The 72,089-nt window shown below is 36.7% G+C and overlaps 1 pseudogene; it reads left to right on the top strand.

The window, feature by feature from the left end:
* The first annotated feature begins 33,655 nt into the window (after positions 1-33,655).
* On the top strand, positions 33,656-34,149 carry LOC134758449 (myosin regulatory light chain 12B-like; annotated as a pseudogene).
* The last annotated feature ends 37,940 nt before the right edge of the window (positions 34,150-72,089 follow it).

Here is a 72,089-nt window from a genome sequence, read left to right as displayed (position 1 = left end):
TACTGGAGAGCCATCAAACCATGGTGCAAGTCTGGCCTCGAGAAATGGAGAAAGAGAAGGTTCTGTAAAAGTGTTTTAGACAATCATGGCCTCCGAGGAAGTTTTGATAAGGTCTTTCAGAGGGTTCTTGGGCCAAAGGTGTCCATCAGAGAAGTCCCATGTCTCCCAAGGATGGGTCTACCATAGGATCCCTGCCAAGCTCAGTTATTGGCTGGAAGCACCCATGGAAAGTATGGCCTCAGTACATATGTGGCCTCAGTACATATGTGGCAATAGACTTCAGAGCAAGGTACTTGGGGCACAGGTGCTACATCCACCAGGAACTCATTAATATTCTGGCAAAATTACCAGTGTGTTTTAGTTGTAAACATAAGGATGATATACAAGTGATAAAGCTACTCTGTGACCTATTCTTAGTCTCACTAAGAACAAGAAGGTTTCAGAGACTTGAAGTGGTTGGTCTCTGTTCTGAGATACTTGTTTTACTACTTTTACAAAAAGGCACGGCAAAAAGCACGTCTCTTTGAATAATTGACAGACAAAGATCTGCCCAGCATCGGCTGAGTCGAGTGTTAAAAAGGTAACAGTAAAACTGAAATAGATCCTCTGACATCTCTGCTAACAAGAATAACTGCTTCTCCACAGAGAGACCTGAAAAGAGGCTGAATAGATGTCTGAAATCAAAGAATCTTTATCATCATTCATATTTCAAAGAATGCTATTTCATTATGATATGTATGAAAATTTAGATCTCCAAAAGCAATCAAAGAGTTACCAAGTTCCCTGAATGAAACTATGTAATATTTTAATATTTACAACACAAACCCACTTGCAATTTCAACCAAGCAAGTATATTCATCTCTCTTCCTCTTTAATTTTAAATATTTCCCTTTCAGTTCAAGTGAAATGTTTTGCAATAGCCAGATAAAAGCTCTTGAAAACACACATGACAATTTCTAGAGTATGCTATCCTGATATTTCTAAGTTCTATATTTTATTCCTGTAAGTATTTATCAAGAACTTACCTGTTCAGGCCCTTCCTTTATTTACAAGGGGAAATAAAGAAGACCAAACCAGAGTCCATATCCTCAGGAAATTTCCAATACCAATGAGCCTCCTTGAAGTCAGAAAAAAAAAATCTGCTAATCTCTAAAACTGTCATATGCTATTGTGCAGGTTGTCTGCTGTCCAAAAGTCTCCAGCCAAGGAAATGAATGGAGGTCTGAAATCACCCATCCTTTGCTCATCAAGCTATGCAACCTAACATGAAACTATGTCTTCCCAGAAAAAAGGGTTCACTTTTCTAAATAGCACAAAGCTTGCTGGGTGTGGTGGCTCACGCCTGTAATCCCAGCACTTTGGGAGGCCAAGGCAGGTGGATCATGAGGTCAGGAGTTCGAGAGCAGCCTGACCAACATGGTGAAACCCTGTCTCTACTAAAAATATAAAAATCAGCCAGGCTTGATGGTGCAAGCCTGTAATCCCAGCTACTCAGGAAGCTGAGGCAGGAGAATCTCTTGAACCCGGGAGGCAGAGGTTGCAGTGAGCTGAGATTGCGCCACTGCACCCCATCCTGGGTGACAGAGCAAGACTCAGTCTCAAAAATAAATAAATAAAATAAATAAAAATAAACAGTACAAATGTGCCACATGACTAATAGTACCCTGAAAATAGCTTTGAATCCTAAGTGTACTCAGTCTGTAGCACCTAGTTGAGACTGAAGTTGAATGAAACAATCATGCATCAAAAAATGAAAACTATGTTCCATTCTTCACATGCAAAGTACAGAAAATAGTTTGTCTTAGAGATCAGAATATGGATAGATTGCCATAGGCTATATCATCCTTGGAAGACTGTGTAGCAGAATCAATTCTCAAATATACACATGGATGATTCACAATAAAGATTATTGAGAAGGTCAGAGCAAACAATCTTGTGGGCTTTGAATGGCAATTGGATGATTTCTGGGACTCAGCAAAATTACTGTTGTAGTGTATTTTGTTCATGCTGGTATTCAAGAAGGTCTGTATTGCTCTAATACTCATTGACTGCTGGCCAGAAAGGCAAACCCTGGATTAGGAAGATGAAGCTTACTGGGAACAAACACTGGTTGAAAATCAATCTGCCAAAGGGTAAACCACTGACTAATAATCACATCTAATAAAATAGCAAAGAAAAACATGTTTGCCAGAACTCCAGAAGCAGGCTGACTGGCTAAGTGGAACTGCTCTCCAAAAGAGAATCAGGTACAGCTGGAGACTGAATGCAGTAGGTTCCATAGGGGGACAGATATAAGACAGCAAAGTTTGCAGAGTGACAATGGTTGATATGGCAAAGGCAATATCCTCATGCTGGGAAATACTAACCAAGGACTCAGAAATGGAACCAAATACAATGTAAGTGGTTGGTCATCATCTTATCATGTTCACTGTTGTCTGTACAATCCAGAAGAAAGTAAACTTGAGGGACCTTGTAGGATATGGATAAAGACTTTGGCTTTTCTTGCAGATGAGATTGGAAGCCATCAGAGCAGTGCTATAAACTGGACTCGAAATATTAAAAAGTCCTCTGGCTGGTCCATTAACATTTGACTAATAGGGCAAGAAGAGGTATGTTATTTAAAGGGTGCTTCAATAATCCAGATGAGAGCTGTCAGTGGCTCGGACCAGGGTAGTGACAACAGAGGTGGTCAGAAGTACCACATGTGAACATGGTATATTAGGCATAATGCCAATATAAATGAATTTTTTTCAATGAATTTACGTGTAATTGTAGTTCTGAAACCACTCATCTGTATTCTCTTGCCATCATCTCCATTTTCCCACTCCTGATAACTGAAGAGGGTTATCATCCTTGCCTGAAAACATCTTACTTGAACCCTTAAAAATAATAGCGGGTTTTTAATGTTTATGAAAAGAGACAATGTAAACCAACCTTTAAAAAAAATAGATGAGGAGTATTTTTGAAGAGTAAAGTGAAACAAACAAATGGAAAGAAACTAACACTGCTCTGCATTATACTGTCCAAAGCACTTTTGAGGGATACTTTCAGATTATATAATTTTTAATAAGAGTTAATGATTGTCAAGTTGGTTTTTATTATGTTGCATAAAATCATTCTATTCAAAATTATTTTCCAAATATAATTCTTCTTATAATATATATCCATGTAAAAGCAAATAAAACTGTACTGTATTATTATAAAATGATACATTAATTATTGATATAAACAAAAAAGCAGAAATAAGAGTAATTATTTTTACATAGATCAATTTATTAATTTACTTAAATCAGTTTCTTAGTCATATCTATCACTAATAATGTGTTAAAGGTATTTTTCTTAAAGTCTTTTTTTGATACACCCTTATTATTTTTAATTTCTAAAATAAAATTACATGCTCACCTTCAGTGTTCCATTTTATATTTGATGTATTTAAAATTATTTACACCTTCCATTGACTCTTCTCTGTAGACCATAATATTTTTAATGGAGAAAATCTCTCTCTACAAAAGTTGAGGTATCTATTAAGCACACAGCAAGTTCTAGTAAATGGATATAATTCTCTTTCTCATTTTTTCATCCTGCATAAATATTTCAGAACAAATATTTGTATGGGTACTGCACTTTTGCTTTAATTGATACTTTTCTTCAATGAATAATTATCAAATATTTCTGATTATTTCTGATTATGTTTATCCTCTAATTGTGATTATTCTGTATACTTTGTCAACTTTAGATATTGTAACTTTATAAACCTTTGCAATTTCCTGTCATCCTAGCAGAGAAGCTAAGTTTTTCCAATTAACAAAAAAGTGTCACCAAAGTATTCTTCCCAGTGTCATCATATTCCAAAGTGTAATTATCAAATTTCTCAATGAAATTTCTTACACCAGTGCTTCTCAAATTTTGATGTGAACACAAACGCCCCAGAAATCCTATGAAATGAAGATTGGGATTAAGCAGGTCTGAGGTGGAAGAGATTCTGCATTTCTACCAAGTTCCCAGGTGATGCTAATGTTACCTGGTGTTACTGGGGGGTCCTTGCTCTCAAAGCTGCCAAGATGGTGGCTGGCCACTTCCAAAATGGCAGCGGGCCACTCCTAAGATGGTGGCAAGCCTCGTGTTCTCTGACCTGGGGTTCTTGGCCTCACAGATTCCAAGGAATGGAATCTTGGGCCATGTGGTGAGTGTTATCGCTCTATTAGAAGTCGTAGGTCATGGAAGAGAACCGTGGAACCCAGTGACTAGTGTTCAGCTCGATTAGGACGAACCTAGGCACTTAGCCATGCAGGAACAATGGCAAGCCTTTAGCCCAATCGGGAGTGGAAATGGGCACCTCCCTGGATCAGGAGCACCCTGGACACCCTGCCGGATCTGGAGGGATGGAAGTCAGTGGCGGGTCTGTGACGGCGGCAAACAGCAGTGGTGGACGGCGAGCGAAAGCTCAGCTCCAGCCGTAACAAACACAGACCAGAAGACTGCAGTTGCAAGATTTAATAGAGTGAAACAGAGTGAAAACAGAGCTCCCATACAAAGGGAGGGGACCCAAAGGGGGTTGCTGTTTGCCAGCTGGAATGCCTGGGTTTATATCCCAATCCTTGTCCCCCCCACTGTGCTCTCAGGCAATAGATGATTGGCTATTTCTTTTCCTCCTGTTTTAGCCTAATTAGCATTTTAGTGAGCTCTCTGATTGGTTGGGTGTGAGCTAAGTTGCAAGCCCTGTGTTTAAAGCTGGATGCGATCACCTTCCCAGCTAGGCTTAGGGATTCTTAGTCGGCCTAGGAAATCCAGCTAGTCCTGTCTGTCACCAGGACCACACTTTAAATAGCAAAGTTACAATGTCGGCTTTTGCTCTTGTGTTTATACAGTTACTCTTTTCCTTTTCGAAAGAACAATTTTAGTGACTTCTCATTTGCTTGCTAAGTACTTCCAAAGCTGCAGATTTTTTTTGAATTGATGTGTTAAATATTTTGATTAAAGATTTTCAACTAATTCTGAATAAAATGCAACCAAAACTTAAGACTTACTTTAAAAATTTTTACTCCCATTACCATCATAAAGCATTTAGTTTGTTTTAAGGAGTAGCTCATCGCAAATTCAAAGATTTCAAAACTCTGACGCTGGCTAAAAGAGGTAAGCATGTATTGCCAATGAGCCAAAATGCCAGGGCAGTTTTTAAAAAGTAATACTATCTTCTCAAAAAAAGTTGCAGTTTTTACTTTAAGTAAATTTATATGGCAACATTTAGTATTTTTATATCTACAGCTTCCATTTTTACTGGTAGATAGCATAGATTTAGATGTAATTATAAATCATATATGACCTATATCAAATTCCAAGTATATTTCTGCTCCCTGGCCTATTAATTTAATAAGAATGTTATTTTCACCAATACACTGTACTCTACTAAAATCTGTGCTCATGTTTTTTCCAAAAACAAATATTTTCTATTAATTGTTAATATATTTAATTAAAATTATAATAATAGCATTCACAATACTGTCAAATGTTGTAACTTTGACAGAATGACTGTGATTCCATTCATTGCGACTTCAAAGAATCAACTATTACTAAATTTATCTTAATTCATTTTTAACTTGAAGCATTTGCTGATATTGAGAAAAAAAGTGGCATCATTTCAATCTTTGCAAAGTATTTCTGCTGATGAAGTAATCATATTAATAGTTATGTCTTTACTTTTAGTATGTTCACAGGGAAAGTTGGAATCAATAATGAAATAATGTAATGCAGTCAGCTGATCTAGATGAAAAGTCAAGTTTCACAGAATGAGATGTAAGTGCACTTTCTGCAGCTGTATGTGCTAACATTATTGTGATCAGGATAGGATAGTTTTCTTAAAAGTAACCATTAACATTTGAAGTAGATCCTGATGCTTTCTTAGCATATTTATGACTCTGGTTTATCATAATAATCCCTTGTATTAGTCTGTTTACACACTGCTACAATGAACTGCCAATTGGATAATCTACAAAGGAAAGAGGTTTAATTCACTCACAGTTCAGCATGAGGTTTAGTTGACTCACAGTTCAGCATGGCTGGATAGGCCTCAGGAAACTTACAATCATGGCTGAAAGGGAAGGGGAAGCAAGGCACCTTCTTCACAAGGTGGCAGGAAGGAGAATGAATACAGGAGGAGCTACCAAACACTTATAAAACCATCAGAACTAGTGAGAACTCATTCACTATCACAAGAGCAGCATGGGGAGACCGCCCTCATGATTCAATTACCTCCACTTGGGCCATCTCTTGACATGTGGGAATTATGGGGATTGTGGGGATTACAATTCAAGAGATTTTGGGTGGAGCACAGCCAAACCATATCATCCCCTTAATGGATAATAATTGTCAACAAATATCTTATTCGAGTTTCACATTCACTAAGTGTTTAAGAAATAAAAATTTATATTTAATTTCTTATTAAATATACATTATTCTTTTTGCTTTAACTCATTGCTGCCAAGAATTCATTGAAAACATTTTTCAAAAGCATAAATAGTAAAAAATAAATTGCTATAGCGTTACCATTAAATAGATGACAAAAATCATTGTAGAAACAGCATTCCAACTACTCTCTATTTCCCTACATATTGCACATGTATCTAACCTATAAGTTTGCATGTTTCCCACTGTCTGCAACCATGATCTGGTTCTTTATTTATCTAGCATCCCAAGGCAGGACCACAGCAATTCACCAAGTGGCCAGCAGAGATAGCAGCAAAACAACAGCTCTCCCAACAACACCTAAAAGTAGGTGTTAGTTATCTCTAGCTTCTCCAAAAAGAGTCTACTTTATTTCACCAACAGGAACCCTTAATGCTGTCAATGAAAGGAAGGATTTAGGGTGTTAGTTAACTTGCATTTTCAAAGGGCCAGAATAGAGAAATGTGGCATCGCTAGTCCATTTTTTACATTAACTACATGTTAAAGTGAAACCTCTGTTCACTGCACATGCAACTCACAGTTGGCATGGCAGAAGAGGGAAATAGAAATGAAATCAACCAAATGCACACTGCTTATTTTAATGCAGCTGTCAATATAACACTAGGCTTAAAAATGAAAAATCTAAGAAAAACACTAAAGCAAACTGGGTACTGTGATTATAGCCATAAACCAGAACTGCCTCAGGCAAAACAAGAGGTAGAGTATTTCTAATTATACTGTGAAGTACGATCCTTGCTGTAAGAAAAACAATCTCTCAACTTATTAGGGCAGTTAGGAAAATGTTTCTCTTGTGCATAAAGGATGTAGATGGAAGGCAGTTATCTTTGCTTATAGGACAAATTTGGCCGGCAGACATATTTTGTTGGCTTACACAGAGTTGTTTTTGACTTGAATTACTTGCAAAAAAATTAAATTGGAAGATTTCACATAGAATTGTGGCTTCTCTTGAAAAAAAATGCAAGATCTGACAACTCTAAGCTTGAATTTCCACATACTGAAAATCAGCTATAGTGTCACAAAGCCACATTATTTTATAAACTCAAAGGGCACCACTTAGCTTGTATCCTAAGTGAAATTAATACAATGAAATTGTACCTATGTTATATAAACATGCCAACCCCCTGGAATTGAGCAACTCCTAGTGCCCTGAGGTCTATGAAGGATACCTTTAGAAGAAATAGGTAGTCTTTGGTTTGCCACAATTCCTACCCTACTTAATTAATTCATTTCACTGCTTGGTCAAGTAAGCAATTGAATTTGCTACTTTTGGTTTAGACTACACTCTTCCTAAGAATTGTTTGTTTTTTAAAGGTAAGGATTTCTCTCTGTCTGATTTTATAGTTAGTCACTAGACAACCCAGTGCATCTTAAACTCCCACTTCTGGAAAATATTCAAAGGGAATTGCCTTACACCATCCTGCATTGTTGTGTAGGTTTTGAGTGATAAAGCCACTCATACCCTATTACTCTTTGCCAGAGGCTGGTCTCAAACTCCTGACCTCATGATAAGGCCTGCCTCAGCCTCCCAAAGAGCTCGGATTATAAGTGTGAGCCACTGGGCCCAGCATATGCTAAAGTTTTGATACCATAAGCATTATACCAGTCATTCTCATTGCCAGTTTAAATGTACACCCTTGTTTAAAAGGCTGGAATGCATCTTAGTGAATAAGGTATATTAAATAATGTCAATACACAGCTTGTTAAAGCTGACAATGGATCCTCAGAAGGTGTCAAACAGGAGCAGAACACAGCCTTTATCCTGCCCCAGGTTGCTTAAAGCTGAAGTGTGGTAAATTGGGCATGTCTGAAATGGAACTGTCAAGCTTAGAAGGTCTAATATTGAATCTTTCCCTACAGATCTCAAACAGACTAATATATCTGGGCACTTGAACTTTTCTTGGGTTACAAAGTACCTGAAAAATAATACTTATGAGAGTTACTAAAAATGCCCTGTGAGACAAAGGAGCAAGTAAAATTATTACACAACAAATTATGTCCTTCTACGAATATCCATAGATTCTAGGCAATTTCCTTTCACAGTTTAATTCCAAGGATGCAAATAAGGCAAATAAGTTTCCCTTTGAAGATTACCTTCCTTCCCTGATGCTTCATGATGGCTGTCTTTTTTATATTCTTGAGAAAAAGTGTTACTCTGCTGCCACCCAGGCTGAAGTGCAGTGGTATAATCATAGCTCACTGCAGCCTTGATCTCTTGAGCTTAAGTGATCCTCCCACCTCAGCCTCCTGAGTAGCTAGGAATACAGGCACACGCCACCATGCCTAGCTAAATTTTTATTTTTATTTTGTAGACATAGTGTCTCAGTAGGTTGCCCAGGCTGGCCTCAAACTCCTGGCTTCCTGCAATTCTCCCACCTCAGCCTCCTCAAAGTGCTGGGATTATAGGCATGAGCCACTCTGCCTGGCCATTATGGCTGTCTTGAGCACTGAGTTGAAAAGGCATCTGAGGCCATTTCTAGGCTAAAGCTAGAGTATCACAATCCAGGCTGGCCAGGGAGGTCTGGGTAAATGCTGTCAGCACAGAGTCCAGGTGCTGGCTGTGGGCTGAACTTCTGGATATGGCACTGACCTACAGTATCAGTAGTCTCTGTTTGAGGTCATGTTCAGTGTAGTTAATAAGTTAAAATTCTGTGGATTTACAGGGAGAGGTTTATTACTGAACTAAATTCATCTTCCTGTCTGATATTACAGCATAGAAAAAATAACTCTAATGAAATCAGGATAGAGGAGTCAAGATTGTACATTAAAAGGAACCTAACAGTGTATCCTGAGTAAGGGAGGTATAAAAACAATAAAATAAAGCATCAAGTCAAAGAAGACAGCAGGTAATGAATTTGAAGCAAATGATTGATCCCAGTGGTTGAGGAAAAAGCAAGAGAGTTCAGGGGCCAGAATCTGGAGAAAGTCTATGAGACAAGAATATACAGAGGAAGGGAGCTCTTTTTCTATGCCTAAAGTTGAAGCTGTGAATGGAGAGAAAGCTATTCAAGGTGAAAGGCCAAGTTTGACTCTCCAAATATTGGTAATAAAAGTTAACCGAAATGGATTTCACTGACAATTGCAGAGAAGTGTCTGGCACCCAGTGTGCCAAATATTATGTAAAAAGGAGGCCAGGTGCGATGCCTCATGCCTGTAATCCCAGCACTTTGGGAGGCCAAGGCGGGTGGATCACTTGAACTCAGGGGTTTGAGACTAGCCTGGCCAACATGGCGAAACCCCGTCTCCACTAAAAGTACAAAAATTAGCGGGGCATGGTGGTGGGCACCTGCAGTCCCAGCTACTCGGGAGGCTGAGGCAGGATAATCGCTTGAACCCGGGAGGCAAAGGTTGCAGTGAGCCAAGATCGTGCCACTGCACTCCAGTCTGGGTGACAGAGCGAGACTCTGTCTCAAAGGAAAAAAAAAAGGAAAAATAAGTGTAGGTATGCAACATACAACAAAATAAGAACTTATAAGATTTACAGGACATTAAATAAAATAGGTTAACTACACATAAATATGCACTGCCATGTATTTTCTTCTTTATCCAACCTTAAATATGTCTACAACAAGAGTTCTTAAAGGTAAATGAGTTGAAAACAATGTACTGAATAATGCCCGCCTATCCCCTCCCCTCACCCCCTGGAAATAGATTCTGTCTTAGAGCCTGGAGAGGGAGTGCAGCACTGCCAATATCTTATCACTCAGTGAAACTCATTTTAGACTTGACTTCTAGATAATAAATATGTGTCATTTATAAGTCACCACATTTGTAGTAATGTGTTACAGCAACAATAGCAAGCAAATACACTATGCAAACTAATAACATTGTTATTGGTTAAATGGAATGTTTATTTTCAATAAGAGATAAAGAATCTGACATAATTTCCTGTGCTTGCATAGCAGGAAGTGGAAACAGAATCAAATTTATTTTGTCTTAAGTTTCCTGGAGATTGGGAGATAGGGGTATATATTTTTTAATGAACTCATATGGCTAAACACAGAGAAACGTCCTGAGTGTACTCTTTAAATATTCAGCATCACCATTGTTCAAACCTTCAAGATTCCAGGGCCTCATACTAAAAACGTAGGAATTGGATGAGAAAAATGTCCTAGGAGGGAATTTAAATGAATGAGAATACTCGCAAAAGATGACACGGGCGAAGAGTAGAGTTGAAAGCTGAGCCCCATTGCACAGGAGGGTGCTCAGAATGAGAGAAAGCACTTGCTAGCAACTTCCAAAGCAGAAATATTTGCCATAAAGGAAAGGTATGTGAGAATCATGTATCTAATTTGAAAAAAAATAATTAAAGAGCATTTCTGAAATCTACCTGGCAATATATTTCTACCTAAGACGGTTTGTAATCAAGTTTCCTTGTATTTCTTATGCCTATTTTTTCCAACCTGGAGACCATTTTTGTTCTTCTAGATTTTACAACCCTCTTAGCTCACCTTGTGTACTCAGAAAAATAGTCTCACTTCATGCTGAGCAAGTAGGTTGGATATCAGTTCTACTTCTCAGGTGAATGGTAAGATTTTTAGTTCAATGAGAAAGTACAGTGACTGGTGAATTCGAACGCCCTAAACAACTAAGCAAGCAATGAATTGCACCTCCAAAATGATCGATTGAGCCCTGAATCAAAGAAAAGGTGTGTGTCTTTATGTGTGTCATAAAAGAGGTTGGGTAAGGAGATAACTGAGTTGGGAAAGACTGAATTTCTTTTAATGGGCTCCGTATGTTTTTCTTGACAGAGCTCATCTTGATTGAAGAGGATGCACGTCTCTGGAAAGCACCACCTCATTCTGCGTCGAGGAATAATTTTGTGCCTGTAGTCAAGCTAACACCCCGCCCACCCACCCACTGCAACGCCTCACACACACACGCTGAGATAGAAAAACATGTGCATCCCTGCTTCATTATTCAACCTCAGTCATATCTATGGCTTTCTCTTCAAATACTCTGTGGACTAATCACTGACCTGCCGGCAGACAGCAGTTGATTTGTTAACACAATTCAAAGCCCAGATCTCTGGAGATTAGAGATTGCCGGGAATAATACTAGTGCAGTTATTATTTAGCACCAAAATTTCCACGATTTCATAACTGCTGTTTCAGAACTGCCACCCCACCTCTGTTTCATTATATAACCCTAGAACAGTGAACAGACAGTGCTACGGGATGAGGGAAAAGGAAGACTAAAACAATGTTTCACAAATGCCAGTAATTCCCTGGCCACTCTCATGATTTGTACCAACGTCATGCACCATTGGTATAATTATTTATATAGTGTTATCCCTTAAATTGACTCACTGTTTTTACTTGGTCTCTTCCTAACCAGATAATAACCGTAACAGCATAGATTTAAGGGATAACATTTTCAATGCTCATTAAAATATATCCATAACTGATGCAATAAAAAACTTGTCCACATACAACCTAAAAGCATCTTACGTGCCTCATAAGTCACGTTTTGGGAAATACTCAACTGAAATCAATTTCAGCTGAGGGCTTCTAGAATTTCAGACTCAGTCCAAAATACGCAAGCTTAAGATGGATGAAAAGGAAGGAGTGGAAAATTATCATTACAGACTCACTCCTCATCTAAATAAACCATTGTTTCACTCCATTTTTCCACATCCTTATTACTAGTAGATACCATTCAAGTACCTGCAGCTGTTAGAAGAAACTAAAAGGAAAGGAAACAGGCATAAAAAAGAAAGGAAAACATGAATCTGACAACTGAAATCGAATCTGCTTGGTTTTCCACTATTCCTGTATTTTGTAGGTTGAAAGGCTAATATCAAAACATTGTGATTTTAAAAACATCATAATTATAGGATCTTGAATCATGTTGTCATCGCTCCATGCTTTTGCCTTTGTCTCTCTTTTAATCTCCTTAATGCGCCATAATTATGTCTTCTGTGTGGGTCAATTATATTTGAACTAGAAAACAAATTACCATCATTACCTCTGATTATTCTTCTCTTTTCTTTGATCCTGTTTTGTGCAGCAACAGAAATTTTGTGTTCATTCAGCCCTTCTCTTCCCCCGTTGCCTTGTTGGCAGAGCTGAAATACAGAAGAAAAGAATCCCTCTGCCATTTCCAATGTTATCTTTTCCCTTCATCCCACTCTTCAAACATTTCTGGTGCCTGCATATTACCAAAGTATGTTCAAATGATCTTATTACCAAAGTAGCTCTTGGCTAACATGGCCTTTAAGTCACAGTGCCCCTTTAATCTTTTTCTTCCCCTCCCTAATTCTATTTACAAAATCCAAATTAGTACACAAAGGCTCATTCAAACTGCATTAATACCTTAAAAAGCTACTGCATCCTAGTGTCAATAACCCTGAGATTAATAGTCCCCAAGTCTTATGTGACACAGAAAATTAACAAGGCTATTTTGACCAATGATCCATGAATTATGATGGGACTCTCCACTGTGATTACAAATATTACATTTATTTTAGTTGAAAATAAAAAGAAGGTAAGAATGGGGATGACAGAAATTACACTCAAGAAATAGAGGCTGGGCACGGTGGCTCATGCCTGTAATCCCAGCACTTTGGGAGGCCGAGACGGGCAGATCACGAGGTCAGGAGATCGAGACCATCCTGGCTAACGCGGTGAAACCACGTCTCTACTAAAAATACAAAAAAATTAGCCAGGCGTGGTGGCGGGCACCTGTAGTCCCAGCTACTCAGGAGGCTGAGGCAGGAGAATGGCTGAACCTGGGAGGCGGAGCTTGCAGTGAGCCGAGATGGCACCACTGCACTCCAGCCTGGGGGACAGAGCAAGACTCCAACTCAAAAAAAGAAAAAAAGAAAAAGAAATAGAAATATTCAGCTTTCCTTAATCAAGTTTTCTGAACAGGCGTCGAGTAAAACTAAGAGGGAAGGTGACGTGTTTGCTTTCTCTTTACCAAGAAGGAGCATAAACAAGGGATGGGGGAGAGTCAGTGACTCATTCTTTTGAGAAGTCTTACCAGTTATGGGGTATCAAGCATCATGATGATATATCTTGCCCCATATTGACAAGCTGATTTCCCAGAAATCCCCATAACAAATTGGAAACACATCCTTAATACCAAGGCATTGATATTTGATACTTGGATTTGTTGGGCAGCAAAATGGAAGTGGGAAACAGGGTTTCATAGGAGCAACGTCCTCTAACTCATGCTGGCTGGAGCCCTGTATTTAAATCAAAATCTTCACTCCTGCCACATCTTACTGCCCCTTCTGCATGTTATGAGGTGCTTTCCTTCTGCTGTTTATTCCCCTTCATTTCTGGTAGCCCAGAATCTGCACTGGAGAATGGGGGAAAAATCTAAGAGATATAGTCCACTGTGGCATCTACTCAGCAAATAATACAATAAGTACTTATTACTTGCAACTCAACAAATAAAACCCTGGTGTCTTGCAGGTGCCAGGGTACAAGACTCCTCTGTCTTTGTTCAATATAACTGTTAGGTTTGGGGCAGGGGATAGGAGGACTGTGATGCTGGAATAAAACAGAAATACTTTACATTTTAGACGAAAAATAATCCCTCTTTAATGATTGAGTCATGAGAGCAGGAACACACTAGAATTCAGCTCACACTAGAATTCTCATACTGCCTTGTTTCAGCTGAGTGACTTTGAGATCACACAAACTCTATGCATATGTTGGTCCCTACTCTAGCTACATCACAGGGCTTCTGTGAGGATGCTCCTAAGTAATGCATAGAAAATGGTTAACATTAAGATATTGTGTATAATAAAATACTGTGCACTGAGGTTGAATAAATATTCTGTTTAAATAACATGATCTACCTATTCCGCCTCACTTTAGGTGGAAGGAGGAGGACAGCTCTACTGTGTATTACATGCATGTGACACTCAGCTAGGAGGTTTTCTCATTTAAATCTTATAACATCTAAATGAGCATAAAATTAATATCCTGATTTTGAAGCTAAAGAAAATGAAGTTCCAAAAAGATTGGTAATCTACCCTCTTTTGTATATTTAATGTACAATTTGTTGATTCATTCAACCAATATTAGGTGCTATTGTTCTAGGACACAGATTGGCTATAAACTACACCTCACAGGCAAAATCCTATCAAACATCTGTTTTTGCAAATAAAGTGGAGCAAATACAGTTTTATTGGAACACAGTCACAACCATACTATGGTTGTTTCACACTACATTGACAAAGTTGAATAACTACAACAGAAATCATACGGTCTGCAAAGCAAATAAAGTATGTACTCTCTGGGCCTTTACAGAAAAAAAAAAAAAAAAAAAAAAGCTAATCACTCTTCTATGAGCTTGGGATACAGCAGTAATAAAAATAGGAGGAAAATTCCCTGCTCTTGTGGGGCTTACATTTTAGTGGAGGCAACAGTCAATGTAATGCACTTAATTAAAAAGTTAATCATTTTCTAAAAGTTCTGGAGGCCAGAAGTCTGAAGTCAAAGGGTCAGCAGGACCACACTCACTATCAAGGCTCTAAGGAAACCTCCTTCCTTGCGTCTTCCAGCCTCCAGTGGCTCCAGGCATTTCTTGCATAACTCTAATGTTTACTGTGTTTCTTCTCCTCTGTCTCTCATAAGGACATTTGTCATTGGATTCATGGCTCGCCTGGATAATCCAGGATGATCTCATATCAAAATCCTTTGTTACATCTGCAAAGTCTCTTTTTCCAAATAAAGTCACTTTCACAGGTTCCAGATAGAAATATTTGGGATGGGCACCATTCAATCCTCTGGGAAAGCAGAAGCCTGGAAGTTTTGTTTTATGTTTTTATCTTATTTATTTATTTATATATTTATTTAGACAGAGTCTCCTCATTCTCTCACCCAGGCCGGAGTGCAGTGGTATGATTAGGGCTTACTGTAGCCTCCACCTCCAGGGCTCAAGTGATCTTCCCACCTCAGTCTCCTGAGTACCTGAGACAACAGGCATGTGCCACCATGCCCAGCTAATTTTTTTTATTTTTTGTAGTGACGGGTTCTTGCTATGTTGTCTAGGCATGTCTCAAATTCCTGGGTTCAAGAGATCCTCTCACCTCATCCTCTCAAAGTGCTGGGATTACAGGCATGAGCCACCATGCTCAGCCTAAGTTTTGTTTTAGACATGCTAAATATGAGACTTCTCTTAGTTAACTAAGTGGAGATGTTAAGTAGACAACATATGGACCTGAAATTCAATCACATGATGGTAGAAACCAAGAGTCCCAACCAGTTTTTTTCTTTACCCATGCTTGCTCAATTATTATGGGGTCTCCCATTCACAGAAACAACTAGTAAGATGGCCCTTGATATGAGATAATATGACCTGCCTATGCCATTCAGAATGTTGATGTCCTTGAGTATAACAAAAACAGCCCCCTCTTTTCTCCTTTAAAAGATGGTGTGGATTTGACGGAGCAAGACAAGATTCTTACGGGTAGGAGGAAAGTGGCACTGTTTATTTCCCTTTGGTGATTACATCAAGCTTAGCAAAGCCCAGAAGACACTATAAATGCAATGGTTTGATTGTTCCTGGTTCCCACCTTGTGAAACACCACAAACATTTATAAGCTGGGGTTAAGGGTCTAACCAATAGTTTGGAAGAGCAACTTTCTCTAACCCACAGAGAATAAATGGCTTTGCTAGCAGCATTTTCTAACCCATGGAGATAACTAGCTGACAAGAAATCTGAGCATTAGGTCACTTGATACTGAGTCAACATAGAAATTCTGCCAAATAAAAAACTTCAAAGCTCAATATATTAATGAGCTTCTGGAGCCTCTGAAGACCTCTTACTGGCCAGAGAAAAGATCTATCGAAGTGTCTTCTCTTTAATTTAAAGTGAAAATTGATGCTATCTGGGTGTCAGGTATAATCATCTTAATTTATTGTGGAATGTATAAGGGACTGCTGACCGTATGAATTATCCAATTATAGGTTTAAATGACTTTGGGGTTCCTTGTTTTCCCCCAGTCTTATTCATGAAGTATTTTCACTTTCAGACAATCAAGAGTTATTTATATAGGTTTGGGACTTATTGATGTAGCTAAAAAAAAAAAAAAAACGCAGAGGTGGAATTAAAACTGTTTACTGAAAAACAGGGAATTTGATATGCCAAAAATCTAATTTAGGTATTAGCAATTGAGTCAAAGCTACTTTTAATAAGTAACAAGAAAATGAATCACTTGGGACAGAATAACTCCAGAGATGGATGATCAAATGTGGCTCCTTCCTCCAAAAGGTTTCTGGCTCCATTTTCCAGAATCTGCAGGGATAGAAAATATCCTCATCCAATGGTGTGTTCAGTGACATACATGAGTTTGTAACTTCCCTAAGTTCCTATCAGATAGAAAACATTAGGAAATCATTTAAGAGCCTGGTTTATTTTCTCAATCTGGGCAACAAAGGTAGATTGAATCTGCTCTGCCACCTTATTCTTCCAGAACAGATGTGAATACAATTCAGAGGATTCAGAAAGGTTGGGCATAAGAGAAAGAGGGCAAAGTAACATGTCCAGCCCCATGACTATGACTCCTTGTTCTAAGGGAGATACTATTGTGCAGCTGTTGAAAGAATAGGCAAGTGCATTAGAAGAGCATTTGTGAACGAGTATGTATTCTGCAATTTGCTTCTTCTGTGACTTTAGACAAGTTATTCAAACTTTCTAAGCCTCATGTCTTCAAGGGATAAAAAATAGTGCATCTCTCATAAGGTCTTTGTGAGGGCTAAATGTAAAGAATATATCACCCAGCACAAAGTAAGTGATTTTAATTGCAGCTACAATAATTATTATCTGAATAATAAAAGCAGGGCTGTAGTTAGGTACTGGCAATTCCAAATTCTTCTGTGTGAGCCAAATATCCGTTGATTAATTCTCAGACCCAGTCACCCCAAACAAGGGACTTTGATGAAAGGCCAAATCTTCTGGGAGTGTGATCTGAAGTTTGTTCTCCTATTAGTGAAAGTGGGAAAGTTGCTTTTCTTCATTTTTATGATTTGGCTGAGATCTAAAGGCCTTGGGGCACCTGGCACAGAGAACTCAAAGTTATTATTGAAAACTGAAAATTTTGATGAACCTAATAGCCAAAGGCAGATCAAGTCCACGTGGCATGAAAGTAGGGCAATGAGAAAAGCAGGGTTGTGATAATAGTCAAGTCTCAGACCTGTGGTGAGAAATAACAGAATGAATCAGCGTGCAGGAGAAACAAACCAAGCCAGCAGAAATATTGATTTAGATCCTTTTTAGAAAGAAAATGTCTAGCAGTGACCATTCAATTTGAAGCCATTTCTGCTACCAGAAGCCAAAAGCCAAATATATCTGATTAGAATCCCACCTAGATTGGCAGTATTGCCAGACCCTACCCACTGGTAATCTCTTACTCCAGCGTCTACTGTGAAAGAATCTTAGTCTTTAGGAAAGAAAAAAAAATGCTCCCACTTCTGTAACCTTAGAATGTCTTGGCCAACTCAGCCCCTTAGTCTGAGGTGGAGCCCACCTTTCTGTACCTGAAGGGACTTTCACTGCCTTACTGGAGTAACACCGGCAGTCTTTAAAGTCTATTAAGAGGAGATGGAAGTGAAGATTGTGTGTGTGTGTGTGTGTGTGTGTACACAAGCACATGTGTGTTGATTGAAGAAGACACAAAGCCATCTCAAATCCTGAGAATGAGCCTGACTGACATGACCTCCAACAGCAAACAGGCAATAATAGGCAACCACGCATTCATTCCTTTAACAAAAGTGCCCATTCAAATGGAATATGAATTCAATTACTCCATATTAATTGAATGCCTACTCTTGTCAAGTTGGGAGGGAGGGGCAGGGGAAATTAGGAGGTTATTATAATAACACAAGTAAATGACAATATCATTTTAGGTAAAATTGGTAGTAGAGAGGTCATGACAAGTAACTGAAACCAGGATACATTTTGAAGATACTGCTGAAAAGATTAACAGATTGAATATGGAGTACAAGAGAGAAAGGAAACTCAAGATGACTCTATGTTTCTTGGCCCAGGCAACTAGTAGGATGAAACTTCCAATCATTGAGATAGGATGACTGTGGGAGGAGCAGATTTGGGAGCTTAGGAATTAAGAGTTATGTTTTGGCCATATTCAGCCTGAGATAACAACTTTACATCTAAGGGGGATGTGTTGAGTAGGCAGTTGGATATATGAGAAGGGTTTGGGAAGAAAAGTCGTGAGTTGTAGATATAAATTTAGGAGTTGTCAGAGTTAAGATGGCTTTTAAAACCCTGAAACTGGGGAAGATAACCTAGGGAGTAAGTGTAGAACCAAAAAAGATATCTGAAGTCTGGGCTTTAAGAGATGAGGAAGAATAAGCAGAAAAAAAAAATAGAGTGATAAGTGAAATGGAAGAAAAACTAAGAGAGGCAGCAAAGTGAAGACAGAGCTTCAAGAAGAGAAGAGTCAGCTCTTCTAATATTGATAGACCTAATGTGATGAGGAATTATAATGAACTTCTGGATTTGGTATCATGGAGATCATCAAGGACTGTGGTTAAGACTCTTTCAATGCAAGAGAAAACAAAACACCAGTTAGTGTAGGTTCAAAAAAGCCTGTAAGTAGAGGAATTGGAAATAGCTAATGCAGACAACTTTTTTTGAGGAATTTTTCTATAAAGAAGAGAAAACCCTAACAAAGGGATCAAACCACTGGCTACTTGCCCTAGAAAGTAAAAATGACTCAGGATTCCCGATAGGCTCCAAAACTAAATTTAAGTTGACAACACTTTAGAGATCTTACGCTCAACCACACTGAGACGATGGAAAAGGATAGAGATAAAAGTAAGGCACAATACCAGTCCTCAGAAAGATTTTAGTCAGATAGAAAATATATTTATGATATCAAGATCAGAAAAAAAAAAACATTGTATTTTGTCCTTGAAATGGCTGTGTTACTTATGTATAGCAGACTGTGGGCATATTTAACATTGGGGGATTTTTGAATATTTAGAAGTCACTCTGAGGGTTAAAGATGTGTGGTCATTTGCAGTTTTGCTAAAGAGAAAACTGGAATGTGTGTGCTGTTGGGCTGGTACAAAAAAGAATCATCCGTGTACTGAGCCCACTTCCCAGCATCTACGTCTTACTCAGCTTTGTGGTTGTCAACTGTTATGTTCATGATAATATACATCAAGTCCTAGGTCAGTCACTTAAGATTTTCTTTCATGCTTTACAGAAAAGAAAATATACCATTATGTTCCCTGTTTGAGTAACACACTACTGAATGAAATATTTGCTCTTATCTTTTCAGAATTTTGGCTGAAGAATAAAACAGGTAAAAACAATAAAACACACCCCTAGATTCTTTTTCTGTCTCTGTGACTATCTCTCTGGGCACCATCATGAATGACGCAGTAATTATTCTGGACTAGGAAATTAATGATGAACTAACTGATTCAGGGAAGACAAGTAGTAATAGATGCCATTCTAACTCAGGAGGCAACAAACCTACTTTACAAATACAGGAAAACCTAGTTAAAACACACATGATCATACAAGTTCCTCTTTTTCTCAGAATCAGAGACATGTTGTTAATGGCAAGACAACAGATTTTCGTGATACATATTTGTTGGGTTATGGAGAGAAAGTTAAATCCAAACACAGACTTACAAGATATGACTCATCAAAACAATAGAAGGATCCAAACACACAGCAAAGCATAAAACACACAAAATAAGAATATAATAAAGAGAGTCAAGAAAATTACAAAGATAAATTCGGTATTGGCAAGAATAATTAAAGACCATGCAATACTTTGATCTTTGGTAATTGTAAAAAAATTTTCAGCAGATACTTACTGGAAATAAACATTTTTAAAAGAATTGCAAGATAAATCCATGCTACACTAGAGGATAGAAGTTCCAATTCAATGACTGAAATCCCCCCCACCCCAAAACTCGCCACCATCATCACCTTCTGCTTCTGGTCTATGTAAGACTAGAAATTCAAATGGTTATTGAATAGAGTTGGTAGGAGAATTTTCGAACAAGTGAAGAATTTTTTTTCTTTCTCCTCCCACCCACTCAGAAAGAGAGTTGGAAGGGTAGTGCCTCCCCTCTATCATGCTAAGAGAAAGAGAACTTAAAAGATTGGCTTGACACCAGAAAAGAAGTCATGTTAACACTGGTTTAATGTTCTTTGAGCAATAAAAATTTATAGGCCTGCCACATGCTGCTACAAGACCAGAATAAAACTAGGGAGAAAGATATTGGAAGAGTCTGATATGTGTTCCCAGGAGTTTCAGGGCACAGATGAACACACAGACTAGTTACTGTGGAAGTCTGAAGGGGGAAAGCTGGCTGGATTGTCCTTTGTCTAGACTTTAAGGAGAAGGGGATTTTAACTTGGGCAAGCTACTTGTCCACGATTTGGCACCATAAGAATGTATGAGGGTCCCAAGGGCCAAGTAGCCATGTTTGAGTTGTCTTAATAGGCTTACTTCAAAGATGACACCATGCTGAAATATGACAAGCAAGCTGTGAGAAGTTACAGAGGATTCTGCAACAGACAGAAACTGATTGCGGGTGTCAGGAGGTCAGTTGGAGAATGCATCTATACCAGGGAACTATGCATGACAGGTGTCTACACAAGAGCATTTTGGAGGATCCACCAATACACTCCACAGAAAAGCCAAAACTTTATGCTTGACATAAGACAATACGCATCCAACCACAAGAGGAATACAAACAACTAAATAAAAATACTTTTCTCCTACAATTTAGGACCCTCCTTTTGGCTCAGCCTCAGAAGAACAAGAGGAAGGAGATATGAAAGCTCCAGAGGAAGAATGACAAAACAGTCCTTGCTACTTTTCCTTCGGCAGCCTTGACCTCCCTTTCAAAAGAGAAGGCATTGCATTTCATGAGAGGTGCAGATACAAGGCTCAGGGATTGCAGAGAATAGATCACCAATTCTGTTACCTTTTACTGGAGTCCTATTCTCTTCTATGATTTTAATAAAAGTACCAAGGAACAAATGGTGAAGAAACATGGCTTCTGTTCAATATTCCATCCTTATTAGCTTGAATGTAATCTCATTGGAAAAGCAGGCATTAACACCCACCAGAGCACTGGTGGAAAGTTTAGTCATTCTAAGCAGATTCTCATAACTCTGGATATTGATTTTAGATTAGAAAATTATTGATAAATTGCAACAGACATCCAGCTGTATTGAGTGTCTTCAAAAGGGTCTGGAGAAATGGAAAGTCAGTAGCAACATTAATCAATGTTTTGGAGGGGCCAACTACATTGTCATACTGCTATGGCAGTGTCTATTATTCTACAAACCCACAGCTTTATTTTTCTTTAGATTGTTGGTGCTCATGGGGCTAAGCAAGGAGAATAGTTAACTTTTTAGGAACTTTAAAATTCCATCTGTAAAAGACCTGCCTGCAATTTTCAGTTAATACTAATGGTGATTGTAAGAGTATATCCAACATCAGATCAGATAGTCATTTATTCCTTAAATGTATGCCATCTATAGACATCCATTCACCAGGAATTTGTTAAGAACTTACATTGTTCAGAATGGAGCCCTCAGAAATAATGCCGCATATGTACAACCCTCTGATCTTTGACAAACCTGACAAAAACAAGAAATGGGGAAAGGATTCCCTATTTAATAAATGGTGCTGGGAAAACTGGCTAGCCATATGGAGAAAGCTGAAACTGGATCACTTCCTTACACCTTATACAAAAATTAATTCAAGATGGATTAAAGACTTAAATGTTAGACCTAAAACCATAAAAACCCTAGAAGAAAACCTAGGCATTACCATTCAGGACATAGGGATGGGCAAGGACTTCATATCTAAAACACCAAAAGCAATGGAACAAAAGGCAAAATTGACAAATGGGATCTAATTAAACTAAAGAGCTTCTGCACAGCAAAAGAAACTACCATCAGAGTGAACAGGCAACCTACAGAATGGGAGAAAATTTTTGCAATCTACTCATCTGACAAAGGGCTAATATCCAGAATCTACAATGAACTCCAACAAATTTACAAGAAAAAACAAACAACCCCATCAAAAAGTGGGAGAAGTATATGAACAGACAATTCTCAAAAGAAGACATTTATGCAGCCAAAAGACACAGGAAAAAATGCTCATCACTGGCCATCAGAGAAATGCAAATCAAAACCACAATGAGATACCATCTCACACCAGTTAGAATGGCAATCATTAAAAAGTCAGAAAATAACAGGTGCTGGACAGGATGTGGAGAAATAAGAACACTTTTACACTGTTGGTGGGACTGTTAACTAGTTCAACCATTGTGGAAGTCAGTGTGGCGATTCCTCAGGGACCTAGAACTAGAAATACCATTTGACCCAGCCATCCCATTACTGGGTATATACCCAAAGGATTATAAATCATGCTGCTATAAAGACACACGCACACGTATGTTTATTGCGACACTATTCACAATAGCAAAGACTTGGAACCAACCCAAATGTCCAACAATGATAAACTGGATTAAGAAAATTTGGCACATATACACCATGGAATACTATGCAGCCATAAAAAATGATGAATTCATGTCTTTTGTAGGGACATGGATGAAGCTGGAAACCATCATTCTCAGCAAACTATCACAAGGACAGAAAACCAAACACCACATGTTCTCACTCATAGGTGGGAATTGAACAATGAGAACACATGGACACAGGAAGGGGAACATCACACACCGGGGCCTGTTGTGGGGTGGGGGGAGGGGGCAGGGATAGCATTTGGAGATATACCTAATGTTAAATGATGAGTTGCTGGGTGCAGCACACCAACATGGCACATGTATACATACGTAACTAACCTGCACGTTGTGCACATGTACCCTAAAATTTAAGTATAATAAAAAATAAAAAATAAAAATAAATAAAATTAAATAAAAAATAAAAAAAGAACTTACATTGTTCAGCAATTCTGCCAACAATCAGGGACTCTGTGAAGAATAAGCTCTATCGACTTCAGAGAATTCCTAGCCTCATTGGAAAGCCAAAGTAAACTGTAAGTTTGATTCAGTGTATTAAGTGCTATGTAAAAATATACAAAAAACACTCAGTATTTATTCATTTCTTATGCATCTGTGAGGCATTGACATCAAGTTGTCCACCAAAGAATCATGTTGTGCTGTTGTAAGGAAGAGTTATTTTTGGGAAGAAGCTACCCATATAGATGCTACATTTCCCAGTCACACTCTGACATAAGTAAGACCATGTGACCTGTCCAACAGAATATGGGCAGAAATCATGTATGTCCCTTCCAGGCCTGGACCATTAAAATCTATCATTATATTCTCCATTAACCCTTATACATATGAATACACACCACTACCATCACCTTAAATAAATGTGTGTGAATATGCATATAATATATGCACACAAACCAGTGGAAACTTGAAAGTTACATATTGAAAACGGCAAATATTCCATAACTCTGGTCCCTGAATTACTGTATAGAGCAGAGCCTACCCTCCCTCATCACTGGTTACATTATGGAGTAAGAAATAAATTTCTATATCATAAAACAACCAAGATTTGGGGGTTTATTACTTAAAGTTGCTCCTGTTACCATTACTAATATACCCAAAGCATTAGCTACAAATGCTTGATGTGATTAACCTTTTAAATCAACAACAACCCTATGAAGAGGATAATGTAACTATCTACATTTTACCAGTGAGGGAACTGAGGCCCAAGAGAGGCAATGCCATTTGCTCAAGGTCACAGAACTAGTAAATAGTCAAGGCACTTTATTATTGAGGAATGGTAAAGAATGAAGTCATTACAGACCCTGACCTTGAAGAGGTTTCAATCTCAAGGCACAGAAAATATGGATGTACAAAGTCCTAAATATAAAAATAAAAAACCTAAACAACAAACAAAATCTCATCTGTGTATTTCCAGATTGCCCCCAAGTGCATAAAAAATTCGATGATAATCCAATGATAAAAAGTTAGAGTAATTATAAAATATCATGGCTTGGAAAAAAATTAATTCAGAAACAAATGATTTAAAAAGTTTTGAATTAACAGGATATACATTTTAAAACAATGTAATTTTAATGTTTTGTAAGAGCTCAGATAATATTAGGAGTTTTATAATCTGTTCTAAATTCAATATTATTTCAATAAAAGTATTTTAAACTAATTGAACCAAATATTGAATATCAAAATTTTTGCTTAATTACATAACCATTTGTTTATAGATCCATATCTACCTTATTCAAAAAAAGAGGAGGAATCTGAGGCAGCTTACAGAAAAGTAAGCGATGAAACCATACAAAATTTTAAAATAAGTCAGAAAATTGGTGTGAAAAAGCAATGAAGGCAAACAAATAAGTCAAGGACAGGATTGATGCAAAAAATTATAATGTCTTGTACAATTTCATGGAATGTGGTATACTTAGATCTCATTTCCTGGGGCAAAAATGAAAATATAATTAATTACTAGATTCACAATATTACTAAGAGGAAGTCCAGCCTTTCTTAGCTTCAGACATGAAGGAAATTTATTTTGAATCCTCACGTAGAAGAAACTATGTAATATAACAAACCGAGGCCTCAATACAAGGCCTATAAGACATACATTTACAAAGTCCATATGGCTGTTTTCTATATAACATCCCTCAGTTCTAACTTTGATGCCATTTCAAAACCCCGATCAGCTTATTTAAGACAGTTACAAAAGGAGCCGAAATAAAGCAGTCCTGGGACACAGACTTCTAGTGGCCTAAGTCTGAAGTTCAGTTATTTCATTCCATCTGCTTATTGGTAGATGATATTGCCTGCTTGGAACATGGCCAGATTAGCCTGACAGCCTTGACAGAAGCCTGTAGTTATTGACTAATTACTATGGACTGGAGAGAGGGATGATAGGAGGAGAAATAGAGATTCCAATCCCTGAGAAAAGAAATTAGGACCCATGGTGACCAGACAAAAATGAATAAAGCAAAACTGCTGACAAGAGAATTTATGTAAAGGTAAGCATATAATAATAACAAACAAAAACAAATCACCATCATCTTATATTCCCCCTTTCTATAGAAAGAATGAATAAGCCACTGAAGGATCAGGGCATATATTTTCAATTAGTTGTTATTGAAGAAGAGGATTTGCTGTCCAACTCCACTCCTTTCCTTCCAATTTGCAGCAAGGGGTAGGGATATAATGATGAATCCAAGTGCTGTTAATTAAGTCATTTTATGATCTTAGCTCATTTGTATACCTGATTGCATTTTATGTCAAGGATCAGGAATGAAGTCTCATAGCCACAGGAAATATGGTAGAAACTCCAAAGGGGAGCTACGTGGGATGAGAGGTGTAGGTCAGGCAAGCAGCTACTAGAGAATGTGCAGGCATACCTAATTAGAAGTGTATTTAATGACTCACCTTAAAATATATTGTCCCTCAGACCCATTGCTCTAAACCTTGCTTCTTTTGAGGCTTTAGTGCTAAGAAAGAATGCTAATAAGGAATCCAGATTGTGACAAGATAATGGTTTTACTATAATGGAATTGGCTTTAATTCTTAAGGGAAAGTAGAGTTTTGAGGTACCATGGAGCTGGAATAGTACTGTAAGAACCCAGGGGACTCCATGTAAAACTGCAGCAATAGCAAAATAAATAGAAGACTACCTAGGGCTCATCTCTCTCAGGAAAGAAGGTTGGGATCATCCAGTGAGAAAAGAACCTTATCGACTAGAAGTGATCGCTAAAGGCATCAACGAATCAATGAACAAGGAGGAAGGCCAGACCTACCAGCTGTTCATTCATTAATTTGTTCAGTATATTTATTAAATATCTACTTTGTACCAGGAACTATTCTGGTTATCCTTACAGAAATGAGGGTTATGTATTAAATTTCCTTTTCTCATACACTATCAGAATATCTGAATCTGAGGTACACTCTGACCTTCTTGTGTCATTTTTAATAGTCTCCTTTTCTATAAAGGGATTTTAATTTCAATTGTTTTGGTTAGCTTAATTTTTGCACTAGTGACAGTTTGCCATCTTATCCTGAAAGACGCAATATTAAGATGGAATTATGACACAATCAGGAGATAATACGAGCAATGAGATTGGACAACAGTTTTTTTTACTTTTTTTATTATTGTTATACTTTAAGCTTTAGGGTACATGTGCACAATGTGCAGGTTAGTTACATATGTATACATGTGCCATGCTGGTGTGCTGCATCCATTAACTCGTCATTTAGCATTAGGTATATCTCCCGGTGCTATCCCTCCCCCATCTCCCCACCCCACAACAGTCCCCAGAGTGTGATGTTCCCCTTCCTGTGTCCATGTGTTCTCACTGTTCAATTCCCATCTATGAGTGAGAACATGCGGTGTTTGGTTTTTTGTCCTTGCGATAGTTTACTGAGAATGATGATTTCCAATTTCATCCATGTCCCTACAAAGGACATGAACTCATCATTTTTTATGGCTACATAGTATTCCATGGTGTATATGTGCCACATTTTCTTAATCCAGTCTATCATTGTTGGACATTTGGGTTGGTTCCAAGTCTTTGCTATTGTGAATAGTGCCGCAGTAAACATACGTGTGCATGTGTCTTTATAGCAGCATGATTTGCAGTCCTTTGGGTATATACCCAGTAATGGGATGGCTGGGTCAAACGGTATTTCTAGTTCTACATCCCTGAGAAATCGCCACACTGACTTCCACAATAGTTGAACTAGTTTACAGTCCCACCAACAGTGTAAAAGTGTTCCTATTTCTCCACATCCTCTCCAGCACCTGTTGTTTCCTGACTTTTTAATGATTGCCATTCTAACTGGTGTGAGATGGTATCTCATTGTGGTTTTGATTTGCATTTCTCTGATGGCCAGTGATGGTGAGCATTTTTTCATGTGTTTTTTGGCTGCATAAATGTCTTCTTTTGAGAAGTGTCTGTTCATGTCCTTTGCCCACTTTTTGATTGGGTTGTTTGTTTTTTTCTTGTAAATTTGTTGGAGTTCATTGTAGATTCTGGATATTAGCCCTTTGTCAGATGAGTAGGTTGCAAAAATTTTCTCCCATTTTGTAGGTTGCCTGTTCACTCTGATGGTAGTTTCTTTTGCTGTGCAGAAGCTCTTTAGTTTAATTAGATCCCATTTGTCAATTTTGGCTTTTGTTGCCATTGCTTTTGGTGTTTTAGACATGAAGTCCTTGCCCATGCCTATGTCCTGAATGGTAATGCCTAGGTTTTCTTCTAGGTGTTTATGGTTTTAGGTCTAACATTTAAGTCTTTAATCCATCTTGAATTAATTTTTGTGTAAGGTGTAAGGAAGGGATCCAGTTTCAGCTTTCTCCATATGGCTAGCCAGTTTTCCCAGCACCATTTATTAAATAGGGAATCCTTTCTCCATTGCTTGTTTTTCTCTGGTTTGTCAAAGATCAAATAGTTGTAGATATGCGGCATTATTTCTGAGGGCTCTGTTCTGTTCCATTGATCTATATCTCTGTTTTGGTACCAGTACCATGCTGTTTTGGTTACTGTAGCCTTGTAGTATAGTTTGAAGTCAGGTAGTGTGATGCCTCCAGCTTTGTTCTTTTGGCTTAGGATTGACTTGTCGATGTGGGCTCTTTTTTGGTTCCACATGAACTTTATTTAAAGTAGTTTTTTCCAATTCTGTGAAGAAAGTCATTGGTAGCTTGATGGGTATGGCATTGAATCTATAAATTACCTTGGGTAGTATGGCCATTTTCACTATATTGATTCTTCCTACCCATGAGCATGGAATGTTCTTCCATTTGTTTGTATCCTCTTTTATTTCATTGAGCAGTGGTTTGTAGTTCTCCTTGAAGAGGTCCTTCATGTCCCCTGTAAGTTGGATTCCTAAGTATTGTATTCTCTTTGAAGCAATTGTGAATGGGAGTTCACTGATGATTTGGCTCTCTGTTTGTCTGTTATTGGTGTATAAGAATACCTGTGATTTTTGTACATTGATTTTGTATCCTGAGACTTTGCTGAAGTTGCTTATCATCTTAAGGAGATTTTGGGCTGAGACAATGGGGTTTTCTATATATACAATCATGACCACCGATCCCACAGAAATACAAACTACCATCAGAGAATACTACAAACGCCTCTATGCAAATAAACTAGAAAATCTAGAAGAAATGGATAAATTCCTCGACACATACATCCTCCTAAGACTAAAACAGGAAGAAGTTGAATCTCTGAATAGACCAACAACAGGATCTGAAATTGTGGCAATAATCAATAGCTTACCAACCAAAAAAAGTCCAGGACCAGATGGATTCACAGCCGAATTCTACCAGAGGTACAAGGAGGAACTGGTACCATTCCTTCTCAAACTATTCCAATCAATAGAAAAAGAGGGAATCCTCCCTAACTCATTTTATGAGGCCAGCATCATCCTGATACGAAAGCCGGGCAGAGACACAACCAAAAAAAGAGAATTTTAGACCAATATCCTTGATGAACATTGATGCAAAAATCCTCAATAAAATACTGGCAAATCGAATCCAGCAGCACATCAAAAAGCTTATCCACCATGATCAAGTGGGCTTCATCCCTGGGATGCAAGGCTGGTTCAATACATGCAAATCAATACATGTAATCCAGCATGTAAACAGAACCAAAGACAAAAACCACATGATTATCTCAATAGATGCAGAAAAGGCCTTTGACAAAATTCAACAACCCTTCATGCTAAAAACTCTCAATAAATGAGGTATTGATGGGACGTATCTCAAAATAATAAGAGCTATCTATGACAAACCCACAGCCAATATCATACTGAATGGGCAAAAACTGGAAGCATTCCCTTTGAAAACTGGCACAAGACAGGGATGCCCTCTCTCACCACTCCTATTCAACATAGTGTTGGAAGTTCTGGCCAGGGCAATTAGGCAGGAGAAGGAAATAAAGGGTATTCAATTAGGAAAAGAGGAAGTCAAATTGTCCCTGTTTGCAGACGACAACAGTTTTTTTTAAGGAGGGTCAGGAAATTACCTCTGCATGCGCTAACTAGATGTGACTTCAAGTTGCCATCCTATTGAGAAAGGAAAGAGCATGTTGCCATTATGCACAAGAAAGTTGTAGTGCTAGTAAAGAGCGTCATTGGAGGTCTGTAATCACAAAGAAGGGAACTGTGTGACCTGGAAGCTGGGGGTGAAAGGCATGGACAAGAAGCCTCAAAAAAATCTTGCTGAGAAATGAATACTCAGAAAGTACCCTGTGGCGAGCCAAATCTTATGCTTCAAGCTAAATCATATTGGTGTCTTTTTCAAAATTGGTTGGACTAGGGAGAGTTTCCCAGTTTAGGGACCACCAATGAAAAACTGATCCATATTCAGTGATGGTTAATCAACCCAACTTGCCTGGAAACTCAAGATGTGAAGTAGAAAGCAAAACAAACACACCTGAAAGGACATCAAGAGCATTACCGGAATGACTAAGCACTAGAACGGAGAAGCTTCCATATTCTCGCTTTGTGCAAATAAAGTAGCACAACTCTCACAAAATGAAAGGGGCTCAACTAATACAGTAGCATTTGGCAGACAGGTGTCCCAAAGCCTTAGAAAAGATACTATGTGGTATAATATAGTAAGCTCAGGACTTGATGTCAGGAACTTGAGTTGGAGAAGTAGTCAACTTGCATACTACGTTTGTGATATTTTCCAAATATATACTCTGAACATTTTATTTATTAGGAAAACATAATTTACACTTCTTATGATGCTCAAAAGCGTGTCGATTTTGATATAATACTGAAGATTCTTAAGACAGAAAATTATACATGCCAAGCACAAGCAAGAATAAATGTCACAATGTTATGTTAAACGGAAGAGCATACAAAGTAATATATTCAGGATGATTGCCACTGGGGGAATATAGAAACATATGGAAAACTGAAAGAGAATACTCAAAAATGGAAGTTATGATAGAGTCATGGGATTTTATGCATTTTTTATTTTTAGAAAGAAATCAATATTGTTTTATATTGTTATACCAAAACTTAGACTAAAATAATGTGTATAGAAATATTGGCCCTCACACAGAAAGAATGAAATGGTTAAATGGAAAAACCCCTCTGGTGCTGTGGACATGTGAGTTTTTGTTTTGTTTGTTTGTTTGTTTGTTTGTTTTTTGAGACAGAGTCTCACTCTGTTGCACAGGCCGGAGTGCAGCGGTGCAACCTGGGCTCACTGCAAACTCCGCCTCCTGGGTTCAAGTGATTCTCCTGCCTCAGCCTCCCGAGTAGCTGGGATTACAGGTGCACATCACCACACCCAGCTAATGTTTGTATTTTTAGTAAAGACAGGGTTTCACCATGTTCGCCAGGATGGTCTCGATCTCCTGACCTCGTGATCCGCCCATCTCAGCCTCCCACAGTACTGGGATTACAGGTGTGAGCCACCGTGCCAGGCTGAGATTTTTAATAGTATAAAACAGTAAGATAGGAGAAAGTCAACAGTTTTCAGAAGGAAGGTGTTTTCACGATGGACCCAACCTGAAACACTTTACTTTCATCCATACCTATTGCTTCAGTTCAAGTCAGAGAGAACACAAAACAGAAACACCTTGGACAATGTTGAGCACCAGTTCTGTCAGGCATTATCTTTAGACACAAAGATGTAAACAACAGAGAATAAGCAGACTTGCTGCTTGCCCACACAGAGATTCTACAGGGTTTGTTTTTTTTTTTTTTTTTTTTTGGTACTATGTATATGCTATGGTTTGAATGAGCATCCTCTTCAAAACTCCTGTGTTGCCAATGTGGTAAGAGGTAGGGCCTTTAAGAGGCGATTAGGCCCTGAGAGCTCCTTTCTCATGAATGGGATTAAAGTTCCTATACATGAGGATTCATGCAGCATTAGGTAGCTTGCTCTTCTGCCTTCTGCCATGTGAAGTGCCTTCACCAGACAACCAAACCTGCCAGTGCCCAGATCTTAGATTTCCCAGCTTCCAGAACTGTGAGGAAATAAGTTCTGTTCTTTACAAGCTACCTAGTCTCAAATATTTGTGCTATAGCAGCAAAAAATTGAAAAAGACAGTGTATGAAAGAAGAGAGAAACCCCCTACCTTCTTTATAGATAGAAATACACATGGTCAAATCCATCAGTTATGACACTCTAAACTCTGAACTTGCAGCAATAGCAGAGAGAATAGACACTGAAAATTCTCTAGCTTTAATACTAATTCTAGAGATAAAAAGGTTGTATAGAATATAAATAGCACATAATGCAGAAAGGATCAATGGAAAATGTAGAATAAAAATAATAATTTTCTAAATGTCCTAATAGAACCAAGAATTAAATGCCACCCTTTGCTCTGTTCTACTTTTAATTTAACCAATTCCTCCAAAATTGTTGATGGTTAATTAAATATGAGGCTTCTAATACTCAAGGGCTTTTCTTTCAAGAAACTAACATCTCATGGAACCCTGATGTCCTCAGCCAGTTCGAACCAAGAACAACCTCATTTTGATGAAAATGCAGTGAATTCATTGGCATCAGGGAAACTTCAGAAGTACAAGGATTCCAATACGTACATCAGCAAATATGAAAAGCCTAGCAATACAAGAAGAGTAAAGAATATGCCTTCAACTATTTAGCTGGAGCTCAATATTTCTTAATAGGTAAAACATTCTAAGATCAAGAAAATGAAGGATAGAATGAAAAATTCTGGATGTTAAGGCATGTACAAGGAAACAAAAAGCACAAAACACTATGGAATAAATTTAACAAAAGTGCAAAACATATTCTGAAAGCTACAAAACATTGTTTTAAGAACATAAAAAAGAACTAAAACATGGAAAAGTATTTCATGTTTCTGGATTGGAAGTATTAATATTGTAGAGATGACAATAACCCTCAAACAGATCTACAGATTCAGCACAATCCTTATCAAAATCCCAGCAGCCTTTTTTTGTATCAATGGACAAGCCAATACTAATCCAGGTTCATTGCAAGGGACCCCAATTACATAAAACATCCTTAAAAAAATGAACAAAGTAGGAAGATTCATATTTCACAGTTTCAAAACTTACTACAAAAATATATCAATTTAGAGAGTGTAGTATTAACACACAAATTGACATATAGATCAATAAAATGAAATTGAACGTTGAGAAAAGAAATTCCCATACATTTGAGGTCAATTGATTTTTGACAAGAGTGCCAAGATAATTCAATGGAGAAAGAATAGTCTTTTCAACACATTGTACCAGGACAACCTGATGTCCTCATGCACAAGAATTGAGTTGAATTTCTTCCTTACACCATAAAAATTAATTCCAAATGGATCAAAGACCTAAATGTAAGAGCTAAAAATATAAAACTTTTTGAAGGAAATAGGAACAGACTTTGACCTTGGGTTATGCTTAGCCTTCTTAGATGGAAAACCAAAAGCACAATTATTTTTAAAAAGCATAAATAAATTGGACTTCATCAAAATTAAAAACTCTTGTGCGTTGAAGGCCATCATCAAGAAAGTAAAAGGACAACCGAACCATGGAATGAGAGTATTTGCAAATAATATATCTGATGAAGGATTAGTATCAAGAATATACACGGAATGCTTGCAACTCAAAAATAAAAAGACAAATAACCTCAACAAAAATTGGGCAAAATATATGAATGAATATTTTGTCAAAGAAAATATGCAAATAGCCAATAAGCGCATGGGAAGATGCTCATTATCATTAGCAGTTAGGAAAATACAAATCATAACCACAATGAGAGTCTACTTCACACCCATTAGGATGACTATAATAAAAAAGATAGTAACAAGCATTTGCATGGATGTGGAGAAGTTGGAACCCTTATGCTGTTGTAATATGAAATGGTGCAACCACTAGGGACTACAGTTTGGCAGTTCCTCAAAAAGTTAAACAGTTACCATGTGACTCGGCAATTCCACTTCTAGGTATATGCTCAAGATAAATAAGAACTAATATTCACACAAGAACTTGCATACCAGTGTTTGTAACAGCATTATTCTTAATAGCTAAAAAGAGAAAACACTCAAATGTCCATCAACTGATAAGTGAACAAATAAAAACTGGTGTTACCAAGCCTTCTGGTCTGTCTCTGGAAGCAGGAAATGCCAGGGTGCAACCAGTCAAGCTACTGCCCAATGCTCATCAAGAGAATAGTTATCTTGTAGGGCAGCTCTGGTTCTAGTGTCTGGCAGTGGAATTAAACAGCCACCATGTTGAGCAAAAGGACAAAGCCCAAGGCCACCAAGAAGCACTCTCCAAACATAATATTCAGTGTGTTTGCCACATTGGACTAGGCACAGATTCAGGAGTTCAAAGAGGCCTTTGACATTATTGATCAGAATAGAGATTCTTTCAGCAAGGAAGATGTGCATGATATGCCTGCTTCTCTCTTCATCAGAATCAAACTGATGTATACCAAGCTGCTGTAAAGAGTGAGGTTCTGGGCTTATAAATTTCACCAGTGCCCTACTGTTTGGTGAGAAGTTAAACAGCACATATCCTGAAGATGTCATCAGAAATGCTTTAGCCTGCTTTGATAAAGAAGCAACAGGAACCATTCAGGAAAGCTATTTGAGAGAACTGCTGACAACAATGGGAAGTGAATGAGCTGTACAGAGAAGGCCCTACTGACAAAAAAGGAAATTTTAATTACATTGAGTTCACATGTAGCCTTAAATATGGGGTGAAAGACAAAGATGATTGAAACATCAGCTAAAACCTCGAAATTATTGTATCTTATGCTATTTCCTGGATACTTTGCCCCATCATCATAGACCCTGTTGCATGTACTTAGTTTTATAGCTTTGCCTTTTTAAATATACTTATTCCAGATCTTTTTGCCACTTAGCACTTGTATAATCAGACTGTAAATGGAGATGAAGTTGTACATTGTATTGAAAAAAAGATTACTAATAAAAATCAACACATACAAAAGCTCAAGAGAATATATCTGTATTTCTGGTTTTACTGGATTGTTGTTATATTTTTATATAATAAAAATGTAATTTTAAAATGTGTAAAATATTAAATATAAAAATGAGTATATTCATACAATGGAATATTGTTTTGCAATAAAAAGGAGTGATATACTGATACATTTTCCATATGAAATTAGACCTTGAAAACATTATGCTAAGTGACAAAAGATCACATAATGAATGAATGTTTTCTTTTATATTAAATGTCTAGAAAAGAATAATTTATAGACACAGAAAATATGCTTATGATTGCCTAGGTCTCAAGAAAGAAGAAGTGAACGGGGAGTGATTGCTAACGGATATGGAGCTTTCTTCTCGGAATGATGAAAATGTTCTATAAAGTATTGTGTTGATGGTCACACAACTCTGTGAACACACTTTAAATAGGTTAATTGTATGATATGTGAATTATATCTCAATAAAGCAGTTAAAATACACTTAAAGCGAACCTGACAAAGCAATTGTCATGACAGAACCCTTTAATACTCTTGTAGTATGGATAAAAAATAAAGAACACAGAAACTCTGACTTATATCATTAATATAGTTACTTAATTTAATAGAAACATAGCAATCTCTTTACCCTACAAATGTGGAACACAGTCTTCCAAATTTCCCCAGAACATGTAGTAAAATTAGTACATACAAGAACAAGATAAGGAAACCTCAAAACATTTTGAAACAAAAAAAATCAAATGAGTATATGCATAATGCAATAAATTTGAAATAAAGACAAAATATTCAAACAAAAAATGAATTATCTTAAAATAGGAAAGACTTCTTAAAGTAATAACTGGTTAAGAAAAGAAATTTAAGCTGATTTTACAAAATGAATACAAAAACAATAACAAACGGAATAGTTTATGTCAAATCATATAAGATATGGACTATAATTAATGTTACCATTAAGTAAGAAATAAAAATAAATTAAGCATTCAGCTCAGTAATTTATAAAAACTAACATCAAATTATACTAGAAACACAAGAAAAAAGAACTAATAAAGAGAATGCAAACACCCAAATGTAGGAATATAGAAAGGAACATACCATTATGCAGGCCTATATTTCAAACAGTTTATTAGTGTCTATAATTCTATGCTTATATATTCTTACAATTGCCATTAAATGCACCGTTTTCCAAAAAAAAATGAAGACCATCGACACTGTATCATAAAGATGAAAAAACTAGTCAATGTAGAAGGAATTGAGAAATATATTCAAATCAATTCTTGTGTCTAAGATTGTTATAAGTGAATCTTTGCAAATCTTTAATTAGCAGAAAATCCAAATATTACTTAAACTACTGCAGTGCAAATAAAAAAGATGTAACACTTCTCATTTCATTATACAAAGCTAGCATAATCTTGATAGCAAATTTAAGATAGCACAAACAGAACTAAAATATAGACCAATTATTATCTAAAAACTCACATAGGAAAATCCTAAATAATAGCAAATTGAATCCATAAGCATAATTAAAACTGTAATACATTATGACAACGTTGGCTTTATTACATAATGCAAAAGTAGTTTAGTAGAAAAACCTGCTATTGTAATTCATTAAATTGATAGATCCAAATAGATAAATCATGTGACTATCCTGATACTAAAAAGACATTTGATAAAATCCAACATCCATTCCTAATAATCCTTATGCTTAATCATGTAAAGAACTCAAACTGATAATAAATGTCCTTTTTAATTGTAAGATTCTAAAGTATTTCTCTTCATAGCAACAAGATATTACTACACATGATTATTACTATTATTTGAAACTTATTAAAATAGAAAAATGGTATATATATGAAAAACATAAAAATGAGCAAGAACCAGGTTAAAGCAAAAGTATTATTGTTTTTAACATTATGTGGAAATTTTAAAACTTATGAAATTTATTAAAACAATCAAATTTTTAAAGGTGTTCTTAAGGTTGTCAGATGCAAAATAAAGACACTCAATCTAATAGTCTTTTTATAAATGAGAAATAACCAATTGAAACAAAATCTTATTTACAATAGCAGCAAAAAACCCACAACATGCCTAGGAATTAACTAGAGACTAGAGCCATGTAGATTCAGTATAATTAGACCTATTGATCTTTCTTGGGAGATATCTATGAAATTTTAAATATTTGGAAACACAAATGAGGCTTCTGAATGAGAAAGCTTAAAATATTGGAAGATGTCAGTTTTCCTCCCTCATTATCATCAATGATTCTGAAATAGCATCGCAATATTAATCAAAATTCCAAAAATATTTGGAGAGAGAATTTAAAATAATTTTAAAGTTTATTGGGAAGAATAAAACATACACATTAAAATTCAAATCTTCACATCGTAAGTTTCTAATATCCATCCCCATGTGGCTCTTTGCTCCTTTTTGGCATATGGGAAGATGATATTTCTCCCATCCTTTGCAGTTAAGCTGACTAGTTCTGGCCAATCAAGTGTCAGTATAGGTAATTTGTCTCACTTCTGGACATAAGAAAGGAACTGCCATTATAAGAACTTCCAGCTCTCTCCCTGACACAGGAATTGTTGTGTAGAATTTGTGCTGAGATGGCAAAGCCACAAATTCAAACCAGCCTAGGTTGCTGAGTGATTGAGCAGAGGACAAGTATCCTGAAGAGCCATTTGAACCCACAACAGACTCTAAGTGGAAAAACAAACAAACAACAACAACACTTTGTGGCATTAAGCCATTGAGATATGGAGGATGTTAATGCAGCATAATTTAGCCTGTGCTAACTAATGAACTTCTGGGTAAGAAAAACAGGATCTTTGCTTTTGTTGCAATTGCTTTTGGCACCTTCATCATGAAATCTTTGCCTGTGCGTGTGTCCTGAATGGTATTGCCTAAGTCATCTTCCACAGTTTTTATAGTTTTTCATTTTACATTTAAGAGTTTACTTCATCTTGAGTTAATTTTTGTATATGGTACAAGGAAGGGGTCCAGTTTCAATTTTCTGCATATGGCTAGCCAATTATCCCAGCACCATTTATTGAACCAGTTATCCCAGCACCACTTATTGAATAGGGAATCCTTTCCCCCCTTGCTTGTTTTTGTCAGGTTTGTCGAATATCAGATAGTTGCAGGTGTGCGATCTTATTTCTGGGTTGTCTATTCTATTCCACTGGTCTATGTGTCTGTTTTTGTACCAGTACCATGCTGTTTTGGTTACTGTAGAAATGTAGTATAGTTTGAAGTTGCGTAGCGTGATGCCTCCAGCTTTGTTCTTTTTGCTTAGGATTGCATTGGCTGTTCAGGCTCTATTTTCGTTCCACATGAATTTTAAAATAGTTTTTCCTTCTAGTTCTGTGAAGGTCAATGATAGTTTAACAGGCATAGCATTAAATCTATAAATTGCTTTGGGCACTATGGCCATTTTGCAATATTGATTCTTCCTATCCTTGAGCATGGAATGTTTTTTCATTTGTTTGTCATCTCTGATTTCTTTGAGAAGTGGTTTGTAGCTCTCCTTGTAGAGATCTTTCACCTCCCTGGTTAGCTGTATTCCCAGGTATTTTATTCTTTTTGTGGCAACCGTGAATGAGAATTAATTCCTCATTTGGTTCTCAGCTTGATTGTTGTTGGTGTATAGGAATGCTGGTGATTTTTGCACGTGAATTTTGTATCCTGAGACTTTGAATCAATGTTAGACCAGATTGAAAAAAATGTCATACATATACACCATGGAATACTATGCAGTCCTAAGAAAGAATTAGATCATGTCCTTTGCAGGGACATGGATGGAGCTAGAGGCCATTATACTTAGCAAACTAACACAGGAACAGAAAACCAAATACTGCACGTTCTCACTTATAAGTGGGAGCTGAATGATGAGAACACATGGACACATAGAGGGGAACAACACACCCTAGGGCCTATTGGGGGGTGGGAGGAGGCAGAGGATCAGGAAAAATAACTAATGGGTACTAGGCTTAATACCTGGATGATCAAATAATCTGTACAAAACCCCCCCACAACAAAAGTTTATCTACGCAACTAATGTGCACATGTACCCCTGAACTTAAAATAAAAGTTAAAAAAAAAGAAAAACAGAATCACTGTAAACAAATACAAAAGGCACCCCAGGCTGACAAAGGACCATAAAAATGAGCAAAGGGCATCATAATTGCAGTTTACAAAAAAAACCATAACTGGTCGATAAATATATGGAAAAAAGATTAAAAATGCAATGCCATTTCACATTTCTTTTCATTGGATGAAATTAATAAGACTGGTGAAATTAAGTTTTGGAAATCATGTGAAAAAATATTAAAAAATTGCTTATACATTAATTCAGAGTAATTTTACCACATCCAATAATGATGAAAATTAATATAACATACAACCCAGGAGCAATTACACTTTAAGCTGCCTAAAGATTGTCTTACACATGTTCAAGGAGATATGTACATGTATATTTATGGCAATACTATTGGTATTACTAGAAAGGAAAAAGAGAAGAATTACTAAGAAGGAATCTAAAAAAAAGTGGTTTATTACTTAAATGGACCTATATGTGTATATGCCATTATGATTAATGTCAATAATCTAATGTAGAGTGAAAGAAAAGTTACAAAAGAACACATGCAGTTTACACATTATGAAGATGGCACTGACCAAAAATAATAGAAAATGCTTACACATGTTGTTCTATATCTCTATGAACTATTGCTATGCAATAATAAAAATGAACTATTAAAATCTCAGCACCGTAAACGAATCTCAAAAATATTATCATAAATGGGCCGGGTGCGGTGGCTCACGCCTGTAATCCCAGCATTTTGGGAGGCCGAGGCGGACGGATCACGAGGTCAGGAGATTGAGACCATCCTGGCTAACACGGTGAAACCCCGTCTCTACTAAAAATACAAAAATTAGCCAGGCGTGGTGGCGGGCGCCTGTAGTCCCAACTACTCAGGAGGCTGAGGCCGAAGAATGGCGTGAACCCGGGAGACGGAGCTTGCAGTGAGCCGAGATCCTGCCACTGCACTCCAGCCTGGGCGACAGAGCAAGACTGCCTCAAAAACAAAACAAAACAAACAAACAAAATTATCATAAATGACAGAAGCCATTCAACAGAAGAATGCTTACTGTATGAGTCCATGAATATGAAGTTTGGACAGATAAGAGTCATATGATCATAGAAATCAAAGCATTTGCTACCTTTGTAGGGCAGGAGTTAACTGAAGGAAGACACAAGGGTCTTTTCAGGTGAAGAAAACATTTCCTTTCTTAACTAGAATGATGTTTTCACAATTTATATACTTATAAAAACTCATGAAATTGTACATTTTAAAAAGTTGAGTAAACAGGAATAGCTGTTAATTATTTGAATAATGATAATTAATAGAAAAACTAAAAATAATGTACATATCAAACATTAGAGGTGAACAGGGGGAACTGGAAAGTAGTGAATATAAATTAAGTCACCTTTTTTATTGAGAATCCATAATATTGCCTAATATTGATAAGCTTGTAAGCATATATATTATCTGTATATATAGGTTATATATAGTCTCCCTTTTTATCTTATATGTTATATATCTTAATATATATCTATATTATATATATTATCTCCTTTTATTTTATATTATATATATATAATCTCCCTTTTTAGTAATACCAATAGTGTTGCCATGAACATACATGTACATATCTCCTTGAACGTGTGTAAGAGAATCTTTACACAGCTTCAAGTGGAATTGCTCCTGGGTTGTAGGTTATATTAATTTTCATCATAGCATTATAATATATATTACATATGTAATAGCCATGATGATAATCAAGAAAAGAAGTATAAGTATTTATAAGTAACACCATTTAAAAATGTATTCTTCTGAACTGTGAAAAGGGAAAAGGCTGAAGACTTATATTGTATGCTTTGATTTGTTACCATGTACATCTATTATTTTGAGAATTTTTATGTGGTAGAATAATCATTTTTAGAAAATAACAGTTAATAAATATGTTTAAGTCAAAAATTGCAATTTACAAAGCAGTATTATGATATTATACCATTTTTATTAATTATGTTCGTATGTGTGTATATTTATCTATACTCACAAAGACAGAATTCAAATATATACCCAAATGTTACCATGGTTATCTCTAGGTATTGGAATTAGAGGCACCATTCATTTTTGTTTTTATTTTATGCTCTTTTCATTTTTCTACTAGATTTTGTTTAAACAATTTTATTCTAGGGAATCTTATGCCATTGATTTCAACACGCTAATAGTCAGAAGCATCATCAAATAGCAATATTTACTGAGCCCTTACTGTGTACCAAGCTGTAAGCTGGGCTTTGAGTTGGACTAGACAAGCTCTCTGCTCCGAAGGAGCTTAGTCTAGTGTCAGATACAGATACATGTGAATATGATATAATTTTTCCCTAGGGCTGTAACAGAGTCAGGGATGTATGAGGTGGTATTTTAATTTACCTTTTGTAAATTTACCAGTAGAAATTTACTAGATGGATAATGTGAGAAAGTAATCAAATTTGGGTGCTGCTTCCAGAAGTCACAAGATATGCAAAAAGCAGGTAGCTGACTACTTAGTTTGATACACTGTGGGAAAAATTCAAATATCAAGAGAATGATCTTTCATTATTTTGAAGCACAAAAGTCCTCTGACAATCCTATATGCAGGCTAAGTCATTTGTATAATCTCTATTGGAAAATTCTTACTTCACCAGGGATAGCATATGCACAAATTACAAAAAAAAAAAGACTTTAAATTTCATATGGAACTAAAAAAGAGCTCATATAGCCAAGACAATCCTAAGCAAAGAGAACAAAGCTGGAGGCATCATGCTACCTGACTTAAAACTATACTACAAGGCTGCAGCAACCAAAACAGCATGGTACTGGTACCAAAACAAATATATTGACCAATGGAACAGAACACAGACCTAAGAAATAACTCCACACATCTAAAATCATCTGATCTTTGACAAACCTGACAAAAATAAGCAATGGAGAAAGGATTCCCTATTTAATAAATGGTGTTGGGAAAAATGCTAGTCATAGCAGAAAACTGAAACTGGACCACTTCCTTACTTCTTATACAAAAAGTAACTCAAGATGGATTAAAAGACTTAAACATAAGACCTAAAACCATAAAAACCCTAGAAGAAAACCTAGGCAATATTATCATTCAGGACATAGGCATGGGCAAAGACTTCATGACTAAAACACCAAAAGCAATGGCAACAAAATTGGCAAATGGGATCTAATTAGACCACAGAGCTCCTGCAAAGCAAAAGAAACTATCAACAGAGTGAACAGGCTACCTATAGAACGGGAGAAAATTGTTGCAATCTATCCATCTGACAAAGGGCTAATATCCAGAATCTACAAAGAACTTAAACAAATTTACAAGAAAAAAACAAACAACCCCATCGAAAAGTGGGTGAAGTATATGAACAGACAGACACTTCTCAAAAGAAGATATTTATGTGGCCAACAAACATACGGAAAAAAGCTCATCATCCCTGCTCATTAGAGAAATGCAAATCAAAACCACAATGAGATACCATCTCATGCCAGTTAGAATGGCGATCATTAAAAAGTCAGGAAACAACAGATGCTGGAGAAGATGTGGAGAAATAGGAACACTTTTACACTGTTGGAGGGAGTGTAAATTAGGTCAACCATTGTGGAAGACAGTGTGGCAATTCCTCATGGATCTAGAACCAAAAATACCATTTGACCCAGCAATCCCATTACTGAGTATATACCCTAAGGGTTATAAATTATTCTACTACAAAGATACATGCAAATGTATGTTTATTGCAGCACTACTCACAATAGCAAAGACTTGGAACCAACCCAAATGCCCATCAATGATAGACTGGATAAAGGAAATGTGGCACATATACACCAGGGAGTATTATGCAGCCATAAAAAAGGATGAGTTCATGTCCTTTGCAGGGACATGGATGAAGCTGGAAACCATCATTCTAAGCAAACTAACACAGGAACAGAAAAGCAAACACTGCATGTTCTCACTCATTAGTGGGAGTTGAACAATGAGAACACATGGACACAAGGAGGGGAACATCACATACTGGGGCCTGTCAGGAGGTGGGGGGCTAGGGGAGGGATAGCATTAAGAGAAATACCTAATGCAGATGATGGGTTGACGGGTGCAGCAAACCACCATGGCACATGTATACCTATGTAACAAGCCTGCACATTCTGTGCCTGTATCCCAGAACTTTAAGTATAATAATAATTAAAAAAACAAATTTCCTTATATGCCACAAGATTGATATATGCTCATATAGATAACTTTTCATGTTTACCAAAATAACTTTCAGTTAAGCCCTAGTCCCCTAATGATTGTTTATTACTTTCCTATGGCTTCTGTAACAAATTACCACAAACCTGGTGGCTTAATGCAAAAGATACTTATTTTCTCGTAATTCTAGGGACCAGAAGTCTGAAATCAGTATCACTGTACCCAAATCAAGGTGTTGGCAGAGCCATTCTCCCTCTGAAGAATAAGCTGTTTCTTACCTCTTCCACCTTCTGGAGGCTGCTGCTGGGGAATTATTATCAAGATTAATTAATAAATTGATTTTATGTAGTTTATTATTCAATCTAGAAAACATGAAATAAGGACATTGTTCCTTGTTTTTGCTTCCCCTATATACCTACTTTTATTTTATTTTATTTTTCAAAAACAGGGTCTCACTCTGTTGCCCAGGCTGCAGTGTGGTGGCACAATCTTGGCTTGCTGCAACCCCCACCTCCCACATTCCAGTGAGATTCTTATATCTCAGACTCCCAAATATCTTGGACTACAAGCATGCACCCCAATGCCCAGCCAATTTTTTTTATTTTTGGTAGGGATGGCGTTTCACCATGTTGGCCAGGCTCACTGCAACCTCCACCTCCTCGGTTCAAGCAATTCTCCTGCCTCAGCCTCCCGAGTACCTGGGACTACAGCTGTGTCCACAGTTGGTTCCTTCCAGCGGGTTCTTGGTCTCACTGACTTCAAGAATGAAGCCACAGACCTTTGCGGTGAGTGTTACTGCTCTTAAAGGGGGCACGGACCCAAAAAGTAAGCAGCAGCAAGATTTATTGTGAAGACCAAAAGAACAAAGCTTCCACAGCCTGGAAAGCTACCCAAGCAGTTGCTGCTACTGGATGGGGGGGGGGGGGGGGGGGGGGCACACATCCTGCTGATTGGTCCATTTTACAGAATGCTGATTGGTCCATTTTACAGAGAGCTGATTGGTCCACTGTACAAACCTCTAGCTAGCCACAGAAAGCAGATTGGTGCATTTTTACAGAGCACTGATTGGTCCATTTTCTAAATCTCTAGCTAGCCACAGAGCACTGATTGGTGTGTTTTGCAATCCTAGCTACAGAGAGCTGATTGGTGCATTTTACAGTCCTCTTGTAAGACAGAAAAGTTCTCCAAGTCTCCACCTGACCCAAAGGTCCAGCTGGCTTCACCTCTCACAGGCGCACGGCACCACACTGGCTTAATTCGGCCTCTCAAAGTGCTGGGATTATAGGTGTGAGCCACTATGCCAGGCTATACCTACTTTATATGACTGCTCATCTCTTTTAGGTGAAATGTGTGGCTGGAAACAATTTTGTGATCTTGCTGCATACGTAGGTCTTCTTTTTCATTTTTAATTATCTGTTCTTTTTTTTTCCAATGTTGCCTGTAAACATCACTTAACTATTACAATTATTATTATTATTATTATTTTGAGATGGAGTCTCACTCTGTCACCAGGCTGGAGTGCAGTGGCATGATCTCAGCTCACTGCAACCTCTGCCTTCCAGGTTCAAGCAATTCTCCTGCCTCAGCCTCCCAAGTAGCTGGGACTACAGGTGTGTGCCACCACATCCAGCTAATTTTTGTATTTTTAGTAGAGACGGGGTTTCACCATGTTGGCCAGGATTGTCTCAATCTCTTGACCTCATGATCTGCCCACCTCAGCCTCCCAAAGTGCTAGGATTAGAGGTGTTAGCCACCGCAGCTGGCCTACAATTATTTTTATAGATTACTTTTACCTGTTGGTTACTTTAAAGGACTCTTCATTCTACAGCTTTTCTCTTCTTTTTACTTATTTTTTAGAGACTTTAAAATTAACTTTTATAGCAAAGCAAATATTTCCATGAATTATAAAATGAATAGAAATAGTATCATCAAGTGCCTCTGTTCTATAAATTATGATCAAAGGAATCTATTTGAAGCAAATTATATTTTAATTGTCTCTAGTTATGTTTTTACATGCGACTGATTAAATTTTTATTTGTAATACTAAATTTTTTCAAATCCAAATGTTATTTTTAAACTTTATTATTACTTCTGTCTTTTCATTGGCATTGGCATATTATATTGTAACTTTTTCATTTGATTTTACCATGAATACATAGTTTTTTAATTACATTCTAAAACTGATTATGTTGATACAGGAGCATACAGCTAAATTTGCTACATATGACCATTTTATTATATATCTCATGGTGTTGTTTGAGATTTGTAGTTTTGTGTATTACTTAGCACTGTAGTCAGAATGTTTCTGTCTACCCAAAATTCATATAATGAAATCTAATTCCCAATGCAATAATACTAAGAGGTAGGACCTATAGGGTCCAATTAGATAATTAGGGCAGATCCCTCATGATGGGATTAGTGCCATTATAAAAGTGGCTGAAGGAAACTTGCTTTGCCATCTGAGGACACATAAAAGGCACTATCTATGAAGAACAGGTTCTTGCCAGACACAGAATCTACCAGTTCTTTGATCTCGGACCTCCCATTCCCTAAAACTGTGAGCAATAAACTTCTTTTTTTTTTTTTTTTTTTTTTTTTTTGATAAATTACCCAGTCTAAGGTACTTTGTTATAGCAACTCAGACTATGACATTGTGTTAGGTTGTTTTTGCATTACTATAAAGGAATAATTGAGATTCGTATTTATAAAGAAAAGAGATTTAATTGGCTTACAGTTCTGCAGGCTGTATAAGCATGGCACCAACATCTGCTTGGCTTCTGGCAAGGGCCTCCGGTAGCATACAACCATAGTGAAAAGCAAAGCAGGAGCAGGCATGTCACATGGTGAGGGCAGGAACAAGAGAAAGAGAGGGGAGGTGCTACATATTTTTAAACAATCAGATCTCACATGAACTCAGAGGGAGAACTCACTTATCACCAACGGATGGCACTAAGCCACTCATGAGCTATTCATCCCCATTATCCAAACACCTTCCACCAGGCCCCACCTCCAATAGTAAAGATTACATTTCAACATGAGATTTTGAGGGGACAAATATCCAAACATATCAAACACTTAGTAACACAAATATAAAATAGAAACTACTGCCTGTTGAAGGAAGGCATTTGTTTTTCATTGCTTTTTAGTTCCAACTAAAATTCTTTTTTTGCTTTTTCTTCTTTTTTTTTGTTTTGTTTTGTTTTTGAGACGGAGCCTCACTCTGTCACCCAGGGTAGAGTGCATGTGGCACACTGCAACCTCCACCTCCCAGGTTCAAGCAATTCTCCTGCCTCAGCCTCCCGAGTAGCTGAGACTACAGGCGCACATCACCACACTGGCTTAATTTTTTGTATTTTTGTAGAGACGGGGTTTCACCGTGTTGCCTGGGCTGGTTTGGAACTCCTGAGCTGAGGCAATCCGTCCAACTTGGCCTCCCAAAGTGCTGGGATTACAGGTGTGAGCCACCACGCCTGGCCCAGTTCCAACTAAAATTCTAACATGGACTTTAAGAAGCCTAACAAATACTATTTGATCACAGTATGTTACATAATAGATCTTAACTTGATTTTCATTTCAAAAAGAAAAGCCATAGAACTACTTATTTAGAGCTACAAGCGTTAGCCTAATTCCTGCATTTTAAATAAGACCTACAGGCTGATTTTCATACAAATCAGTTGCTACTGCTCAATTATCTTCATTTATGTGTATCCTACCCCTTCCTACCTCCAATGTTAAGGATGTACCATTTAGAAAAAACTGCTTCATTCTTTTTTTTGAATACCTTGAACATACCTCATTTATTATATTGTTCAAGAGATAATAGGTCTTATAAAATGACTAGCAAGCTCATATTTTGCTAAATTACCCAGATCCAATTATATTTTATACTTTTTTAATAGTGTTAAACTTTTTAAATAATATTAAACTTATATTATCTTAATAGGCCAAAACAATAACAAGTTTTTAAAATAGTGATTTACCGCATATTAGGGAAAATAATGGGAGCTGCTTAAACTTAGCTCATGTCATATGCTAGAATCTAGTAATCTTCTTATTATAGTTATAAATCAAAGTTTACCCATTTATTTTACTTATATTGCTTAACATGAAGAACACACACAAATTATAAAAAATAACTTAAATGACTAAATAAACTTTGGTAATGTAAACATTTTATCTTGTTAATTTATTGTCTATGAATATTAAAGAAAGCATGTTGATTTTTTGTTACATCTATATTTTTTCACTTCTTAACTTTCAGTTGCATCTAGTTTTGATTATTTAAGATCTTAAAAAATCTTGTCTTTAGTTCCCTTTTTATGTGTACATACAAGAGAAGATTATGCCATTGTAATTCAGTTAGACTTTCCCAATCTGCTGAAGTAAATTTTTCTCATTATCTATTGCTAACTAGCTGTGATCTGCCCGTGAAAGGAATTGTTCAGCATATTCAGCATACGTGAATCAGCAAACCAATTTATAAGTTCTATTGAGTAATATTTTTTGATTAAGCCTAATAGAACATCAGTCGAGGACCCAAACGAATGGAGATAGATTTTGGTGGACTTTGCTATCCCTTTCTTTCCTTGTTTCTTTTTCTCTCTATAAATTATCTTTTACATATTAAAACTGAAGGTTGTTCAAAGTTAGTTTCCAGTTTCTTCATTCTTTTATTTTTCTGGTTGAATCTTCAAATTTACATTTTCTTCAGTTTTGAAAAGCCATAGTTCACAGTGATCCAATTGTAGTGGTGTTAGATTCATTTATAAACATTCCCAACCTCATTTGGAATAAAAACAATTTAAACTTTGGACTCAGAGAGAAAACTGCAAGATTAACTCTTTATAACTATTTTCAGCATTTGATTGAAATTTTTGATTTTTGTCACATTTTTGGAATAAGGACAGTGTAGCCCAACCTTGTTCTATTATTTCTTTTCCTATGGCTATTTATTCATACTAATTATAGATGTTCCATGATTATATTTATTTTAAAATATGAAGTATCTGAAGAACTCTTACAATTTCTTTTTTTTTTTTTTTTCTGGTAGCTCTTACAAGATCCATGTGGTTATTCAAGACACAAACAAGTATGTCCCTACAATAATTCATCTTGTTGGCTTATTTTAAGTACTTTAAAATTTGAACGTTCATGAGATAAAAAATATGAATTTCATTTTTGCATCAGGGTCTCACTCTGTCACCCAGGCTAGAGGGCAATGGTGTAATCATGGCTTAGTGCAGCCTCAACTTCCTGGGTGCAAGTGATCCTCCCACCTCAGCCTCCCAAGTGGCTGGGACTGCAAGCATGTGCCAACATGCCCAGCTGATTATTTTCTGTATTTTTTATAGAGACGGGGTCTTACTATGTTGCCCAGGCTGGTCTGAAACTTCTGGACTCAAGCAATCCTGCCTCGGCCTCCCAAAGTGCTGGGATTGCAGGCATGAGCCACCATGTTCAGCCCATTATTTTTTAAAGGAAAAAAAACTTTATTGAGCTTTATTTATTTATATGTAATTCATATATCATAAAGTTCAAAATTTTAAATTGTATAATCCAGTACTTTATAGTATATGCACAATGTTGTATATCATTCACCACCGTTCAATTCTAGAACATTCCCTCCCCTCCCAGTCCTGGCAAACACTAGTCTACTTTCTGACTTTTTGGATTTGCATATCCTGGACATTTCATATCATTGGAACCATACAATGTGTGGCCTTTTGTTTCTTTCCCTCATGATAATGTTTTCAAAGTTCATCTGTGCAGTAGAGTATATCAGAATTCCATTCCTTTTTATAGCCAGATAATATTCTATTATATGGATATACAGTACTGCATTTTATTTATTCATCAGGTAGTTGGAATCCATTGTTTTTGAATCATTGTCAATCTTCAATGATAAAAAGTATGAAATTATAGTTTGGTACAGAGCAGTTTTTGATATATACTTTAGACATTAAAAAATGTGTGTATGTGTATGTGTGTATGTTTTAATTTTTATATGTTTTAATCTTGCATTTCAAAACTCTAAAAAATTATTAGTTCTAAAACACTGTGATTATCCAAAGGTTTTGAATGAGAGATTATGTATAATATCCTAAAATTAAGAAGGAGGAGGATTTGGTCATCTGTAAAGGAAAATTTTTAACATATCCGTTTTTCCTAGGTAAACATTCACTAGACCCTTTTTTTCCGCTCTCCTTGTATCTCTAAATAAAAGGCATCTCACCGACAAGAATTTTAATTCTTTATCTTTCTTCCCTCATCTGATTGGTCAGGATGCCCAGTGTGTTCTACCTTATTAATAGCTCCCATTTGTTCTTTCCTTTCTGTTCTCACCACCAGAAACTGAGTTCAACTTTATTCCATATGATAACAGAGCGACTTACTTTACGTGTATCAGAGAACTTATCAATCTTTGTACTTGTCTCCTTCCAGCCACAAGCCAGTAAGCTCTTGGAAAGCAGGAAGTGTCATTTTGCTCTTGGCTTTCCTCCATAGTGGCTGGCAAAGAGTTTGTACTCAACTGTTGGCTGAAAAAAATGATGATGAACAAGTGGTATGAATAATATTAGCGCTTAATTTTTTTCCTCTTCTTTAGTATAGTGTTTCTCAATGTTTCTTAGCAGAAAACCTCAAGATTTTCAAAAGAGGATGTTATTATTTTTGAGTTACAAAAAAATTTCAGAAACTATATGGTTAAAAATTATGTTAAATTCATTTTAAATATAAACTAATATGCATAATAGACACTAAAATGTTTTCAAAAAATATGGAAATCAATAAATGTAATCCATCACATAAACAGAACCAATGACAAAAACCACGATTTTCTCAATAGATGCAGAAAAAATCTTCAATAGAATTCAACATCCTTTCATGTTAAAAACTCTCAAAAAACTAGGCATTGATGGAACATATCTCAAAATAATAAGAGCTATTTATGACAAACCCACAACCAATATCATACTGAATGGGCAAAAGCTGGAAGCATTCCCTTTGAAAACCAACACAAGACAAGGATGTCCTCTCTCACCATTTCTATTCAACATAGTATTGTAAGTTCTGGCCAGGGCAATCAGGCAAGAAAAAGAAATAAAGGGTATTCAAACAGGAAGAGAGGAAGTCAAATTGTCTCTGCAGACAACATGATCCTATATTTGGAAAACACCATCGTCTCAGCCTAAAAGCTCCTTAACCTGATAAGTAAATTCAACAATGTCTCAGTATACAAAATCAATGTGCAAAAATCACAAGCATTCCTTTACACCAACAATAGACAAGCAGAGAGCCAAATCATGAATAAACTTCCATTCACAATTGCTACAAAGAGAATAAAATACCTAGGAATACAGCTAACAAGGAACGTGAAGGACCTCTTCAAGGAGAACTACAAACCACCACTCAAAGAAATAAGAGAGGAAACAAACAAAGGAAAAACATTCCATCCTCATGAACAGAAAAAAACAATATCATGAAAATGGCCATGGTGCCCAAAAGAATTTATAGATTCAATATTATTCCCAAACTAACATGGACATTCTTCACAGAATTAGAAAAAAATACTTTAAAATTCATATGGAACCAAAAAAAGAGCCCGAATAGCCAAGACAATTCTAAGCAAAAAGAATAAAGCTGGAGGCATCATGCCACCTTACTTCAAACTATACTACAAGGCTACAGTAACCAAGACAACATGGTACTGGTACAAAAACAGACACATAGACCAATGGAGCAGAATAGAGATTTTAGAAATAAGACCATACATCTACAACCATCTGATCTTTGACAAACCTGACCAAAACGAGCAATGGGGAAAGGACTCCCTATTTAATAAATAGTGCTGGGAAAACTAGCTAGCCATATGCAGAAAATTGAAACTGGACCCCTTCCTTACAGCTTATACAAAAATTAACTCAAGATGGATTAAAGACTTAAATTTAAAACCCGAAACTATAAAAACCCTAGAAGAAAATCTAGGCAATACCATTCAGGACATAGGAACAGGAAAAGATTTCATGACAGAAACATCAAAAGCAATTGCAACAAAAGCAGAAATTGACAAATGGGACCTAATTAAAGTAAACAGCTTCTGCACAGGAAATGAAACTATCTCCAGAGTCAACAGAATGTACAGAATGGGAGAAAGTTTTTGCAACCTATCCATCTGACAAAGTTCTAGTATCCAGAATTTTCAGGGAACTTGAACAAATTTACAAGAAATAAACAGCCTCATCAAAAAGTAGGCAAAGGACATGAACAGACACTTTTCAAAAGAAGACATTTATGCAGCCAACAAACATGAAAAAAGCTCAACATTACTGATCATTAGAGAAATGCAAATCGAAACAACAATGACATACTATCTCATGCCAGTCAGAAAGACGATTTTTAAAAAGTCAAGAAACAACAGATGCTCTTGAGGCTGTGAGGCTGTGGAGAAAAGGAATGCTTTTACACTGTTGGTGGAAATATAAGTTACTTCAACCATTGTGGAAGACAGTTTGGCAATTCCTCAAGGATCTGGAACAGAAATACTATTTCACCCAGCAATCCCATTACTGGATATATATTACTGGGTATATACCCAAAAGAATATAAATCATTTTATTATAAAGATGCATGCATGTGTATGTTTATTGCAGCACTATTCACAAGCAAAGACATGGAATCAACCCAAATGCCCATCAGTGATAGACTGGAAAAAGAAAACGTGGTACATATACACCATGGAATTCTATGCAGCCATAAAAAGCAACGTCATCATGTCCTTTGCAGGCACATGGATGAAACTGGAAGCCATCATCTTCAGCAAACTAACACAGGAACAGAAAACCAAATACTGCATGTTCTAATTCATAAGTGGGAGCTGAACAGTGAGAACACATGGACACAGGGAGGAGAGCAACACACACCAGGGCCTATCGGGGGTGGGGGAAGGGAGAGCATCGGGATAATAGCTAATGCATGTGGGGCTTCATACCTAGGTGATGGGTTGATCAGTGCAGCAAACCACCATGGCACACATTTACCTATGTAACAAAAGCTGCACGTCCTGCACATGCATCCTAGAACTTAAAATAAAATTTTTTAAAAGTTATACCCTATTATAATCCTCTGTATTATATTTATATTTATACTTGTTCTTATAGTTTATATATTTAATTTTCTGAGAACAAATTGATTTTACAAGGTAATGAGATCACCAAAAGTGTGAGCACAGTCCAAAGCTATAAATAGATCCCAGCTAATAGCAAAGAGGTAAACAATCCACATGCAAATAGTCAAGAATCCATTCTATGTATTTCTTTAACCTTCTCCTTTTCTCTATACAGAGTTAGAACTTCTTGTTCTAACACAAGGACTTCATAAAAAGACATATCCAAATAAAAATAATTAAATAAAATGTTGTTCTCTGTGTAAAGCTGCTGTCATCTGTTTGGAGAGAGGTAAGATTTCTGTTAGAACAGGTCTGAATGAAGAACATGAGCTACTGAGATTCTAGGAAAAATGAGTGGACCATACTAAGAAATGTCTAAAACTACAGAGTAAAGAGTAAACTACTCTTATAAAGGTATTTCTCTCTTTCTCTCTCTCCCTCTGTCCTTCTTTCTCTCATTTACTCTTTCCCACGTGCACGTGTGTATGCACACACACACACACACACACACATTCACACAGGAAAAACAATAACCCAGCTTCCTATTACTAAAGACAAAGGTATAAACTAATGCACATGGAGGATCTGTTACTGTGGCAACAGCAACCCCATGTGCTTTGTTTGAACTCAACAAACAATAAAAAATCCTTGAAATTTCGCCTTCATCATCTTCATTGAAAACATTTTCTGAGCTCTGATGAATCATGAAAAGCACCATTTGATTGCTATTGGGTTACAGAGTATGGAGAAACCAATTTGTTTTTTGTTCTTTCAAGGTTATGATTCAAATAGGAATGTCAAGACCAGCTGAAGAATAATGATGGGGCTGATTTATGCCGATACATCAATCACAAATTCTCAAGAAGAAGAAAATGATGGTACATAGTTTAATGCATTATAGGCATAGGTATTGGCTACATATTTAGACAGATTTATAGATATACACACAAATGCAAATATAAGTCTGTGTGTGTATATATACATACATATATAGAGACATATATCTATATGGATACAGAGATTTCTGTTGATTTATAGAAGACATTTGAAACAATTGATCTTCACACAGCCCTCAAACAAACAAAAAAATACATGAACATAGTATCCCAATAGTCCAGAATTTTAGAGATAGTAGAGGTATTTCAAAAATATTCTAGTCTCATCTTTCCCAAAGTAATAAATGTAATATTATAATATATTATTTTAGATTACATATGTGCCCTTTATTTTAATCAGTGTTTGCTTTTATCAATATATTATACTTATGGAAAATTTATATCATTGCTACCTGTTTTATAAAGTTTGTTTTTAAACAAATCGAAGTTTAAAATGGATTGATCTGTACTATCTATGCAAATTTTGTATAACTCTAACACTGTATCATAAATAAAGACTATTAATTTAAAATGATTTGGTTGAAATGAAAACATTAATTAAAGTATAGATGATCCACAGTTATGACAAACATTATAAGGCAAAACACAAATTACTGCAGGTTGGAAAACACTGATCTTACCCAAGGTGGTCATTTTGCAGACAAGTAGACCATGACTGAGAGAGTCGCACAGTTCTAAGGCCGAGTGTGGTGGTTCATGCCTGTAATTCCAGCACTTTGGGAGGCCGAGGCAGGCGGATCACATGAGGCCAGGAGTTCGGGACCAGCCTGGCCAACATGCCAAAACCCTGTCTCTACTAAAAATATCAAAATTAGCCAGGTGTGGTGGTGCATGTCTGTAGTCCCAGCTACTCGGGAGGCTGAGGCACAAGAATCACTTAAACCCAGGAGACTGAGGTTGTAGTGAGCCAAGATCATGCCACTGCACTCCAGCCTGGGCCACAGAGGGAGACTCGGTCAAAAAAAAAAAAAAAAAGAGTCACACATTGTTCTAGATTCATGTTCAGCCTCCAGACCTGCTGTTTCTGATGTAGAGCTTTCTCTACCTATCATGTTGCCTTCTTTTCTCACTGAGTCAGTTCTTTGCAACTGCATCTTCTAGGGTGAATCTGTATTCTGTTCCTTATTGTTGCACAGCATACAGGGTTAGCTGCTTTATTTCTCCGAGAAACCTCACAGCTATTGTAATATATTGGAGAGGGTCAAATCCGGAGAAAGAAACTACACCAGTGATTGTAACAGGGAACATTTAATTTAAAAATTGTTAAGGAGTAAAGAGTGGTTAACTACTAAAAGGAGTAAAGAGGATACAAAGGCATGGTAGCCACTGAAGTAGCAATTATAGAAAACAGCCACCTTTCCTAGGGATGAAGGAGAACAAACAAGCAAGGAATTTAGCAACTTTTATTGGAGCCCTTTCCACAGTCTGGGATTCAGACCTCTGCGGAAAGGTATGGCTGCACAAGAACGCATAGTCCATTAGTAGAAAAGTAGCTTGTTGGAGGGCACCAGCTGTCATTGGACCACAGGAGCAGCCTGCTGCTGAGTGGAGGAAAAACTTACTGAACAGTATGGACTGCAGCTAAACCATGAGGAAGGCTGAGGTGAGCATAACTCCCACCAACACACACACACATGACAATATGCTGGCTTCCACAGCATGCTGGAAGAAGGAAAAGAAGTCCTTCTTCCTGCTCTGGCCTTGAAGAATTACTCCAGCACTCTTTATTATTAAAGATTAACATTGTGCCAGCTGGGAAGAAGAAATGTTCATAGGGTCCAGTTCTAGTATCACAAAGCACAGTGAAGAAGGGTAAATTTCAGGCTAAAAGGCAAAAATTAATAGTAGTATAACTAATTTAAAGATGTGGTCCATTAGTGCACACTGTGATTCAAAAACAAAATAGACTATAAGAAAATTATTCCTGTGCAATAAGAATAGAGCCTAAGGCTTTTAAGTCTGAATGAGGGACTATAAATTCTTCAAAAATGGAATTTGTTTCTAAAATTTTCCATTTAAAATATCCATTCCCTGCCAAAGTTTACTTAAAGCATTCTTTAAACTCATTATTTAAAATTATTTAATTACAAATAATAAATATCTTGTGGCAAAATATACTACATATGGTATCAAAAGAAAATACAAACTATTTGCAATATGTATGAATGACAAAGATAATTATCATTAATTTATAAAGAGTTCCTTCAGACTGATTAGAAAGGCAAATAAATCAATATAAAGTGGGCAAAGTATTTGAAGAGGCAATCACAGAAAATGAAATGCAAAAGGTCAACATATATATGAAAATATACTCAAACAAAATAGTTGATAAAATACAAAATAAATCATCACATTACTTAAAATGTGAAATTTTTCCCTCTGATTGAAACATTTTAATAACATCCCATGATACCAAGGATGTAAGAAAATAAACCTAATCACACATTGTTGAGCATTGTAACTTTCAACAATTTGTGAATAGCCTTCTGGTAGTTTTAATTAAAATTTATAATGCAATTATCTTTGGACCAAGCAATCTACTTCTTGGAAGTTTTTTATAAAATATATATCTATATATGACTAAATATATATATACGGATATATATGAATGATTCAGAAAGCAGTACACTTTATTAGCAAAAAAATAACTGGAATAATCTGAATGTCTATCAATATGAGAAGGAATGATTAAATTATGGTAATTCTCAATACGAACAACAACAACTCAGTTTTATTTTTCAATGTTGATTTGAAAGTGTATTCATAAAATAAGGTGAAATGAAAAAAAGTTTTGAAATAACACATATTTTGATCCTGTTTTTATAATGCAATTACATATGGATATAGCTGGTGTAATCTTGTTTAGGCAGATAAAAATGTATAGTGTAGAATGATGAACATTGCATTTTAAACAGTGGTTACATTAGTGTGCAGAAGTAAAGCTTTCAAGAAGACAATTTTAATAGAAATAGTCCCATAATGTTCAAATTATTAGAACAGGCATAAATTACTTTTAAAATTTAAATAGTTAATATATAAATATATATGCTTTCTTTATTGTTGTCCTGCAAACCTGTAATCTCCTTTTTCCTATGGCTAAGGGAGAAAAAGAGCCATTTTAGTGGGTAGATTTGTAATTTTAAAAATTAGACTTGGTGATATGTGAGATCCCTTCTTTTTCAGTATTATGTAAGGTATGTGGGAGATGTGTTGTCAGATGGAAGGAGGGAGTGTGGCTGCCTTATGGAGGAAGACAAGTGGGCTGTGTAAAGATTTTAAGGATGAATACAGATGAGCAAAGCTGAAGGACAGTTTTCTAAGCAGAAGTGAAGTGGGCAGTGAATTCTATATTCATGTTCTTCATTCACAAGAAATAGCATCATCAGGAAAGAAAAGAATGCAAACAACCTTCACCCTTCAAAGTATAGCAGAGGGATTAAAGGATGCCATCTGCCTCATGCACTATCACAGGAAATTAATTTCTTAAGGTGCTAGCAAGTTCAGATTGCTACTTCAACCTATCTAGTTGAAAATCAGAGGAAATCTTAGAAATAACTAGTCAAGGTAACTGTACACAGTACAAGATAAAGCCTGACTCAGTTATAAATAGCAATGACAGAGTTAGCTTAAAGAGGAGAGGATCCTTCTGGATAACCTTACATGCAATACAAACACAAATGTAAGACTTGAAACTATGAAACTACTATGAGAAAACATAGGGGAAATGCTTCATGGCATTAATCTGGACAAAATTTCTTTTACATAAGACTGCAAGAGCATAGGCAAAAAAAGCAAAAACAGACAAATGTGATTGCATCAAAGAAGCTTCTGTACAGCAAAGGAAATAATCAACAGAATGAAGAGACAAACTACAAACTGGGAGAAAATATTTGCAAACTATACCTCTGATAGGTATTAATATGGAAGAAAACAAGCCTTGGCTAAGATGTAGAGAAAAAGGAACATTTACACCCTGTTGGTGGGAATGCAAATTAGTACAGTCACTATAAAAATAGTATGGAGGTTTGTCAAAAAATTAAAAAAAGAACTACCGTACTATCCCACAATCCCACTGGTGGGTATATGTATCCAAAGGAAAAGACACAGTATATCAAAGAGATATCTGCACTCCCATATTTACTACAGCACTATTCACAATAGCCAAGATAGTGAATGAAGTTAAGTGTTCTTCAATGGATGAATGAATGAACAAAGAAAAGGTGGTACATATAAAAAATGGAATACTATTCAGCAATAAAAAAGAATGAAGTCTTGTCATTTGTTACAACATCAACAATCCTGGAGGACATTCACTTAAGTGGAGTAAGTCAGAAACAGAAAGATAAATACCAATGATCTCACTCATATGTGGAATCAAAAAAATCTAATTTCATAGAATAGAGAATAGTGGTTATCAGAGGTTGGGGAGGGTAGTGGGTAGCACTTGTTGGGTGGAAGGATAGAGAGAGGTTAGTCAATGGGTGTAAAGCTGCAATTAGATAGATGGAATAAGTTCTGGTGCTTTACTGTGCAGTAGTATGACTATAATTAGAAATAATATATGGTATACATATTCCAAATAGCTAGAAGAGAGGGTTCTGAATGTTCTTGCCACAAAGAAATATTAGATGTTTGAGGTAATAGATTTGTTACATATCCTGATTTGATTATGACATAAGGTATACACGTATTGAAATATCACATTGTACACCATAATTTCATACAATTATATGTCAATTAAAAATAAAACTAAAAACTCATGGTCAGCTGGTTATAGCAATGTATAAGATGCAGCATTCCTTTGGAAATAGCAGGTGAAGAGGGGAGGCACTTAGGGGTATACATCAATTATGTACCTTGTAGTACCAGATACTTAATTGACTAAATCTCATTGAATACTCAGGACAACATTAGAATAAGTATTATCACTCTTCTATTTTATAGATGAGAAGGTTACAGAGAGAATTGTCTCATCTGTTTTGCAATGCTAATAGGCAAAGCCAAAACCGAAACCCAATTCAGCTATCCAACCTCTATGATCTTTGTATCACACAATGTCTCCCACACTGACTTATTGTCACAGATGGATATTAGTAAACTGTACATTTCAAATGCAATATACTGATTGCATGCTAGCTATGTGTCTAGAAGAGCCATATCTGTAATAAAGAATCTGAAAGAAATATGTATAGTGGAGTTTGCTTTCAGGAAGTAGTGTTGCCATTTGATTCCTTTCTCTTCCTCCTTTTCAGGATTGCTTTACCTGTAAGTTCTATACTTTCTTGTGTTTTTATGATGGTAAATATTGTCCTTTTCTTTCTTTGTTTGTTTCTTCTTTTTTTTCTTTTTTTTGAGACAGAGTCTTGCTCTGTCACCCAGGCTGAGATGCAATGGCACAATCTTGCCTCACTACAAATTCCACCTCCAGGTTCATACGATTCTCATGCCCCAGCCTCCTGAGTAGCTAGGATTACAGGTGTATGCCACCATGCCTGCTAATTTTTGTTTTTTGGAGAGAGACCAAGTTTTCCCATGTTCTTGAAACCCTGACCTCAGGTGATCTGCCTGCCTTGGCCTCCCAAAATGCTAGGATTACAGGTGTGAGCCACCATACCCAGTGATCCTTTTCTTTGTGAGTTTAGGATTCCTTCCAGCATCTCTTGTAGGGCTGGCCAAGTGGTAACAAATTCCCCCAGCATTTCTTTGTCTGGGATTGCTTCTCCATTAATAAAGCTTAATCTTGCTGGGTATAGAATTCTTGGTAGACAGGGTTGGTTTTGGTTGTCTTTTTTAGCACTTTAAATATGCCATCCCATTCTCTTCTGTCCTGTAAAGATTCTCCTGAGAAATCTAGTGTTAGTCTGATGGAGTTTCCTTTATAGGTGACTAGCTGCTTTTCTCTTGCTAATTTTATAATTCTTTCCTTCACTTTTACTTTAAACAGTCTGATTATGATATGCCATGGTAAAGACTTTTTTGCAATTCATCTGCCTGGGGATCTTTGGGCTTCCTGCATTTGAATGTCCAAATATCTTGCTAGAATTGGTAATTTCTTATCAATTATTTTGTTAAATAGATTTTCTAAACTTTTTAATTTTTCTTCCCTCTTAGGAATACCAATAATTTATGTTTGTTCACTTTACATAGTCCCAAACATCTCAAAGGCTTTGTTTGTGCATCTCACCACACTGCCACAGCTGCTGATACATGCGAGTTAGCATGGATCCCTCTGTCATCAACCCAATAAAGCACTTTGGCTGGCACCACCCATCATAGTGTTGTGGCCAGCAGACTGGGAATATCTTGGCCCCTCCAGTGCCGTAGATTCCTAACCTTGAGAAGCCACAGAACAAAGATGGGGGGCTGGTATTAGCTCCCAGAGTTAGAACATGCAGACCAGGAGTGCTGAGCTGAGGCTTGGCCCCGTATAATCCTCTAGAATCAAACCCAGTTAACTGATCCTAACTTATACCACAATCATACCTCCAGGAGCATCGAAGAAGATAAAGACCAAAAAAAAAAAAAATCCAAAAGACAGCAATCTCAAAGATTGAAGGAATATCAATCCACACCGATGGGAAGGAAAAAAAGTGCAATAACTGGCAACTCAAGAAGCCAGAATGTCCTCTTACATAAAAACAGTCACACTAATTCCCCAGCAACAGTTCTTAATCAGATTGCAATAGCTAAGACAACAGAAGTAGAATTGAGAGTATGTACAGGAATAAACATTCAGTAGAAAGTCAAACCCCTATCGAAGAAATCTAAGGAATACTAAAATAATGCAAGAGATAAAAGACAAAATTTCCATTTTAAGAAACAACCAAACTGATCTAATTGAGCTGAAAAACTCACATCAAGAATTTCATAATACAATCACAAATATTCATAGCAGAATGGACAAAGCAGAGGAAAGAACTCACTTCAAGAATTTCATAATGCAATCACAAATATTTACAGCAGAATGGATGAAGCCAAGGAAGGAAACTCAGAGCTTAAAGACCAGTATTCCAAAATTAGTCAGACAAAAATTTTAAAAAACAATAAGAATGAACAAAATATTTGAGAAATACAGGATCATGTAAAGAGACCAAATTTACAATTCATTGGCATCCCTGAAAGAGATGGAGAGAAAGCAATCAACTTGGAAAACATATTTGCAGATATTGTGCATGAAAATGTCCCTGATCTGGCTACAGAAGCCAGCATTTAAATTCAAGAAATGCAGAGAACCCCTGTGAGATACTGTACAAGATGACCATCCCCTAGACATATATATAGTCATCAGATTCTCCAAGGTCGAAGTGAAAGAAAAAATGTTAAAGGCAGCTAGAGAGACAGGGCAAGTCACCAACAAAGGGAACCTCAATAAGCTAATAGCAGACCTTTCAGTAGAAATTCTACAAGCCAGAGTACACGGTGTGTGCTTACTCAAAATTCTTAAAGAAATTCCAAACAAGAATTACATATTCAACCAAACTAAACTTCATAAGCCAAGGAGAAATAAGATCCTTTTCAGCCAAGCAAATGCTGAGAGAATTCATTACCATCAAACTTGCCTTACAAAGGACCCTAAAGGAAGTACTAAATATGGAAAGGAAATAGTATTACAAGCCACCACAAAAACATACTTAAGTACACAGACCAGTGACACTATAAAGCAACCATGCAAACAAGTCTGTATAATAACCAGCTAACATTATGATGACAGGACCAAATCTACACATATCAATACTAACCTTTAATGTAAATGAGCTAAATGCCCATTAAAAGGTACAGAGTAGCAAGTTGGATAAAGCATCAAGACCCAAGTGTATGCCGTCTTCAAGAGATGCATCTCACAAGCAATGACATCCATAGTCTCAAAATAAAGGGAGGTAGAAAAATCTACCAAGGAAATGGAAAACAGAAGATAAAGTAGAGGTTGCTACTCTAATTTCAGACAAAATAGACTATAAACCAATAATGATCAAAAAAGACAAAGAAGGGCATTACATAATGGCAAAGGGTTCAAATCAACAAGGAGACCTAACTATCCTAAATATATATGCATCCAACACAGGAGCACCCAGATTCATAAAGCAAGTTCCCAGAGACCTGCAAAGAGACTTAGATTCTCAAACAATAATAGTGGGAGACTTCAACACCCCACTGACAGTATTAGACAGATCATCAAGGTAGAAAACTAACATAGATCTCTGGGACCTAAACTTGACATTTGATCAAATGGTCCTAACTGATATCTACAGAATTCTCCACCAGAATACAACAGAATATACATACTTCTCATCTGCACATGGCACATACTTTAAAATCAACCACATCATTGCCCATAAAACAATCCTCTGCAAATTAAAAAAAAAATGCCAAAATCATACCAAACACACTCACTGGCCACAGTGTAATAAAAAGATAAATCAATATTATGAAAATCACTCAAAACCATATAATTGCATGGAAATTAAACAACCTGAACCTGAACGACTTTGGTAAAGCATGAAATTAAGGCAGAAATCAAGAAATTCTTTGAAATTAATGAGAACAAAGATCACATACCAGAATTTCTAGGAAGCAGCTAAAGCAGTGTCAATAGGATTATAGCACTAAATGCCTACGTCAGAAAGTTAGAAAGATCACAGGTTAACAATCTAACATTGCACCTAGAGGAACTAGAGAAACAAGAGCAAACCAACCCCCAGGCTAGCAGAAGACAAAAAATAACCAAATTCAGAAGTGAACAGAAAGAAAATGAGATTCAAAAACCCATAGAAAAGATCAACGAATCCAGGAGTTGGTTCTTTGAAAACTAAATCAGATTAATTGGCTGCTAGCTAGAATAACAAAAATATAGAATATCCAAATACACACAATCATAAATGGCAAAGGGGATATTCCCACTGACCCCACAGAAATACAGGTAACCCTCAGTGATTACTATAAAAAACTCTATGTGCACAAACTAGAAAACATACAAGAAATGGGATAAATTCTTAGACACATACAACCTCCCAAGATTGAAAAAGGAAGAAATTGAATCCTTGAACAGACCAGTAATGAGACCCATAATTAAATTAGTAATAAAAAGCCTACCAACCAGAAAAAAGCCCAGGACCAGATGAGTTCATAGCCTAATTCTATTCTATCAGATGTATAAAGAACTGGTACCACTCCTACTAAAATCATTCCAAAAAATTCACAGCCTAATTCTACCAGATGTATAAAGAAGAACTGGTACCATTCCTACTGAAATTATTCCAAAAAATTAAGGAGGAGGGATTCCTCCGTAGCTCATTCAAAGAGGTCAGCATCATCCTGACACCAAAAACTGGCAGAGACACACACACAAAATGAAAATTTTAGGCCAATATCCCTGAAGAATATAGATGATGAAAAAGTCCTCAACAAAATACTAGTAAACCAAATTCAGCAGCATGTCAAAAAGCACATCAAAAACATGAACAAGCAGGCAGTATCCCTGGGAGGCAACGTTGGTTCAACATACACAATTCAATAAGTGTGATTCATCACATAAACATAACTAAAAACCACATGATCATCACAATAGATGCAGAAAAGGCTTTCAATAAAATTCCACATCCCTTCATGTTAAAACCCTCAACAAACTAGGCAACAAACATATTCCCAAATAATAAGAGCCATCTATGCAAACTTATAGCCAACATTATAATGAATGGGTAAAATCTGGAAGCATTCCTCTTAAAAACTGAAACAAAACAAAGATGCTCACTCTCACCACTCCTTTTCAACATGGTACTGGAAGTCTTAGCTAAAACAATCAGGCAAGAGAAAAAAATAAAAATGCATCCAACTAGGAAGAGAAAAAGTCAAACTATCTCTGCAGACGATATTACTCTACACCTAGGAAACCCCATAGTCTCTGCTCAAAAGCATCTAGATCCGATAAACAACTTCAGCAAAGTTTCAGGATACAAAATCAATGCACAAAAAAAATTAGTAGCATTTCTATACACCAACAACATCCAAGCTGAGAGTCAATCAAGTACACAACCCCATTCACAATAGCCACAAAAAGAATGAAATACCCAGAAATACAGCCAGCCATGGAGATGAAAGATCCTACAATGAGAACTACAAAATATCACTCAAAGAAATTTGAGATGATACAAACAAATGGAAAAACATTTCATGCTCATGGATAGAAAAAATAAATATCATTAAAATGGCCATACTGCCCAAAGCAATTTATAAATTCAATGCTGTTTATCTATTAATGTACCATTGACATTCTTCACAGAACTAGATGAAACTATTTCAAATTTCATATGGAGCCCAAAAAAGAGGCTGAATAGCCAAGGCAATCCTAACCAAAAAGAACAAAGCTGAAGGCAACAAATTACCCAACTTCAAACTATACTGCAATGCTACAGTAACCAAAACAGCATGGTACTGCTACAAAAACAGACACATAGACCATTGGAACAAAATAGAGAGCCAAGAAATAAAGCCACACACTTGCAATCATCTGTTCCTTGACAAAGTTGACAAAAGCAAGCAGTGGGGAAAGGACTCTGTATTCCATATATGATGCTGGGATAACTGGCTCGCCATATTCAGAAGATTTACACTAGGCCCCTTCCTTACTCCATACATAAAAATTAACTTCAGACTTAAATGTAAAACCAAAAACTGAAAACACTGGAAGATAACCTAGGAAATACCACTCTGGACATAGGCCCTGGAAAGGACTTCTTGAATAAGACACCAAAAGCAATTGCAACAAAAATAAAAGTTTAGAAATGGGACCTAATTAAACTAAAGAGCTTCTGCACAGCAAAAGAAACTATCAACAGAGTAAACAGACAACCTACAGATGGGGGAATATATTTGCAAACTATACATCTAGCAAAGATCTACTATGCAGAATCTATATGGAACTCAAACAAAATAATAAGCAAAAAACAACCCCATTAAAAAGTAGGCAAAGGTCATGAATACTTTTCAAAAAAAGATATATAAGCAGTCACCATACAAGCATATGAAAAAATACTCAACATCAGCCAGGTGCAGTGGCTCACTCCTGTAATCCCAGCACTTTGGGAGGCCGAGGCAGGCAGATCATGAGGTCGGGAAATCAAGACCATCCTGGCTAACACAGTGAAACCCTGTCTCTACTAAAAATACAAAAAATTAGCTGGGGGTGATGGCGGGCACCTGTAGTCCCCACTACTTGGGAGGCTGACGTGGGAGAATGGCATGAACCCGGGAGGCAGAGCTTGCAATGAGCCGAGATTGTGCCACTGCACTCCAGCCTGGGCGACACTGCAAGACTCTGTCTAAAAAAATTAATAAATAAAAAATACTCAACATCATTAATAATTAGGGAAATGCATATGAAAATCACAATGAAATACTATCTCACCCACTCAGAATGGCTATTATTAAAAGACAAAAAATAACAGATGTTGGTGAGGTTGCATAGGAAAGCACTTCTACACTGCTTGTAGGAATGTAAATTGGTTCAGCCATTGTGGAAAGCATTGTGGCAATTTCTCAAAGAACTTGGAACACAATTACCATTTTATCTGGCAAACCCATTATTGAGTATATAGCCAAAGGAATATAAATTATTCTACCATACTGACACATGCACATGTATGTTCATTGCAGCACTATTCACAATAGCAAAGATATGGAATCAACCTAAATGCCCATCAATGGTAGACTGGATAAAGAAAATGTGGCACATTTACACAATGGAATATTATGCAGGCATAAAAAAAGAACAAGATTATGTCCTTTGTAGAAGCATGGATGGAACTGGAGGCCATTATCCTAAGTGAACTAATGCAGAAACAGAAAACCAAATACTGCATGTTCTCACTTATAAGCGGGAGCTAAACACTGAGTACACATGAACTCAGAGAAAGGAACAATAGACACTGGGGTGGAAGGTAACAGGAGGGAGAGAATCAAAAAACTACCTATCAGATCGTATGCTTATTACCTGGATGATGAAATAATCTGTCCACCAAACCCTCGTGACACACAATTTACCTACATGAGAAACCTGTACATGTATCCCTGAGCTTAAAAGTTTAAATAAATAAATGAATAAATAAATAAGTAAAATCAGACAAAGATGGGGTTCAAAACCCATGTCTGGTACTTAATAGCTGTGTAGATCTTGAGCAATTAGTTCAATTATTAAAAATTTGTTTGTGTTCTCTGTAGTGTTAGAGGGAGTGTTTCTGAGAGTGTGTAGGTCACATTGAGATGCTTTAGAGTAACATATGTGAATTCAGTGTAGCCAAAGTTTACAGAACCTATGCCAACTCAACTCCACTGTGCCCCAACTTTTAAACAAATCTATAATTATTAGGTGTGTCTAAGATTTTGAGAAATAATGAAGAGATTCACTGGCATATAGGAGAGATTCTTGAACACTAGCTTTCTCAAAGCAGTCTTGAGATAAAGAATAAATCTTTGTGTCCACTAAGTGGAAGAAAATGTGTCCTTTTGGCATCTAGAATTCTAATACAGAATATTAGATCTATATTATCTAATATGAAGATCTAGAACCCTGAAGAGAAAGATGGTGTCTAGAGATGCAGGCCGATGAAATGCCATAGCAATATGGGCTGGTGAGAGTAAGAAGCACTGTTTTCAACTTTTTTCTGTTATAAACGACTCTCAGATGTTGAAATTTGTGCATTTTCAAAGCAGGGGTTCCTACAGACCTAAACTTACCTCACCATGTCTTATTGATACAGGACCTAGAAAACAATTATTTAGGCAGATAGTGAGGACAAGAGTCCTCAGCAAGGTTTCCCTTTTAACAAAAAGCAGCCCCTAAATCATTTCTTTTCTAACATAAAGCAGCCTGAAAAATCGAGCTGCAGACAAAGATAAGCAAGCTGGAAGCTTGCACAGGTGAGTGCCAATAGAAAAGGGCTACCAAGAAGCCAGGTATGTTCAACATGGAGGCTTCATCTTCCATTTTCTTTGTCACCACGTGTATAGGAAAGAACCAGGCAACATGGCACTGGCCAGGTAGAGAACCCATATGCATAATAAAAGATTAGGGTGAGGCAGCCAGCTTCTTGCACACTATGCAAATGACACACCTGGTCTGACCAATCTTCCATGCCCTATGTAAATTAAACACTGCCTCCTCAAGCTAGTCTATAAAACCCTGTGTATTTCACCACAGAACTGGCAACTAATTTTTCTCCAGGACCCCTCTCTGCACAGAGAGCTCTTCTCTTTCTTTTGACTATTAAACTTCCATTCTTAACACTCTTAACCTCACTCTGGTGTGTCCGCGTCCTAGTTTTCCCTAGCCATGGGACAACGAACCTCAGGTATTACCCCAGAGGAACAATGCCACATCACTATCTCAGACTTTTCTGTCCTTTGAGAGATGGAAGTTTATCATCTCAGAAATAGAGAAGCACTTTAACACAATGACCAGAGAATCTAGCTTAGGATGAATATTTCAGCTCAGCTAATCAATGGGCATTATTATTTTATCATTGACAGCCCAAGGATATTATGTGAAAATAATATGGCTTTCCCATATCCACAGTTATTCAAGGAATGTCCTTCTCAAAATACTGATGAGAAGAGAGGGTAGGGGGCAAAATAGAGGAGACCAGAGAGAGAAGGAAGGATAAGAGGAAAGGAGAGAAATCTATTTTACTGAAGGAAAGTCACAGACTTCTGAATAGACAGGACTACAGGGAAAAGCAAGGAGACAGATGAAAAGATTTGCCTTTCTGATTTCTCCCTCTATATGACTACCTATTGGTTAGTTGATTGATTTATAAATCTGACAAATGTCGTTGTGAATTTTCTATGTACATGAGTGCTGTGTACTGAAATGTGTAACACTTCTCAGGTTAATTTTACTGAAGTAGCATTATGTAAGCGGTATGTGTGCCAGAATATTAATTTTAATAATTAGTTGACACTGATCCACCCCTAGTATATTTAACAGCACCAGGAGGGTTTCTTTTGCTTGAGATAATATAAATATGACAAAAAGGAATTGTTAAAAATGACTGAACTATCAGTCTGTAATGGGGATATGTTGTAAATATATAGTGTGGAGGGCACAGTGAATTCTGCTATATCCTCTACTCCTCCCTACACTAGAACGCTGGTAATTCTTAATCAATGTAGTGTCTAATGGGCTAGCTCTAGTCTAATTTCCCTTGGTCCTAGAGAGGCTCTTATGGGTTGCACAGTGCTTTGACTCATTGTTTGCACTTCTTGTTTCAGGGAATCGTCTTAATTCTGGATTTATATGTTCAGTCAAAATATAGCCTTTAAGGACTGAGGCTGAATCAAGTGATTTCTAAGGTCAGTTTTCTTTTCTTCCAATATGATCTGAAAAATGTTGGCTAGGGCTTTATTATGTCATTAATCTACGTTTCTATACCCTGGGCACTGAAAGTGGGACATTTTTCCAGGATAACTTCCTTCTGAAGGATTAGAGTTTTCTGTGCGATTAAGTCACAGCGCTGGGAGATAGAAACAGAATGGTTTGTTTAAGGGTTTTTTTTCCTTTTTCTCTTTTCTCATTTATTTATGTATTAACTTACTTATTTATTGATTTAATTTTTGGGTATTTTATGAGAAAAATCACTTCCTGACAAGAAAATGAAACTAAATGTGGACTTTCTGTTTTATAGTATATTGACACTTCCTGTGTAGCCTCATAAAACTCCCCCCAGGCAACATTCTAAGGAAGGAACTGTTAAATCACTTCATAACCAGTATCATGTGGAATACACATAATCTTCTGCTAGACCTTAAAAACACAAGAAATCCAAAACAATTTTGTCTGCCTTCAAGAAGTTAACAATCTATTCATCCATTCCATGAATTCATTAAAAAATCCTTTCAAGGAATTACCATGTGCTAAGCTAAATCTAACTGGGGACACAAGCCACACAAATGAAAACTTTCTCTACCAGAAATGAAAAATATAGTATTGCAATACTAACATTGGTATTTTCATTACTAAATATTACTATAACATAGCACAAGTTTGTGTTAAGTTAATGGTACAGATTGCATAACAACCATGGGAGTTCAGAAGCAAGAAAAGTTACAAGAAACTAGGTGTGTCAGAGAGAAGGATTCTTTCTAAAAACAGTATTTTGCCTGGCATATAAAGAGGAGCTTAATTTGTCATCATTATTTTTGTGGCATCTGCCTTTCCCAAACTAAATCTTTAAGTAAGAGTCTCTCACCTGGGCAAATCATTGCACTATACATTTCTCTATCTTTACCTCATCGGGAGGTAAAGAAAAATCTCCAACACCCTTTCTGCCAAAGACAGGCAGCCAGAAAAGGGAGCACTTGACAGTCTGCTTATTCTATTTTCTCCGGTATTAGGCTGGAATCTATGATACTATTATTCTAAAAAGAAAGTAATCAACATGAAAAAGAGTTTAATTTTTTCTACCCATGCCTCCACTAAAGGATCACTTGGATTTTATATTTCTAAATAGTTATGAGAAAAGAAAAAAAATAAATATGTTGGGTTGGCCGACATAACCATCAAAAGGCCAGATTCATATACTCAGGTTGGGGACAACCACTTGTCCTGATCACAGGAATTCTATTCATAGAATTTCAGAACCAGAAGAGATATTTTGAATATAAGAGATAAACAATCCACTCTGCATTGAAGCAGGAATAGGGCCCAGAAGCTGGTCCACTCAGCTTCCAACTCATTGCTTTTCAGTAAAAATCATGACATCTCAATGGAAACATAGCATTCACTTTTAAACCGTTGATCTAGGCCAACCCACTAACCAAGAATTTACCAGAAAGGTTAAATGGTCCACTACCATTTAACAGTGGTGAGACTGCTAATTGGTGGTGCCTACTAGGCAATATCTCAGCCCAGTGCTTCAGTTATTACTCTCAGTTCATCGTCAAAATAAACATTACCTCCAAATTACCCTCAGGACTGACTACATATTTTGCAACAAATGTTAAAAATGTTTAAAAGGTGACAGAAGAGCATTAAATAAATCATGAGGCTCTTGTAGGCTTGGGGATTCTGTGTGACTGCAGAGATTGCATATCCTTGACGCCAATCTATTTTGATCCTAAAGACGGAGACAGAAAATGGGTAACTAGTTAAATTATCAATTCCAAGTGAAAGTCATTTACAGCTTCAGTAACTTTTTCCATGTTTTCCATCTAAGAAACTCAGGTAGATCATTCAGGCAGCAAGTCTCTGGAGAGGAGTCTGCTGGTTTTCTGTAGTAAATTTTACAACACAGTCCTTGAGACTTGAATTTTTACCCTCCAGGAAAAAAATAAATAAATAAAGGCAACTGCCCATCAGTGACCCATATTCTGCCTCCTTTGCTCCTATTAAACTTTTCTGTTCTAGATACTATTCTTGATTCTTTTATGTGAATTGAAGTCCCAAAGTTGGAAGGTGAGGTAAAATATTATAGCAGCCAGGGGAGGTTAGCCTGATTTTCAGGCGAAACAGATGGGCAATCAAGGGATTTGAGAGTTCACTCTCTCTTACTGCATTTTTTGAAGTTTTTCTCCAAGTGCAGTGAGTAAACTAGACCTTGGAGAATTCATTTGATGTGGGTCAACAAAGTTCTGCCCTTTTGCCAGCTTTTTATACCCATCTACCCTCACCAGGCCTCAGAGTTGGCAATCCAGCAGAAAAATCTCCAACACCCTTTCTGCCAAAGACAGGCAGCCAGAAAAGGGAGCACTTGACAGTCTGCTTATTCTATTTTCTCTGGTATTAGGCTGGAATCTATGATGCTATTATTCTAAAAAGAAAGTAATCAACATGACAAAGAGTTTAATTTTTTCTACCCATGCCTCCACTAAAGGATCACTTGGATTTTATATTTCTAAATAGTTATGAGAAAAGAAAAGAAATAAGTATGTTGGGTTGGCCGACATAACCATCAAAAGGCCAGATTCATATACTCAGGAAGCAGCATTCCCAACAGTTAACTCATGGTCCTCTGAGGGTGTTTAAATTTTTCCTGACCCCATTAGCCTGAAAAACAGAAGGTCTAAGTTCCCTTAAAGGCAACTAACTATGCATTCTCTCACCTTAATAAAAAGGTGTAGTGGGGACTACAATCCAAATCAGTGAATAATCAAAAATATTTCTATTATACTTTGAGATGCACTACTTTTTTATTAGGGGCAGACTTTCCTAATTGTATAGAAAGAAGTAAATATGCATAAGATAGACAAAGTACACACACTGACTAATGAGAGAAGCTACGTATCCCAAAGTTTTCCGAGAAGAAAGATGTTTTCAATTTGGGATATAAAAAGGTAGCTAATCCATATATTTTTAAAAGACTCTATAAAAATGCTCTTTATGTGCTCAGAATTAAATTACTGCATTTAAATATACTAATAATTAAAATCAAGAGATCCCTTCCTGAACATTTGTGTATGCCCTCATATCCATATTTTTGTTAGAGAATAGATAGCTTTCATCATATTTTCAAAAAAAGAACCCAGGCCTATCACAGGGTTGATCTTTTTAAAATCCAAAGCACTTCACACCCATTGCTTCAATCTGAGCAACACTTTTAAATATTCTTTAGCTAAGAGGCCTTGAAATAGACTTCCTTGATTTTCTATCTAATGATATTTATTTGTGAAGACATAGGAAATGTCAAAAATGTAGAACTATCCTAAAAACTAAGACAATAAAGCTGATAATCTACTCACACCTTGACTCATCAAATGAAACCCTCCTGGAAAAAAAGCAAGAAAACACATTGTCCTCTACACCCGACTGCCCCCCCAATCTCAGAGACCTAGAGTTGGTACCCACCAGAAACTGAACATCTGCCTCTCCTAATCAGCTACCAATATTTGAAAAAGGTATCTTTTCATATCCAAATTGGGACTGACATGCTTTCATGGAAATGGAGGAAAAAAGACAATGAGGATTTGAGTGACCTGCCGGATTAAATCACATTCCCACAAGTAAAACAGCAAAGGCAAAAAGTGATCGGGAGAACTCTCATGATTTTATAGTTTGAAACTCAAGTACAAAGCCTTTTGTTTTTATCTAGATTCATTATTATTGTTGTTGATATATTTTTTATGTTCTTCATACTTTATTGTGAACAGCTGCTGGGGAATAAGAGGAGATCCCAACTCAGTATAGCAAGACCAAACCAGATAAATCCCTGATAGAAACTTGAAGTGGAACTGGAAGGTGTGCACATCAAACTGTCCTGGACCTGTAAACCCAAGAAGAGAATGTAAAAGAACCGTGAGCAGGAATAAAGAAAATCCACACATCCTGACAGAGAGAGTATCAGGACAGAAACTACCCCATTCACAAATGTGTTTCTGATTCTTTCAAAATATTACCATAAGGAGTTATAAGGGTCCAATTAACAATGGACCTGGATGGAAGAGAAAATATTTGCAATGACTGCAACTTCTACAGCCACTTACCTAAAAAGATCTACTACTGTTTTACTGTATGATACCACAAATATGTTTCTCTCTCAAAATTATCAAAGAAGTGGGAAGCCACTTGTCTCCTTGATTTTTCCTAATTTATATTAATTTAAGGATAAATTTATCCACATTTGGTACTGTTCTCACCCCATGGTGCATTTCAATTTCTAATTTCATTGAAATTTAAAAAACATTTAATGACTAAGATACAAATACTTATAGAATTTATATTCATCTCTTTGATCTTTACAGGTGATTTAACAAAAGCCAATTCTAATTCTTTGGGAGTCACATATATCAGCCCTTCTTTTGCTTGTCCTGATTCTGTCTTAATCAGAATATTTCCACTGAATCCACTGAAGAATCCCTTTCAGAGAGTCAAACTTGCTAATCCCAGTAGTTATAAGATATGAAATATGACGCCATGTTTCCATGTTCAGTCTCTGTGTCTCTGCCATCATCATTCCCACCGTCACAACCTCAGCCCTATCCTCCCTATCAACTCCTTCATAACCTCTCATTTCCACCACCCCCTGTCCTACCTCCATAATTGATCAGTATGCTCTAGCTTACTCCTTTTCCCAGGCCTACTGGAGCTTGTAAATAAGACACTATCTCAGAAATTAGGATCTGCAGGCCCTTCTCTCCCAAGTTTCCTCCTCCATTCTGAATTTCTTTTGCTACCATTAACTTTATTAACATAGGCCCCCTCACCCTGAAACTTTAGAAGCTCATTGTAGAACAGATGTTCTTCCTGAACCCTACCTATGTGGTACCCCTTTCTCTAGATTAATCTCTGCTATCAATTCAGATAAGGAACCTCTGTCTGGACATCTGACTTCCATCCCTTTCATGCCTCTCCTCAAAGATCTGTCAGAGGACTT

Source organism: Gorilla gorilla, chromosome 4, assembly GCF_029281585.2.
Source record: "Gorilla gorilla gorilla isolate KB3781 chromosome 4, NHGRI_mGorGor1-v2.1_pri, whole genome shotgun sequence".
Taxonomy (NCBI): domain Eukaryota; kingdom Metazoa; phylum Chordata; class Mammalia; order Primates; family Hominidae; genus Gorilla; species Gorilla gorilla.
Note: the sequence above shows the minus strand (reverse complement) of the source record. Positions and strands in the feature narration are given on the sequence as shown.